The sequence below is a fragment of the Ranitomeya imitator genome, chromosome 2 (assembly GCF_032444005.1).
Source record: "Ranitomeya imitator isolate aRanImi1 chromosome 2, aRanImi1.pri, whole genome shotgun sequence".
NCBI lineage: Eukaryota > Metazoa > Chordata > Amphibia > Anura > Dendrobatidae > Ranitomeya > Ranitomeya imitator.
In genome coordinates this window covers 279,840,075-279,912,163 of record NC_091283.1, presented here as the reverse complement: position 1 = coordinate 279,912,163, position 72,089 = coordinate 279,840,075, and the positions used below count along the sequence as shown (strand labels likewise).

At 46.1% G+C, this 72,089-nt stretch overlaps 1 protein-coding gene across 1 annotated transcript; it reads right to left on the bottom strand.

Moving 5' to 3' along the window:
- Positions 1-17,848: 17,848 nt before the first annotated feature.
- LOC138666412 (uncharacterized) lies at positions 17,849-50,002 on the bottom strand. The gene is made up of 6 exons (XM_069754635.1): positions 49,669-50,002; positions 49,515-49,589; positions 48,994-49,192; positions 48,664-48,826; positions 47,231-47,868; positions 17,849-17,919 (listed from the first exon to the last, which is right to left on the bottom strand). The coding sequence occupies exons 1-6, from the start codon at positions 49,711-49,713 to the stop codon at positions 17,849-17,851; spliced, it is 1,191 nt and encodes a 396-aa protein (XP_069610736.1). The 5' UTR covers positions 49,714-50,002.
- Between the last annotated feature and the right edge of the window lie 22,087 nt (positions 50,003-72,089).

Genomic DNA, 72,089 nt, shown 5'->3' with positions numbered 1-72,089 from the left:
CGTTTCAGCTTTCTAGTAGTACACCCTATATAAGATTTACAACAAGTGGTGCAATCAATTTTGTATACCACATTAGTGGAATTACAGTTAATAAAAACTTTTTATATGAAACTGTTTTGTGTTGACATGATTATTAAACATTTTAACTACAATAGCATGCCCACACGTAGTACATCCTAATGTACCACATTTGTAAAAGCCGGTACAACTAAGCCATGTTTTGTTCTTACTGGCAGACGAAAAAAAGCTAGGAGAAATAATATTACCTATAGTGGGCGCTCTTCTAGCCAATATATTGCAACCGGACTTTAAAATCTTATTCAAAGCAGGATCTTCTCCCAAGTTTGGTAGATATCTATTGATAATTCATTTAATTTCACAAAATTGAGGACTAAATTGAAAACTCAAAAAAGGTTTTTGTTGAAAAACATTTGCATTATTCCTTCTTACCCTACTGCTGGATGAGCCTATTAAGTCAGAACGATTCCGATGTGAGACAATATTAAGCGCCCTGTTCAGACTCCAATCAGGATAATTGTGTTTTTTTAATTTTCGTGCACAACAAGCAAATTCCTCCTCCAATTTATTACCATCACTGCAATTGCGCTTTGTACGAATAAATTCACCCACTGGAATAGACCTAATAGTGTGCTTGGGGTGACTGCTGAATGCATGTAAAATTGTATTTCCAGCAAACGGTTTAACAAAGGTTTTAGTCGAGATAATTTCACCAGGGATCCCACATAACTCCAAATCCAAAAAAGAAATCGAACATGAATTAGTGACATATGTAAACTCCAGATGAAAATCATTCGAATTAATATAACTCACAAAGTCTGGTATGGTAGATACACTGCCACTCCAAATGATGAGCGTATCGTCAATGTATCTACCATACCAGACAATCTGCGACAAGAATGCATTAGACTCCGCATATAAATGACTGTATTCCCAAAACGACATGACAAGATTTGCCAAAGATGGTGAAAATTTGGCACCCATGGCCACACCAGGATGGCCCTCCGTTCACTGGTGTTTCATTAGGTGAGCTGGCTTTTTCTCTCTTTTTGTTCTCGTTGACACCTGGACTCAATTTAACACCTGGATTTATGAGTCACTACATGGATACAATTCACATCTCCACCAGAAGGACTCCAGATAACTAAAGGTACCTTCACACTGATCAACTTTCCAACGATCACGACCAGCGATACGACCTGGCCGTGATCGTTGGAAAGTCCTTGTGTGGTCGCTGGGGAGCTGTCACACAGACAGCTCTCCAGCGACAAACGATGCCGAAGTCCCCGGGTAACCAGGGTAAACAACGGGTTACTAAGCGCAGGGCCGCGCTTAGTAACCCGATGTTTACCCTGGTTACCTTTGTAAAAGTACAAAAAAAAAACACTATAAACTTACATTCCGGTGTCTGTCATGTCCCTCGCCCTCAGCTTCCCGCACTGACTGTGTGAGCGCCGGCCATAAAGCAGAGCACAGCGGTGACGTCACCACTGTGCTTTACGGCCGGCGCTCACAGTCAGAGGGCGAGGGACGTGACAGACACCGGAATGTGAGTATGTAGTGTTTTTTTTTTTTTTTACTTTTACAAAAGTAACCAGGGTAAACATCGGGTTAATAAACGCGGCCCTGCGCTTAGTAACCCGATGTTTACCCTAGTTACCCGGGGACTCGTGGCTGGATCGGCGTCACACACGCCGATCCAACGATGACAGCGGGTGACCTGACGACAAAATAAAGTTCTGGCCTTCTAGCTCTGACCAACGATTTCACAACAGGATCCTGATCGCTGCTGCGTGTCAAACACAACGAGATCGCTATCGTTATCGTTCAAAAGTTGCTCAGTGTGACAGTACCTTAAGAACATCATTCCCACTGCCTCTCCATTTGTAAGAAAATGCCTAATTTGATTACCTTGGTTTATCTAAGGAGTTATCACACTTCCCACCCCCTAACACATGTCCTCCTGTACTATTCTTTAAATGTGCTTGTTTCTAATTAATCTATTTGTAATCTTGCCTGAAGTCACATTTGAAGTCACTTTGAGGTTTTCTATATGACAGAAAATACCCAAATGTGACACCATTCTAAAAACAGCACCCCTTAAAGTGCTCAAAACTACATTCAAGAAGTTAATTAACCCTTTACGTGCTTCACAGGAACTGAAGCAACGTGGAAGGAAAAAAAAATAACATTTAACTTTTTTTTCACAAACATTTTATTTAAGAACCCTTTTTTAATTTTTATAAGTGTAAAAAGAGAAAATGAACCACAAAATTTGTTGTGCAATTTCATCGGAATATGGTGATACCCCATATGTGGGGGTAAACCTCTGTTTGGACGCATGGCAGAGCTCGGAAGGGAAGGAGCATCGTTTGACTTTTTCAATGCAGAATTGGATGGAATTGAGATCGGACGCCATGTTGAGTTTGCAGAGCCCCTGATGTGCCTAAACAGTAGAATCCCCCCACAATTGACCCCATTTTGGAAATTAGACGCCCAAGGAATTTATCTAGAGGTCTTGTGAGAACTTCGAACCCCCAAGTATTTCACTAAAGTTTATAATGCAGAGCCGTGAAAGTAAAAAATCATTTTTTGTTTGCACAAAAATTATTTTTAGCCCCCAATTTTGTATTTTCACAAGGCTAACATGAGAAATTGGACCCAAAAGTTGTTGTTCAATTTGTCCCGAGTACAATACCCCATATGTGGGGGTAAACCACTGTTTGGGCGCATGGCAGAGCTCGGCAGCGAAGGAGCATCAATTGACTTTTTCAATGCAGAATTGGCTGCAATTGAGATCGGACGCCATGTCGCGTTTGGAGAGCCCCTGATGTGCCTGAACAGTGGAAACCCCCACAATTCTAACTCCAACCCTAACCCCAACACACCCCTCTCCCTAATGCCAACCCTAACCCCAAAAGTCCCCTAACCCCAACACAACCGTAACCAGAGCCCTAACCACAAACCTAACCTTGACACACCCCTAACCCTAATCCCAATCGTAAATGTACTCCAAACTCTAACCTTAACTTTAGCCCTAACCCTAACTTTAGCGCAACTCTAACCCTAATGGGAAAATCGAAATATATATATTTTTTATTTCATTATTGTTCCCTAACTAAGGGGGTGATAAAGGAGGGGTTTATTTACTATTTATTTTACTTTGATCACTGTGATAAACCTTATCACACTGTTATGATCTGGTGATTAAGGAGCGACATGTGACTAGCTCTGAGCAGGTGGTAGCTATACTGACCGCAGTCCCTAAGCTCAACACAACACTAGAAATAGCCGTGGAATGCTCCTAACTCGGCCTAGGCATCTCGTCACAGCCTAAGAGCTAACTACCCCTAAAGACAGAAGCAGGAAAACTATCTTGCCTCAGAGAAAATCCCCAAAGGATAGATTAGCCCCCCACATGTAATGACTGTGAGAGGAGAAGGAAATTACATACGTAGTATGAAACAAGATAGAAAAAGTACAGAACAGAGCACTGTGCGGTCAGTAGAAAAAAACTAGAAAAAGTCCACCGCAGAGAAATACAAAAATCTCCACACCTGACTAAAGGTGTGGAGGGCAAACTCTGCTGCCCAGAGCTTCCAGCTTAGCTGAATAGATCCATATTGATAAGCTGGACAAAAGAGCAAAAACAACAAAATGCTGATCAACAAAGTCCACAACAAGTGAACTACAAAAAGACAAGCAAGGACTTAGCTTTGTTGAGCTGGTCAGAGTGTCAGGAAATCCTAAGAGCAATGACTCCAGGCAGGAACAATTGACAACTGACATTGAATGAGAGATAAGGCCAGACTAAGGCTACGTTCACATTAGCGTTGCGCCGCTGTTGCGTCGGCGACGCAGCGGCGACGCAGCGGCGACGCGCCCCTATGTTTAACATAGGGGACGCGTGCGTTTTTTGGGTGGCGTTTTTCGCCACGTGCGTCGTTTCCGACGCTAGCGTCGGACGCAAGAAAATGCAACAAGTTGCATTTTCTGTGCGTCCGATTTTTGTCAAAAACGACGCACGCGTCGCAAAACGCGCGCGTTTTTGCGCGCGTTTGCGCGCGTTTTAACATGCGTCGCGCGTTGCGTCGCCGACGCAGGGCGGCGCAACGCTAATGTGAACGTAGCCTTACATAGCCGAGCCAAGAAGACGATCAGTGAAAACAGCTGCAGAAGCTAAATCTAAGAAGCAGCCATACCACTCAAAACCACAGGAGGGAGCCCAAGAGCAGAACTCACAAAAATGCTACTTACAACCACCGGAGGGAGCCGAAGAGCGGAATTCACAACACACAATGATCAAGATGAATAAATAGGAAAAATTTCCTATTGTTGCCGGGTGCCGGCTGGCAGATCTCAGCAGGTGCACTGTGCATGCACCTGCCATTTTCTTACTGGAAGACGCTGGCGGTGGGGGGAAGCAGGAGGATCCACGGACACCGTGATCACAGTAGAGGAGAAATTAACCCCTTTCTGACCTTTGACGCCACGTAGGCATCATGAAAGTCGGTGCCAATCCGACCTGTAACGCCTATGTGGCGTCATGGAAAGATCGCGTCCCTGCAGATCGGGTCAAAGGGTTAACTCCAATTTCACCCGATCTGCAGGGACAGGGGGAGTGGTAATTTAGCCCGGGGGGGTGGCTTCACCCCCCGTGGCTACGATCGCTCTGATTGGCTGTTGAAAGTGAAAATGCTAATCAGAGAGATTTGTAATATTTCACCTAAAAAACTGGTGAAATATTACAATCCAACCATGGCCGATGCTGCAATATCATCGGTCATGGCTGGAAACACTGATGTGCCCCCCCACCCCACCGATCTCCCCCCAGTCCTCCGATCTGTGGTCCGCTCCCCTCCGTCCTGTGCTCTGCTCACCCGTCCTCCTGTCCACTCCCCTCGTGCTCCTATGCCACCCCCCCGTGCTCCGACGCCCCCCCCGTGCCCCGATCTCCCCCCCCTTATACTTACTGAGGCTCCCGGTGTCCGTCCGTCTTCTCTGTGGGCGCTGCCATCTTCCAAAATGGCGGGCGCATGCGCAGTGTGCCCGCCGAATCTGCCGGCAGATTCGTTCCATGTACATTTTGATCACTGTGATAAAACCTATCACAGTGATCAAAATTAAAAAAAAAGTAAATGAACCCCCCCCCTTTATCACCCCCATAGGTAGGGACAATAATAAAATAAAGAAAAAAAAAATTTTCCACTACAGTTAGAACTATGGTTAGGGTTAGGGAATGTGCACACGTATTCTGGTCCTCTGCGGATTTTTCCACAGGGGTTTTTATAAATCCGCAGTGCAAAACCGCTGCAGATTTATCGCAGATTTACCGCGGACTTCACTGCGGTTTTCTATTGGAGCAGTTGTAAAACCGCTGCGGAATCTGCAGAAAGAAGTGAAATGTGCGGAATGTAAACCGCTGCGTTTCCGCGCAGTTTTTTCCGCAGCATGTGCGCAGCGTTTTTTGTAAACCCATGGGAAACTGCTGCAGACCCGCAGCGGCGGAAACGCTGTGGATCCGCAGCGTTTTCCGCATCGTGTGCACATACCCCTAGAATTAGGCTATGTGCACACGGTGCGGATTTGGTTGCGGATCCGCAGCGGATTTGGCTGCAGATCCGCAGCGGATTGGCCGCTGCGGATTCGTAGCAGTTTTCCATCAGCTTTACAGTTCCATGTAAACCTATGGAAAACCAAATTCGCTGTGCCCATGGTGCGGAAAATACCACGCGGGAACGCTGTGTTGTATTTTCCGCAGCATGTCAATTCTTTGTGCGGATTCCGCAGCGTTTTCCACCTGTTCCTCAATAGGAATCCGCAGGTGAAATCTGCACAAAAAACACTGGAAATCCACGGTAAATCCGCAGGTAAAACGCAGTGCCTTTTACCCGCGGATTTTTCAAAAATGGTATGGAAAAATCTCACACGAATCTGCAAAGTGGGCACATAGCCTTAGGGTTAGGGTTGGAATTAGAGTTAGGGTTGGAATTAGGGCTAGGGTTGGAATTAGGGTTAAGATTAGGCTTGTGGTTAGAGTTATGGTTAGGGGTGTGTTGGGGTTAGGGTTGAGGTTAGGGGTGTGTTGGGGTTAGGGTTTGTATTGGGGTTAGGATTATGGTTAGGGTTGGGATTAGGGTTAGGGGTGTGTTGGGGTTAGGGTTGTGGTTAGGGGTGTGTTGGGGTTAGGGTTGTGATTAGGGTTATGGCTAGAATTGAGATTAGGGTTAGGGGTGTGTTGGGGTTAGTGTTGGAGTTAGAATTGAGGGGTTTCCACTGTTTAGGCACATCAGGGGTCTCCAAACGCAATATGGCACCACCATTGATTCCAGCCAATCTTGCGTTCAAAAAGTCAAAAGGTGCTCCCTCCCTTCCGAGCCTCGACGTGCACCAAAACAGTGGTTTACCCCCACATATGGGGTACCAGCATACTCGGGACAAACTGGGCAACAACTATTGGGGTCCAATTTCTCCTGTTACCCTTGTGAAAATAAAAAACTGCTTGCTAAAACATCATTTTTGAGGAAAGAAAAATTATTTTTTTTATTTTCACGGCTCTGCGTTATAAACTTCTGTGAAGCACTTGGGGGTTCAAAGTGCTCACCACATATCTAGATAAGTTCCTTTGGGGGTCTAGTTTCCAAAATAGGGTTACTTGTGGGGGGTTTTACTGTTTAGGCACATCAGGGGCTCTGCAAATGCAACGTGACACCCGCAGACCATTCCATCAAAGTCTGCATTTCAAAACGCCACTACTTCCCTTCCGAGCCCCGACGTGTGCCCAATCAGTAGTTTAACCCCACAAATGGGGTATCATCGTACTCAGAACAAAATGGGCAACAATTATTGGGGTCTAATTTCTCCTGTTACTCTTGTGAAAATAAAAAATTGCGGGCTAAAAAAAGAACGAAAAATGATTTTTTATTTTCACGGCTCTGCGTTATAAACTTCTGTGAAGCACTTGGGGGTTTAAAGTGGTCACCGCACATCTAGGTTAGTTCCATGGGAGGTCTAGTTTCCAAAATGGGGTCACATGTGGGGGAGCTCAAATGTTTAGGGATACAGGGGCTCTCCAAACGCGACATGGTGTCCGCTAACGATTGGAGCTAATTTTTCATTCAAAAAGTCAAATGGTGCTCCTTCCATTCCGAGCCTTGTCGTGTGCCCAAACAGTGGTTTGTGACCACATATGAGGTATCAGTGTACTCAGGAGAAATTGCCCAACACATTTGAGGATCCATTTTATCCTGTTGCCCATGTGGAAATTAACAAATTGAGGCTAAAAGAGATTTTTTGTGAAAAAAAAGTACTTTTTCATTTTTACGGATCAATTTGTGAAGCACCTGGGGGTTCAAAGTGCTCACTATGCATCTAGATAAGTTCCTTGGGGGTCGAGTTTCCAAAATGGGGTCACTTGTGGGGGAGCTCCAATGTTTAGGCACACAGGGGCTCTCCAAACGCGACATGGTGTCCGCTAAAGATTGGAGCCAATTTTTCATTGAAAAAGTCAAATGGCGCTCCTTCCCTTCCGAGCCATGTCGTGCACCCAAACAGTAGTTCCCCCCACATATGGGGTATCGGTGTACTCAGGACAAACTGTACAATAACTTTTTGTGTCCAGTTTCTTTTTTTACGCTTGGGAAAATAAAAAAATTGTTGCTAAAAGATCATTTTTGTGACTAAAAAGTTAAATGTTAATTTTTTCCTTCCATGTTGCTTCTGCTGCTGTGAAGCACCTGAAGGGTTAATAAACTTCTTGAATGTGGTTTTGAGCACCTTTATGGGTGCAGTTTTTAGAATGGTGTCACTTTTGGGTATTTTCAGCCATATAGACCCTAATGTGAGGTGGTTCCTAAAAAAATGGTTTTGTAAATTTTGCTGTAAAAATCAGAAATCGCTGGTCAAATTTTAACCCTTATAACTTCCTAGCAAAAAAAATTTTGTTTCCAAAATTGCGCTGATGTAAAGTAGACATGTGGGTAATGTTATTTATTAACTATTTTGTGTCACATAATTCTCGTTTAACAGAATAAAAATTCAAAATTTGAAATTGCGAAATTTTCAAAATTTTAGCCAAATTTTCATTTTTTTCACATATAAACACAAAAATTATCGACCTAAATTTACCACTAACATGAAGCCCAATATGTCACGAAAAAACAACATCAGAACCGCTAGGATTCGTTGAAGCGTTCCTGAGTTATTACCTCATAAAGGGACACTGGTCAGAATTGTAAAAAATGGCCAGGTCATTAAGGTCAAAATAGGCTGAGTCATGAAGGGGTTAAATTGCAAATTAGACTTTTTTTGTGGTCGCCATTATATGGTAAAAACCAATCCAAATCATGTTCTATGAGGTCTAGGCTACTCCCGGCAGCCGAGACCCTGGAGAAATTCTGACTCTGGGGGGGCGTTATATACTTTTTCCACAGCACCGCTTTGGTTTAAGTACCCTTAATTGCCGCCGTGAAGAGGTGTATCAGCGGTCGTTAAGAGGTTAAAGAGAAATAAGAGCAGGATGTTGGGGTAATTGACTTTGAGCAGTGGTATATTATATTATCCTCAATTCCCCAGCTGTCCACTAGTGAGGCACAAAGGCTGTCACAGATGTACCTGCTGCATCGGGTATACAGGACTCCCAAATTCCTGCTTAAAATTGGGGTAAGAGAGGATGACTTTTGCATGAGATGCAGTTCGAGCCCTGCTGGTTTGCTACATATGTTTTGGTCATGTGGTTCCATCTGGAATTTCTGGACCCAAGTCATAGACCACAGAATCACAGTGTTTAGGGTTGTGATTCTGAAGCATCCTCTGGTTTGTGTCTTGGGTTTTGTGGAAGGGGTTGCTGAAGATGCAAACATAAGGTTGGCAATTAAAAGCATAGTTACCTACCGAAAACGGCATTTCTCAGAGCCTATGACAGCACCATGGAGAGAGGGGATCCGCCCTTCAGGGACAGGGAACCTACAGATAAAAGGGCGGTACACCTCCCTCGCATCAGGTGGTTTACAGAGCATCGGAGGACCTCCAGGTTAGTGACAACAATAGAAATATATACACATTATAATACTACTTATCAGAAAGAAACATCGTGCCTATACAAAAATACACTACGAACAGTAAAAACGTGCTCACCGCACACGTGATGGGAGAGAATAAACAGGTGCTGTCATGGACTCTGAGAAATACTATTATCGGTAAGTAACTATGCTTTTCTCAGTCTCCCATGACAGCATCACGGAGAGACTTACAGAGATTTGTACTTTAGGGAGGGACCACAGCTAGTGATGAGCGATTATACTCGTTGCTTGGGTTTTCCTGAGCATGCTCGGGTGGTCTCAGAGTATTTGTTAGTGCTCGGAGATTTAGTTTTCCTTGCCGCAGCAACATGATTTATGGCTGCTAGACAGCTTGAACACATGTGGGTATTCCCTAGCAACCAGGCAACCCAGACATGTACTCAGGTTGGGTAGTAGCTGTAAATCATCCAGCTGCAGCGAAGAAAACTAAATCTCCGAACACTAACAAATACTCGGAGACCACCCGAGCAACGAGTATACTCGCTCATCACTACTAGTGTGTTTACCTCGTCGAGGGGAATACAATGACAGCCCCCCCCCCCCATTTCCTTGTCCGAGGATGCGGCAGAGAAATCTGACATATCCGAGTCAATACCCGTAGAGGTAGAGGGGTTAGATTGGGAGAACATTATGGGATCATTCTTTTTGGCTTTATTTTGTTTTAGGGAAGAACTGTAGACCTCTGATCTGATTACAGATCTAGGTTACGAAGCAAAATCCGGGGTTTCCTCACAAATAATTTGTTGTGTATAAGAGTCGCAGAGCTTCTTGATCCAGGATTTCGGCAAGGCTCTGACACAGGTGGGAGAACTCCTGTTTTTTATTTTCCCCAGTCTGTGCCTTCCCTAATAAGGGGAAGAGAAGGGCCCACATTACAATGGTGAACTTTCTCGAAGGTCACTCACCAGTGGACGCGGTCGCAGGTACCAGTTCTGGAGGAGGAATAGGATCCCGTAGAGGATCATCCACGGAGGGAGACTTGTTCATCACAGCAGATCTGCTGCGCTGCGTGGAGTGACTACTGGACCAGATTCGTTGCTCGCCTAAATCCTGCCCATATGACTGCTGCTTGTGGGGGTGGTGCTGCTGCTTAGGCTGCTCCTGGTCACTGTCCTCCATTTTCCGAGGGATTGCATTCAGCAAGGAACATTTCTTTGCAGCAGGTTTAAATCTGCCACGCGTGTGACGTCACCTCCTGTCCTCCCCCTGCGTCGCGTTACTTGGGAGAGCGTTTGTGTGCATGTGCCGGCCCGGGGGCCCGGAATGAGTACTCCATTTCCAGAGCGGCAGCCATCTTGCTCCACCTTCAACCTCAGGCACCGTCCTCATGTGCCCCTGCCGGACCCTGGTAGCCCCTGCCTCCTTTCTGGAGTGGCAGCTCCGCTCACTAAGCGGACACATCGGTCCCGGCTTCGGGCACAACAGCAGCGGTGGCAGGGGCCTCCCGCTGACAATACCCGGACTGGCCAGCCCCGGATCTTCTGCTCCTGCTCTTCTTCCAGGTACCATAATACTTAAGGTTCACCCATCAGGGACAGGAAACCAACTGATGCAAGGGACAGGTACCGCCCTTTTATCTGTAGGTTCCCTGTCCCTGAAGGGCGGATCCCATCTCTCCGTGGTGCTGACATGGGAGACTGAGAGTAAAACGTTATATATCAAGCCAGGAAAATTATAGCAGCACACTAGTTGGGCAGGGCGCCACCTACGTTGAGGGAATTTATGGAAAAAATTAATCAACTGCAATGTCTGGAAGGAGTATATCAAAAGAGGAGAGCCCTGCATAAATTCTGTAAAATATGGGCGGACTGGAAAAGTCACCAAGGCATGGATACTATGTCCTTACATGGGGACATGCTGGGTAATATTATTACTTGTGTCGAGCGAGATATGTCCGATTAAACCTCATTGGAGTGATGCATATAAAATCTGTTCCCATAATGTCCTTCCCGTTTCAGGAGAAATCTAAAGAACTTGGAGACTTGGGACTCATCTTTCATAATGTTTATTTGCACATGAGTATACAGATTGCTGTATTCAGCTTAAATATGTTGATTAATACAATAAGATAGTTGCCAATTGCTATGTGGTCCGGAACAAGGAGGGGGGAGGGGTTTGGATGGGTGTTGTCTTGTTGTATGTTAAAAAATTCAAGAAAAATTTATCTGATTTAGAAAAAAGATTTTACAAATGGGACAAACAATACATCATATGCAGTGCATGAAATAAACAAGATTAAAACAGGAATTTTACTATGGTGATCACAGAGATGATTTGTCTTAGCGAAGGAGAGCACTGCGATTGGGAACGTCCAGTGAACGGGATCGTACATACACTGATATATAATCTTTCTGCATGAACCCAGATCATAATTAGCCTCGACCTTTTATCAGCACCTAAGTTACATCCATGTTGATACAGGAAAGATATATATCTTGGTACCGTGTTAGCCAGTGGAAAAATATTTAGAATTGAGAGTCCTCAGTGGTTGATACCTTTTAATGTCTAACTGACAAGATGGTAACAAATTGCAAGTTTTCGAGACTACACAGGTCTCTTCATAAGGCATAGACTAAAAGAAATTCTGGAGAATCACATGTTTATGCACAACACATCACAGAAAAAAAACCCAGAAAAAAACATGGATAAGACAGGTGACATGCAGCAGAATTGCCATGAGGGATAAACAGTTATGTCCATAAATATTGGACCAGTTCTTAGATAAGGAATGTTTTATTGTCCTCTGATTGGGGTCTGGTTCTGTTGTAATGACCCCACATGGTCGAAGGGGCAAATTCCTTAGTTCCTTAGTTGATGTAAAAAGACATACAGTACAGACCAAACGTTTGGACACACCTTCTCATTTAAAGATTTTTCTGTATTCTCATGACTATGAAAACTGTAAATTCACACTGAAGGCATTAAAACTATGAATAGTTTTCCCAGTTTCAGTTGTTTCACAGTTTTTTGTTAAGTATATAATTCCACATGTGTTAATTCATAGTTTTGATGCCTTCAGTGTGAATCTACAATTTTCATGGTCATGAAAATACAGAAAAATCTTTAAATGAGAAAGTGTGTCCAAACTTTTGGTCTGTACTATAAATCCATGCGACACATTCATTCCTGCACTAAGAGTGTCAAAGGTCATCATCAGTTTATATTCCCACATTCTTCTGTCTCTTTTGAGATTTGAAGCTACCTTTTAATACAAGTAATTTCATGTCCATAATGTTATGATCCGGTAGACAGAAATGTTTTGCCACAGGTAGATCCATTCTTTTTTTCTCTTATATGGCGGTGAGAATTCATCCTTGTTCTCAGTTTTTGCCCTGTCTCCCCCACATACAGACCCCCAAGTTGGACATTTAGTACAAATGATTAGGTACACCACATTAGAAGTGACGCAGCTGAAAGTACCTGGTATCTTGTAGTCCTGATGTGAATTGGGGATCTTTATCTTGTCCGTGGTCATTATAAATAGACAGCTTTTACATTTTTTCTCTGGTTGCAAGGAAAGGTTCCTAGAGCTGTTTGAGAGGACAGGGAGCTTCTGACAATGATGCTTCTCACATTTGGGGGCTGCCTAAAACCCAGTAGTGGGGGGTCTGGAAAAATGGATTGTAAGCTACATCTTTTTGTAGTAAAGGTTGTAATTTCCGTGCAGCTCCCCTTAGCACCTCCAGATTTGGATTGTAGGTAACTACTTGAGGTACCCGGTTATTTTCTTCTTTAGCTTTGTAATGTAGCAGGTGATTCCTTGATATTCTGGAGGCTCTTGTAATCTGGTTTTCAATTGTTCTTGCATGGTAGCCCTGATTCAAAAAGGTCTTTCTAAGGCGACCAAGGTGTTCATCTCTATCCATGGGGTTGGAACATATACGATTGTATGTGATGGCTTGGCTGTAGACAGAGTTTTTTATGTGTTTTGGATGGAAACTGTCGTATTTAAGGTATGTTGGATGGTCGATTGGCTTCTGATGCAGGGATGTTTCTATTTCATTGTTCTGCAGCTTAATGATGTCCAAAAAGTTAATTTCAGGGCAGGAGTAGTTGAGTGTCAAGTTGATGGTAGGATGAAATTGATTAAACTGTTCATGGAACGTCTTTAGCTGTGGCTCAGACTCCGTCCAGATGATTAAAATATCAATGTCAATATCAATGTAGTGGTAGTAGGCCAGGGGCCTGATGGGACATGAGGACAAAAAGTCGCTTTCAAGCTTGGCCATGAAAAGATTTCCATACTGTGGGGCCATTTTACTTCCCATTGCTGTGCCAGTCTCCTGTAGATATATCTTGTTGTCAAATTCAAAGTAATTGCGGGTGAGGAAGAATTTTATAAGTTTCACCACAGAACCTGCATCAGTCCCTGTGTTTTCCAGGAAGAATTTGCAGGCATTTAATCCATCCTGGTGTGGGACATTAGAGCACAAAGATTCCACATCCATGGTGGCCAGGATAGTTCCTTCTGGTAGAGGACCTATTGCTGATAGTTTATTCAATAGGTCAGTTGTGTCCTGAATGAAGCTGGGTGTATCCTTTACCAGTGGTTTAAGAATACCCTCTACCCATCCAGATACCTGCTTAGTAAGGGTGCCCACACATGAAATAATTGGTCTTCCTGGATTTCCAGATTTGTGGATTTTCGGAAGCATGTAGAATGTCCCAATTCTTAGACTTCCTGGTATCAGGTCATCGGCTCTTATGGATAGGTATCTTTTTGTACAATTTGTCAATAACATGTAAAATGATTTTTCAGTAATTCATTTTTCGCACTCTAGGTATGGTAATGGGTTCTCTTTGTGTGCCATTTTCCAGCAGTGTCGGCACTTGCGTTCCCGGGGTTCATGTAAGGTTGTTACATCATGTAAAACCTGCGCCCAATCAGCACTGGCGTCACCATCTCCACCTTTGGAATGTGAGTCCTGACACCGCTGGAATGGCACCGGCACGGAAGAGATGAGTGTTTTTATTTTAACAAGGCCAAACATGAGGAATGGCAGGGGGTTGTTGTTGGTTAACCCCTTCATGACCTTGGGATTTTCCATTTTTCCGTGTTCATTTTCCGCTCACCTCTTTCCAGAGCCATAACTTTTTTAATTTTTTTTTTAATTTTTCCATCAATATGGCGATATGAGGGCTTATTTTTTGCGGGACGAATTGCACTTTTGAACGACATCTTTGGTTTTACCATGTCGTGTACTAAAAAACAGGAAAACAATTCCAAGTGCGGTGAAAATACAAAAAAGTGCAATGCCACACTGTTTTTTTTCTTTGACCTGCCATTATGATTCTCCAGGTCATTATGAGTTCATAGACACCAAACATGTCTAGGTTCTCTTTTATCTAAGTGGTGAAAAAAAATTCCAAACTTTGCTAAAAAAAATTTTCTTTTAAAATTGCGCAATTTTCTAATACCCGTAACTAGGGTTGAGCGAAACGGGTCGGCCAGATTCTGAAGTCGCCGACTTTTGGCAAAGTCGGGTTTCATGAAACCCGACCCGTCCCCTGTGTGGGGTCGGCCATGAGGTCTGCGATCTTCTGATCTGGAATCGGAATTCCGATACCGATTCCCGATATGTTTAAAATATCGGGAATCGGTATCGGAATTCATATGTAAGTGTAAAATAAAGAATAAAAATAAAAAATATTGATATACTCACCCTCGGACACGCCCTGGTTCTCACCGGCAGCCTTCCTTCCTAAGAATGAGCGCCTAAAGGGCCTTCGATGACGTCGCGGCTTGTGATTGGTCGCGTGAGCGGTCACATGGGCGGTCACGTGGCCAATCACAAGCTGCGACGTCATCTAAGGTCCTTCAGGCGCTAATTCTTAGGAAGGAAGCGTCCGAGGGCGCGTCCCAGGGTGAGTATATTCCTAATAGGTATATACTCATCCTCGGACGCGCCCTGGTTCTAACCCGCAGCCTTCCTTCCTAAGAATCAGCGCCTGAAGGACCTTAGTTGACGTCGCGGCTTGTGATTGGTTGCGTGACGCCCATGTGACCGCTCACGCGACCAATCACAAGCCGCGACGTCATCGAAGGTCCTTCAGGCGCTCATTCTTAGGAAGGAAGGCTGCCGGTAAGAACCAGGGCGCGTCCGAGGGTGAGTATAGCAATATTTTTTATTTTGATTCTTTATTTTACACTTAAATATGGATCCCAGGGCCTGAAGGAGAGTTTCCTCTCCTTCAGACCCTGGGAACCATTAGAAACCCAATGCACTGCATTGGGTTTCGTGTTTCGGCCGACCCCGACCCCGACTTTTCTATAGGATCAGCCGATTTCACTCGACCCGACTTTTGAAAAAGTCGGGTTTCGTGAAACCCGACCCGATCCTATAAAAAGAAAAGTATATTCCTGGGATATGTATATTCTTTAAAGGATGATGAGCAAGGCAATTCCTGGGATATGATGAGCAAGGGAATCCCTGGGATATGGAAAACGGAGTAGATAGCGCCAATCCTGTTTGTAGTAGCCATCTTTCGAGCTGCCAGGTGACCATGAACAGCGCCCCCAATATATTTTGTCTCCAAACTATTCCAGCAAGATTTAGATTCAAATAGCTAAATGGCGCTCCTTCTCTTTTTAACCCCGCCATGTGCCCAGACAGTGAAATACAACCGTATATAGGTATTGCTGGATTCAAGAGAAGTGGGAAAATAATTTGCAAGGTCTATTTGTTTCTTATTACACTTTTTGATGAATTACAGTGTTATCACTACATAAAATAACACATGTCAAATTTGAAATATGGGATCGGATGAGGAAGATAAAACTGGCTGCTGTAAGTGGTTAAATTTAGAGTATTTGGGGAAATAACTACTGTAGTCAAAAACTGAATATAGACAATAACATCTACTGAAATTATCAAACTGAAATGTCTTCATCAGTAAAACATGAGTAACTAATGGTGAAACTTCTCTGGAGTAATTACAGTATGTGACTTGGTAATTCCTGCATGTTTTGTGGCTGTCTAACAGTCGAAAAACATGCGGCCGCAGGGACTCAAACAGGTCATTTGAGAATAGAGAAATTATAGTTGACAAGGAAACAAATGTAAAGAAACAATTTACTGTATAATAACTTGTATATAAGGCAAAATGTAAAAAGTATTTATTAAAAAATTAGAATTTAAAGTAAACCGAAATAGATTTTTAAATGTAAAAAACTGGACATTAGAGGGTCACAGAGGAATTATCGAGTATGCTGGTTTTGTCAGCCAAGTATTGCTTGTTCATATTTAAAAACTTTTCCATTCTTGTCAAACATTCCCAGATATCAGGACCTGGATGCTGCATGAAATTAGGCCAGGCCTTTGACAGTGTGCCCCTGCATCTGCTGTACCTGGTGTGTGTCTCCCTAGCCTTTCCTCCTTGGTTGGGCAAGCTGCCCCCTGCTGCTAACGTTGTCTGATGGGAATTTCGTCAACATCTTTTCCTTCTGGACTTCTGGTAAAGCACCATTTTAGTATACCTATCCACCTCAGAAGGGAGAGATGGAAAGTTCTCCTTGTAGCGCGAGTCTAGCAGGGTGTACAACCAGTACTCTTTTTTTGGCCAAAATGAATATAAAATGAGGGAGCTCAACCAAATAGATGGCATTGTGGTGGAACAGGGAACTATCCTAGGCTCAATAGATGTTGAAGCTTTATACAGTAGCATTCCCCACACCATGGGCCTGAAAGCACTTGAGTATTATCTGAGGACAAGAGCCATCTTTTTTGAGAAACACAGCAAATTTGTGGTGGAGTTGATGGAGTTTGTTTTAACCCACAACTATTTCCTTTTTGACGGTAAGTACTTCCACCAGCTCAGGGAGACCGCGATGGGTTGCTCCTGTGCACCCTCGTATGCAAATCTCCTCCTGGGCTGGTGGGAGGAAACCATAGTGTTTTCTGGGGTAGAGGAATGGTGGACCAACAAAATATCGGCTTGGTACCGATATATAGACGATGTCCTGGTCATATGGAGAGGTACAGAAACGGAGTTCGACAGTTTTGTACAAGGGTTGAATAACAATGGCTTTGGTCTTAGGTTCACGTCAGAGAGTGATAGATGTGAACTGGCTTTTTTGGATGTGAAAATTACCATCAACACCAATGGTATGTTGGATACAAGACTGTTTCAAAAGCCAACAGCCACGAATGCCCTTCTTCGGTGGGAGAGTCACCATCCGGCTCCCCTGAAGGGTATTCCTCGGGGCCAATACCTGAGGACAAGGAGAAATTGCTCCATTCCTGCCACCTTCAGGGCACAAGCGTATGATCTGAGGGAGAGGTTTCGGGATCGGGGCTATCCGGATGAGGTACTAGATCCGGCCTTTAGAAATGCTCTAGGTAGAGAGAGAAGGACTCTCCTACAGACCAACAAGAAACCAGAGGCTGATAACATCCCGAGGATTATTGGAACCTTTGATAATCAGTTCAATCGGGTTTTTAGTGTCCTCAAAAAACATTGGGGCATTTTACAGTTGGACGAGACTCTGGTAGATGTCATCCCGGATAGACCCCAGATCACCTTCCGTAGAGGACGATCCTTGAAAGATCGACTTGTACATAGTCATTATAAAAGACCCAAACGTGAAGGAACCTGGTTGGATAGACGCATCAATGGTACGTTTAGGTGCGGAAACTGTTCCTTTTGTGATTATGTAGCACCAGGCAAAAGCTTTATTAGTGCATCTAATGGAAGACACTTTATTTGTAGGGATTTTGCTAATTGTAAGACCATTGGTGTGATCTATATGGCTACATGTACATGTCCGAAAAATTATATAGGGAAGACAAAAAGAGAACTGAGAAGGAGGATCGGGGAACACCTAGGAGACATCAAAAATGCTAGAGACACCCCTGTAGCACATCACATTTGGGAGACACACCAGGGTGACAATAAGGTTCTCTCCTTTTGTGTCCTGGAAGTGGTAAAACAAAATGGAAGGAGGGGTGACTGGGATAGGGTTATCCTTCAAAAGGAAACCCAGTGGATATTTAGGATGGGGTCAGTGGTCCCTGGAGGACTGAATGAGCGGTTAACCTATGGTTGCTTCGTGTGAATTGTTTTCGTCGGTTTCGTTTTTTGCTCCCCTTTTTCCCTGGTATTAATTTGACAGCGCTGCAGGCCTATTAGATGGTTTGCAGCAAATTAATATAGATATAGGGGTATGATGTTTATTTATCATTTATGTATACTCCAGACTATCATTACATTATAGATTTAGGATTAGATTGTTGTGGGTGTGGGTGTACACTGTCTAAACCTTGCGCCACTACGTACTGATTATGTGTGCCCAGCTTTATAGGGTACATTCTCTGATAACAATGCCCTGTAGAACGCCATGTATATTATATAACATTATTTTTGGAGGCACTACTGGGGCATTGTTCTTATGTTTTTATATGAACACATAGGGTTCAATGCTGATATGTAGAGTTGAGCGACCTTGACCTTTTTAGAGTAGAGCCGTGTTTCGCGAAACCCCGACTATCTCAAAAGTCGAGTCGAGTGGAATCGGCCGATTATCGCGAAAAGTCGGGGATCGACCGAAACACGAAACCCAATGCAAGTCAATGGGGGAGCATAGTCGGCAGTGAGTAGAGGCCAGGAAAACATGAACAGAGCCCATTGTATTGGCAAAAACATCCATTCTTGCTACTGAAGCTTGTCAATCGTAATTTAGCTTATAATAATTGGAAGGCATTTGAAATTTGGGGTAATTTGGCTAAAGTTGTGGGGGGTAGGGCTGGTTCAAGTAATTAGTGTGCCCAGTAAATCTGGACCACGTCACAGCAGTGGAGCAGGGAGAGGTAAGTATTTCAACTTTGCAAGTGCTGTGATCCTGAGCAAGCAGGGGGGGCCCACTCGTTGGCATTGGCACTGGCACAGGGCCCCTCAAAGTACAGCGGTGTGTTTGCACGGCGGGGGCGCCTCCCACCGGCAGCAACACTTTTGCGTACTATGAGGGTCCCTGTGCCAGTGACGTCGCCAACGAGTATTCCTCCCCCCACCTGATGAAGGAACCTGCACCTTCATCTGCACCTTCCTCTTTGTCCCCGTGTAAGGTGGTATGGTATGCGGGAAGGGGGACCTGACTTTCAGCAGGGTCACAATCTTGCAGTGTAGCGTGCACGGGGAATGTTGCATTATGGGTCAATGTACCAGCAGACTCATCTATCACTGGCTGGGCAATGGGCAGGATGAGGGGGAAACAGATATGGGCCCAAAGATTAAAGTGGGCTAAATGCAGTTCAAAATTGGTAACAGGACTAACCAGGGGGCATTGTTTTGTTCAGTGGAGGACAACTGGAATGAGAGGCTGACACAGAGAGTAGGCCCAAATCAGTAAGTATTCTAAATGCAGTTCAAAATTGGCAACAGTAGTAAACCGGCGGCACAGCTTTGTTCACTGGAGAACAGCAAGGAGCGGCAGACACAGATAGAAGGCCCCAACCCAACTAGTAGGCCTAATGCAGTGTTGTTTTCAACAACTACTAAACGAGAGTCGGAAGACCGAAGCAATGTAGAGGAAACCTGGGGGACACCTTGGAGTGGAACACACCGTCTCTACACCCCATACCCAATTTGTAGGCCTAATGCAGTGTAGTTTTCAACAACTACTAAACGAGAGTCGGAAGACCGAAGCAATGGAGAGGAAACCTGGGGAACACCTTGGAGTGTAACACACCGTCTCTACACCCCATACCCAATTTGTAGGCCTAATGCAGTGTAGTTTTCAACAACTACTAAACGAGAGTCGGAAGACCGAAGCAATGTAGAGGAAACCTGGGGAACACCTTGGAGTGGAACACACCGTCTCTACACCCCATACCCAATTTGTAGGCCTAATGCAGTGTAGTTTTCAACAACTACTAAACGAGAGTCGGAAGACTGAAGCAATGGAGAGGAAACCTGGGGAACACCTTGGAGTGGAACACACCGTCTCTACACCCCATACCCAATTTGTAGGCCTAATGCAGTGTAGTTTTCAACAACTGCTAAACGAGAGTCGGAAGACCGAAGCAATGTAGAGGAAACCTGGGGAACACCTTGGAGTGGAACACACCGTCTCTACACCCCATACCCAATTTGTAGGCCTAATGCAGTGTAGTTTTCAACAACTACTAAACGAGAGTCGGAAGATGAAAGCAATGTAGAGGAAACCTGGGGAACACCTTGGAGTGGAACACACCGTCTCTACACCCCATACCCAATTTGTAGGCCTAATGCAGTGTAGTTTTCAACAACTACTAAACGAGAGTCGGAAGATCGAAGCAATGTGGACGAAACCTGGGGAACACCTTGGAGTGTAACACACCGTCTCTATAGTCATGGCCAAAAGTTTTGAGAATGACACCAAAATTATATTTTCACATGATTTGCTGCCGTCTGGTTTTTATTAGTGTTTTTCTGATGTTTATATCACATACAGAAATATAATTGCAATCATATTATGAGTACCAATAGGTTATATTGACAGAATGAGTTAATGCAGCAAGTCAATATTTGCAGTGTTGACGCTTCTTCAAGACCATTGCAATTCTCCCTGGCATGCTCTCAATCAACTTCTGGACCAAATCCTGACTGATAGCAGTCCATTCTTGCATAATCAATGCTTGCATTTTGCCAGAATTTGTTGGTTTTTGTTTGTCCACCCGTCTCTTGATGATTGACCACAAGTTCTCAATGGGATTAAGATCTGGGGAGTTTCCAGGCCATGGACCCAAAATCTCTATGTTTTGTTCCATGAGCCATTTAGTTATCACCTTTGCTTTATGGCAAGGTGCTCCATCATGCTGGAAAAGGCATTGTTGGGCGCCAAACTGCTCTTGGACGGTTGGGAGAAGTTACTCTTGGAGGACATTATGGTACCATTCTTTATTCATGGCTGTGTTTTTAGGCAAGACTGTGAGTGAGCCGATTCCCTTGGCTGAGAAGCAACCCCACACATGAATAGTTTCAGGATGCTTTACAGTTGGCATGAGACAAGACTGGTGGTAGCGCTCACCTCTTCTTCTCCGAATAAGCTGTTTTCCAGATGTCCCAAACAATCGAAAAGGGGATTCATCAGAGAAAATGACTTTGCCCCAGTCCTCAGCAGTCCACTCCCTGTACCTTTTGCAGTATATCAGTCGGTCCCTGATGTTTTTTCTGGAGAGAACAGGCTTCTTTGCTGCCCTCCTTGAAACCAGGCCTTGCTCAAAGAGTCTCCGCCTCACAGTGCGTGCAGAAGCACTGACACCATCCTGCTGCCATTCCTGAGCAAGCTCGGCACTGCTGGTAGTCCAATCCCGCAGCTGAAACAGTTTTAAGATACGGTCCTGGAGCTTGCTGGTCTTTCTTGGGCACCCTGGAGCCTTTCTGACAACAATGGAAGCTCTCTCCTTGAAGTTCTTGATGATGCGATAGATTGTTGACTGAGGTGCAATCTTTGTAGCTGCGATACTCTTCCCTGTTAGGCCATTTTTGTGCAGTGCAATGATGGCTGCACGTGTTTCTTTAGCGATAACCATGGTTAACTGAAGAGAAACAATGATACCAAGCACCAGCCTCCTTTTAAAGTGTCCAGTGATGTCATTCTTACTTAATCATGACTGATTGATCGCCAGCCCTGTCCTCATCAACACCCACACCTGTGTTAATGGATCAATCACTAAAACGATGTTAGCTGCTCCTTTTAAGGCAGGACTGCAATGATTTTGAAATGTGTTTTGGGGGTTAAAGTTCATTTTCTGTGCAAATATTGACTTTGAATTGCTGTTAAGCTGATCACTCTGACATTCAGGAGTATATGCAAATTGCCATTAGAAAAAATGAAGCTGTAGACTTTGGAAAAATTGATATTTGTCTCATTCTCAAAACTTTTGGCCATGACGGTACACCCCATACCCAATTTGTAGGCCTAATGCAGTGTAGTTTTCAACAACTACTAAACGAGAGTCGGAAGATCGAAGCAATGTGGACGAAACCTGGGGAACACCTTGGAGTGTAACACACCGTCTCTACACCCCATACCCAATTTGTAGGCCTAATGCAGTGTAGTTTTCAACAACTACTAAACGAGAGTCGGAAGACCCAAGCAAAGGAGAGGAAACCTGGGGCACACCTTGGAGCGGCAGACACCGTTAGTAGGCCCTACCAAAGTAGTAGCCCCAATGCAGTTTTCAAATTCCTAGAGGCTGAAAGCAAGACTATTGACGCTCTGCTTTTTTCAAAGGAGGACAGCTGTATTGAGTGGCGCAGACAGACACAGGTAGTAGGCCATAAACCAAAAATGTGGCTCACTGCAGTTTAAAAAAGGTTACAGGCGTACACAGGCAGCATTGCTCTGGTCAGTGGAGGACAATTTCAATAGTGGACCGCAGACAGACTTTGTACGCCTACTATTAAAAAAAGGATGCTCTATGCAATTAAAAATAGGTTCCAGGGGTCCACGGGCAGCAGTGGTGTGGTCAGTGGAGGAGTATTGGAAGGAGGGACCGCAGACTGGCGTAGTAGGCCTAACATAACAAAATTAGGCTGTAGGCACTTTAAAATTGGTTCCAGGGGTACACGGGCAGCAGTGGTGTGGTCAGCGGAGGACAATTTGAATTAGGGACTGCAGACAGACTTTGTAGGCTGTCCCCTGTGGACCATGCATCCAACACATTAACCCAGTGCGCCGTAATGGACACGTAACTTTTTGTGGACATGCCTACTGGTCCATGCGTCTCTTGTCAGGTACACCTTTCTACTGTTTGATTGCCTGAGTGCTATGACAATGCAGACTTTTTCATACCGGTGGAGGGCTGGGATGGCTTTTCTCGCAAAAGAAATGTCGACTGGGTAGCTTGAACCGTGGTACAGCGTAGTTCATCTGGGCTTTCTAAATATAAAACAAATAAAAAAAGGAGCTCCATGCACTTTCAGCTGGGTTCCAGGGGTACACGGCCAGCATTGGTCTGGTCAGTGGATAACTATTGGAAGGAGGGACCGCAGACAGGCTTCGAAGGCCTAACATAATAAAATTGGGCTGTAGGCACTTTATAATTGGATCCAGGGGTACACGGGCAGCAGTAGACAGGTCAGTGGAGGCCTAGTGGAAGGAGGGACCGCAGACAGGCTTCGAGGGCCTAACATAATAAAATTGGGCTGTAGGCACTTTATAATTGGTTCCAGGGGTACACGGGCAGCAGTAGACAGGTCAGTGGAGGCCTAGTGGAAGGAGGGACCGCAGACAGGCTTCGAAGGCCTAACATAATAAAATTGGGCTGTAGGCACTTTAAAATTGGTTCCAGGGGTACACGGGCAGCAGTAGACAGGTCAGTGGAGGCATAGTGGAAGGAGGGACCGCAGACAGGCTTCGAAGGCCTAACATAATAAATTAGGGCTGTAGGCACTTTAACATTGGTTCCAGGGGTACACGGGCAGCAGTAGACAGGTCAGTGGAGGCCTAGTGGAAGGAGGGACCGCAGACAGGCTTTGAAGGCCTAACATAATAAAATTGGGCTGTAGGCACTTTAAAATTGGTTCCAGGGGAACACGGGCAGCAGTAGACAGGTCAGTGGAGGCCTAGTGGAAGGAGGGACCGCAGACAGGCTTCGAAGGCCTAACATAATAAATTAGGGCTGTAGGCACTTTAACATTGGTTCCAGGGGTACACTGGCAGCAGTAGACAGGTCAGTGGAGGCCTAGTGGAAGGAGGGACCGCAGACAGGCTTCGAAGGCCTAACATAATAAAATTGGGCTGTAGGCACTTTAAAATTGGTTCCAGGGGAACACGGGCAGCAGTAGACAGGTCAGTGGAGGCCTAGTGGAAGGAGGGACCGCAGACAGGCTTCGAAGGCCTAACATAATAAATTAGGGCTGTAGGCACTTTAACATTGGTTCCAGAGGTACAGGGGCAGCAGTAGACAGGTCAGTTGAGGCCTAGTGGAAGGAGGGACCGCAGACAGGCTTCGAAAGCCTAACATAATAAATTAGGGCTGTAGGCACTTTAACATTGGTTCCAGGGGTACACGGGCAGCAGTAGACAGGTCAGTGGAGGCCTAGTGGAAGGAGGGACCGCAGACAGGCTTCGAGGGCCTAACATAATAAAATTGGGCTGTAGGCACTTTAAAATTGGTTCCAGGGGTACACGGGCAGCAGTAGACAGGTCAGTGGAGGCCTAGTGGAAGGAGGGACCGCAGACAGGCTTCGAAGGCCTAACATAATAAATTAGGGCTGTAGGCACTTTAACATTGGTTCCAGGGGTACACGGGCAGCAGTAGACAGGTCAGTGGAGGCCTAGTGGAAGGAGGGACCACAGACAGGCTTCGAAGGCCTAACATAATAAATTAGGGCTGTAGGCACTTTAACATTGGTTCCAGGGGTACACGGGCAGCAGTAGACAGGTCAGTGGAGGCCTAGTGGAAGGAGGGACCGCAGACAGGCTTCGAAGGCCTAACATAATAAATTTGGGCTGTAGGCACTTTGAATTCTCTTGCAGGGGTACACAAGCAGTGGGCACCATTGGTGTTGTCAGCGGCGGCCGATTGTAATGAGTGTCTGCCAGTTAGTAGTCCCAAAAAATAAATACATGTTAATGTCTCGCATTACAACAAAAAGAAAAACCAAAAGGGTGCAATCATTAGGTACAGGGGTGGGCTCCTCTGCGTAGTTTCAGACCTAGTAATTTGGCACAAAGTATTTACTTGGGTAAATATAGGACACTGCCCCTGACTATGTTAAGTACCATCATACATGTCAACACAATGGTATTGTCAGTGGCAGGAATTTATGGATGTCAGCGCATAGACTAAACATAGGTGGAACAGTGAGAGATAATTGTGCAAGTGGTAGAGCAATGTTTGAGCTGGGGGTGGGGGAACTCTCTTGTGGCCGACGGTACATGCCCAGGGCCCCTCATGTTACAACAGTGTGTCTGACGTTGGGTGCGCACCACCACCGCCAGAGACACCTTATTGTACTATGAGGTACCCAGTGGCAGTGCCGTAGACCAAAAGCGGGCACACCCACCTCTTCAGACAAACAGCACTCTCACGGGTGCTTGCGCCAAGTGGCGATACCACGGCCCCGTGTGGGGAGTTTGGCCATTTAGGGAGGTGTAAACATGTCGTATGCTGGACAATCAGCTGCTGCAAATTACGAGATTGGTAAAGTCATTCAGAGTAGTCCACAGGCAATACCTTTTCATAGGAAAGCTAGGTGTCGGCCGGGCAAGGTGGGGCAAAAGAATTCGAAATCCAGTTGTGGTTCATTTTAATGAAGGTTAGATCATCAACATTTTGGGTAGCCAGACGAGTCCTTTTTTCGGTTAATATTGAACCTGCAGCACCGAATACTCTTTCTGATAGGACACTAGCTGCCGGGCAAGCAAGCTCCTGCAATGCATATTCTGCCAATTCTGGCCAGGTGTCTAATTTGGATGCCCAGTAATCAAATGGGAATGACGGTGTTAGGTCTCGAGTTCCCGCTTCTGCACAGGGGGAATCTCGAGTCATCTCCGCTGCGGTCTCCCATTCTCATCCAGCCGCAGTGGAGTCTGCTCAGCAAGGACGTCGGTCCCAGCGTCTTGCTCAGTCTCACTCTGTACTGAGAGTTACTGCTGCTTCTTCAGCTTCTGCCATTAAAGTCAGTGCTGGTCAGCAGCGAGCGGGCTTCTCTGGGACTAAGTCCTTGTCTGCACACACTGAGCATGCCCAGGGCAAGATCTCCCGTTGGAGATCGAGGGTCATGTGCTCAGGCTCTGCAGCACATTCCATTGGTCCTCTTGGCAGGTCTTGGAAGGGCAAAGTTTCTGTGGCCACTTCCTGTGCTGCAACTATATAAACTGCGCATGACCGCACGGCCATGCGCTAGTGTACAATTGTTAATGTGTGTATGTTGTGAGTGCAAGTCGTCCTTGGATACCCCTACCCTATTGAATGTCTGTTCGCGGAAGGTGTATGGTTGCTATCTAGCGCCCGACTTAGCCTACAGCACTAATCACACATTACAGCGTCCAGTTGCTGTTACCGCCAGTACGGCGCCGTGCACTTCCTCTGTGCTTTCCTTACCCAAGCCTGGGTGGTTAGTGGCGTTCGTCAGTGCGGCACCGCATGCACTCTTGTGCCTTAAAATTGTTGAGTTTCCTTACACACCCAGTTGCGGTGTTGTGCCAGCAAGGGTCTAATCGGACTTCAATCCTAGTTGGGGTTGAGTTCGCTGACTACTTGCTCGCGCTCTATGTGCGGTACCGCGGTCCTGTGACGCAACAGGATCGCTTCTTTCACGCTGGGTGAAGTTTAACCCACGTGAGTATACTTATTAGTACCGCCATATAGTCCGTCATTACTTGGCAGCAGGTTCCATCTCTGCACGGTGGACCCCGGGCTGCGAACGCACCATACTCTATCTGTCTTATTATTTGGTGCGTTCCGCTAGCCCTAACAGACGGTTGAGGTAGAACATCGATAAGGGATGAAAAATAGTTAGTAACCATACTGGACAAATGTTGTCTCCTGTCACTTTGAATTGATGCAGCAGTACCTGTCCTGTCTGCGGTCATAGCAAAATCACTCCACAACCTGGTCAGAAAACCCCTCTGTCCAACGGTACTTCGGATTTCTGCACCTCTAACACTTCTGGTCTGCTGCCCCCTGCTGCTCGTGTGAGAACGATCACGGGCGCTGTGTGCTGGGAATGCCTGAAGCAAACGGTCAACAAGAGTTGATTGTTTGTTGCTAATATTAGTTCCAAGTTGTCATGTGGCATAATATTTTGCAATTTGCCTTTATAGCGAGGATCAAGGAGGCAGGCAAACCAGTAATCGTCATCGTTCATCATTTTCGTAATGCGTGTGTCCCTTTTGAGGATATGTAAGGCATAATCCGCCATGTGTGCCAAAGTTCCAGTTGTCAAATCTGCGGTTGTGCTTGGTTGAGGGGCAGTTTCAGGCAAATCTACATCACTTGTGTCCCTCAGAAACCCAGAACCCGGCCTTGCCACGCCACCAATTTCCAGTGGCCCCAGAGAAGCTTCCTCATTAAAAAAATACTCATCCCCATCATCCTCCTCGTCCTCCTCCTCCTGTTCGCCCGCTACCTCTGACCAGACAATGGCTGACTGTCGTCAAGGCTTTCCTCTTCCTCGGCTGCAGATGCCTGGTCCTTTATGTGCGTCAAACTTTGCATCAGCAGACGCATTAGGGGGATGCTCATGCTTATTATGGCGTTGTCTGCACTAACCAGCCGTGTGCATTCCTCAAAACACTGAAGGACTTGACACATGTCTTGTATCTTCGACCACTGCACACCTGACAACTCCATGTCTGCCATCCTACTGCCTGCCCGTGTATGTGCATCCTCCCACAAAAACATAACAGCCCGCCTCTGTTCGCACAGTCTCTGAAGCATGTGCAGTGTTGAGTTCCACCTTGTTGCAACGTCTATGATTAGGCGATGCTGGGGAAGGTTCAAAAACCGCTGATAGGTCTGCATACGGCTGGAGTGTACGGGCGAACGGCGGATATGTGAGCAAAGTCCGCGCACTTTGAGGAGCAGGTCGGATAACCCCGGATAACTTTTCAGGAAGCACTGCACCACCAGGTTTAAGGTGTGAGCCAGGCAAGGAATGTGTTTCAGTTGGGAAAGGGAGATGGCAGCCATGAAATTCCTTCCGTTATCACTCACTACCTTGCCTGCCTCAAGATCTACTGTGCCCAGCCACGACTGCGTTTCTCTCTGCAAGAACTCGGACAGAACTTCAGCGGTGTGTCTGTTGTCGCCCAAACACTTCATAGCCAATACAGCCTGCTGATGCTTGCCAGTAGCTGCCCCATAATGGGACAACTGGTGTGCAACAGTGCCAGCTGCGGATGGAGTGGTTTGGCGACTGCGGTCTGTGGATGAGCTCTCGCTTCTGCAGAAGGACGAAGAGGAGGAGGAGGAGGAGGGGGTGCGAACACCTACAGCCAACTGTTTCCTAGACCGTGGGCTAGGCAGAACTGTCCCGAAATTGATGTCCCCTGTGGACCCTGCATCCACCACATTCACCCAGTGTGCCGTGATGGACACGTAACGTCCCTGGCCATGCCTACTGGTCCATGCATCTGTTGTCAGGTGCACCTTTGTACTCACAGATTGCCTGAGTGCATGGACGATGCGCTCTTTAACATGCTGGTGGAGGGCTGGGATGGCTTTTCTCGAAAAGAAGTGTCGACTGGGTAGCTCGTAGCGTGGTACAGCGTAGTCCATCAGGGCTTTGAAAGCTTCACTTTCAACTAACCGGTAGGGCATCATCTCTAACGAGATTAGTCTAGCTATGTGGGTGTTCAAACCCTGTGTACGCGGATGCGAGGATAAGTACTTCCTTTTTCTAACCAGAGTCTTATGTAGGGTGAGCTGGACTGGAGAGCTGGAGATCGTGGAACTAGCGGGTGTGCCGGTGGACATGGCACACTGAGAGACGGTTGGAGACGGTATTGTTTCCGCCTGTGGCCTAGATGCAGTGTTTCCTACTACGAAACTGGTGATTCCCTGACCCTGACTGCTTTGGCCTGGCAAAGAAAACTGCACAGATACTGCAGGTGGTGCGGAAAATGGTGGCCTTACAGTGACGGCAGGGATGTAGCGTTGCTGACTAGCTTCATTGGCCGAGGGTGCTACAACCTTAAGGGACGTTTGGTAGTTAGTCCAGGCTTGCAAATGCATGGTGGTTAAATGTCTATGCATGCAACTTGTATTGAGACTTTTCAGATTCTGACCTCTGCTTAAGGTAGTTGAACATTTTTGACAGATGACTTTGCGCTGATCAATTGGATGTTGTTTAAAAAAAATGCCAGACTGCACTCTTTCGAGCCTCAGATCCCTTTTCAGGCATTGCAGACTGAGCTTTAACCGGATGGCCACGCTGTCCTCCAACAGGTTTTGGCTTTGCCACACGTTTTGTCCCATCTACGGGCCCGGCAGATGGAACCTGTTGCGATGTTGATGCCTGCTGCGGCCCCTCCTCCTCCGCTTCAGAACTACTGCCGCCTGCACCCTGTTCCCCCAATGGCTGCCAATCGGGGTCAACAACTGGGTCATCTATAATCTCCTCTTCTAGCTCGTGCGCAACTTCGTCTGTGTCACCATGTAAGTCGGTGGTAGAGCATTCGTGACGAAGCAACATAGTCTCATCAGGGTCTGATTCTGGATCAGTACCCTGCGAGGGCAATGTTGTGGTCTGAGTCAAAGGACCAGCATAGTAGTCTGGCTGTGGCTGTGCATCAGTGCACTCCATGTCAGATTCAACTTGTAATGGGCATGGCCTGTTAACTGCTTTACTTTCTAAGCCAGGGACGGTATGTGTAAAGAGCTCCATGGAGTAACCCGTTGTGTCGCCTGCTGCCTTACTTCTCTGTTGTTGTTTTTGCTGAAGAGGACAAGGAAGCGACTTGTCCCTGACCGTGAACATCCACTAACAACGCGCTGCTTTTACATTTACCAGTTTCAAAAGAGGAGGCAAAAGAGCTAGAGGCTGAGTCTGCAAGGTAAGCCAAAACTTGCTCTTGCTGCTCCGGCTTTAAAAGCGGTTTTCCTACTCCCAGAAAAGGGAGCGTTCGAGGCCTTCTGTAGCCAGACGACGAACCTGGCTCCACAGCTCCAGACTTAGGTGCAATATTATTTTTCCCACGACCACCTGATGCTCCACTACCACTACCATCATTACCAGCTGACAATGAACGCCCACGGCCACGACCTCTTCCACCAGACTTCATTGTTTTAAAAACTTAACCAAAGTAACGGTATTTGTTGCTGTAAAACAACTTACACGGTGAGCTATAACTTCAGTATGGTTTAGATATCCCTTTACAGGTGGGTGAGACCACAAGGAAAATCAGGCACAATGTTACACACTCTGTTTTCGGTGGCACCAAATGAGAGAGATGCCACACACGCAGGACTGTCACTCAAGCACAAATGTCAATATTGATCTCCCACTTTTTTTTTTTTTTTTTCAGGGAGAATTTAGAAACCAAATAAAAAAAAAAATGATTTTTTTCAGGGAGAATTTAGAAACCAAATAAAAAAATGATTTTTTCAGGGAGAATTTAGAAACCAAATAAAAAAAAATAGGCTTTCTATGGCCCACTATTTGAGAGAGAGAGATGGCACACCCAGAAGTCAGGAGTGGCACACAAGCAGAAAGGGCAATACTAATCTCCCACTGATTTTTTTTTATTTTTTCAGGCAGAATTTAGAAACCAAATAAAAAAAAATAGGCTTTCTATGGCCCACTATTTGAGAGAGAGAGATGGCACACCCAGGAGTCAGGAGTGGCACACAAGCAGAAAGGGCAATATTAATCTCCCACTGATTTTTTTTTATTTTTTCAGGGAGAATTTAGAAACCAAACAAAAAAAAATAGGCTTTCTATGGCCCACTATTTGAGAGAGAGAGATGGCACACCCAGGAGTCAAGACTGGCACACAAGCAGAAAGGGCAATATTAATCTCCCACTGATTTTTTTTTTATTTTTTCAGGGAGAATTTAGAAACCAAACAAAAAAAAATAGGCTTTCTATGGCCCACTATTTGAGAGAGAGAGATGGCACACCCAGGAGTCAAAACTGGCACACAAGCAGAAAGGGCAATATTAATCTCCCACTGATTTTTTTTTATTTTTTCAGGGAGAATTTAGAAACCAAATTAAAAAAAATGATTTTTTCAGGGAGAATTTAGAAACCAAATTAAAAAAAATGATTTTTTCAGGGAGAATTTAGAAACCAAATTAAAAAAAATGATTTTTTCAGGGAGAATTTAGAAACAACAAAAAAAAAAAAAAAATAGGCTTTCTATGGCCCACTATTTGAGAGAGAGAGATGGCACATCCAGGAGTCAAGACTGGCACACAAGCAGAAAGGGCAATATTAATCTCCCACTGATTTTTTTTTTATTTTTTCAGGGAGACTTTAGAAACCAAATTAAAAAAAATGATTTTTTCAGGGAGAATTTAGAAACCAAATTAAAAAAAATAGGCTTTCTATGGCCCACTATTTGAGAGAGAGAGATGGCACACCCAGGAGTCAGGAGTGGCACACAAGCAGAAAGGGCAATATTAATCTCCCACTGATTTTTTTTAATTTTTTCAGGGAGAATTTAGAAACCAAATTAAAAAAAAATAGGCTTTCTATGGCCCACTATTTGAGAGAGAGAGATGGCACACCCAGGAGTCAAGACTGGCACACAAGCAGAAAGGTGTTGTAATAGGCAATTCAGTATCACAATGGACATAGCGGTCAGAGCACATACAGTGGTCTGACAATAACCCAAAATAATAGAACGAGCTCTGAGACGTGGGAACTCTGCAGACCGCAATCCCTAATCCTCTCCAAACAACACTAGAGGCAGCCGTGGATTGCGTCTAACTCTGCCTATGCAACTCGGCACAGCCTGAGAAACTAACTAGCCTGAAGATAGAAAATAAGCCTACCTTGCCTCAGAGAAATACCCCAAAGGAAAAGGCAGCCCCCCACATATAATGACTGTGAGTAAGATGAAAAGACAAACGTAGGGATGAAATAGATTCAGCAAAGTGAGGCCCGACTTCCTTAACAGAGCGAGGATAGGAAAGATAACTTTGCGGTCTACACAAAACCCTAAAGAAAACCACGCAAAGGGGGCAAAAAGACCCTCCGTACCGAACTAACGGCACGGAGGTACACCCTTTGCGTCCCAGAGCTTCCAGCAAAACAATTAGACAAGCTGGACAGAAAAAATAGCAAACAAATAGCAAAGAAGCACTTAGCTATGCAGAGCAGCAGGCCACAGGAATGATCCAGGGAAAAACAAGTCCAACACTGGAACATTGACAGGAAGCCAGGATCAAAGCATTAGGTGGAGTTAAGTAGAGAAGCACCTAACAACCTCACCAGATCACCTGAGGGAGGAAACTCAGAAGCCGCAGTACCACTTTCCTCCACAAACGGAAGCTCCCAGAGAGAATCAGCCGAAGTACCACTTGTGACCACAGGAGGGAGCTCTGCCACAGAATTTACAACAGTACCCCCCCTTGAGGAGGGGTCACCGAACCCTCACCAGAGCCCCCAGGCCGACCAGGATGAGCCAAATGAAAGGCACGAACAAGATCGGGAGCATGGACATCAGAGGCAAAAACCCAGGAATTATCTTCCTGAGCATAACCCTTCCATTTAACCAGATACTGGAGTTTCCGTCTTGAAACACGAGAATGCAAAATCTTCTCCACAATATACTCCAACTCCCCCTCCACCAAAACCGGAGCAGGAGGGTCAACAGATGGAACCATAGGTGCCACGTATCTCCGCAACAATGACCTATGGAATACGTTATGTATGGAAAAAGAATCTGGAAGGGTCAGACGAAAAGACACAGGATTAAGAACCTCAGAAATCCTATACGGACCAATGAAACGAGGTTTAAACTTAGGAGAGGACACCTTCATAGGAATATGACGAGAAGATAACCAAACCAGATCCCCAACACGAAGTCGGGGACCCACACGGCGTCTGCGATTAGCGAAACGTTGAGCCTTCTCCTGGGACAAGGTCAAATTGTCCACTACATGAGTCCAAATCTGCTGCAACCTGTCCACCACAGTATCCACACCAGGACAGTCCGAAGACTCAACCTGTCCTGAAGAGAAACGAGGATGGAACCCAGAATTGCAGAAAAATAGCGAAACCAAGGTAGCCGAGCTGGCCCGATTATTAAGGGCGAACTCAGCCAAAGGCAAAAAGGACACCCAGTCATCCTGATCGGCAGAAACAAAGCATCTCAGATATGTTTCCAAGGTCTGATTGGTTCGTTCGGTCTGGCCATTAGTCTGAGGATGGAAAGCCGAGGAAAAAGACAAGTCAATGCCCATCCTACCACAAAAGGCTCGCCAAAACCTCGAAACAAACTGGGAACCTCTGTCAGAAACGATATTCTCTGGAATGCCATGTAAACGAACCACATGCTGGAAGAACAATGGCACCAAATCAGAGGAGGAAGGCAATTTAGACAAGGGTACCAGATGGACCATCTTAGAAAAGCGATCACAGACCACCTAAATGACTGACATCTTTTGAGAAAGGGAAGATCTGAAATAAAATCCATAGAGATATGTGTCCAAGGCCTCTTCGGGACCGGCAAGGGCAAAAGCAACCCACTGGCACGAGAACAGCAGGTTTTAGCCCGAGCTCAAATCCCACAGGACTGCACAAAAGTACGCACATCCCGCGACAGAGATGGCCACCAAAAGGATCTAGCCACTAACTCTCTAGTACCAAAGATTCCAGGATGACCAGCCAACACCGAACAATAAACCTCAGAGATAACTTTATTCGTCCACCTATCAGGGACAAACAGTTTCTCCGCAGGACAACGATCAGGTTTATTAGCCTGAAATTTTTGCAGCACCCGCCGCAAATCAGGGGAGATGGCAGACACAATTACTCCTTCCTTGAGGATACCCGCCGGCTCAGACAAACCCGGAGAGTCGGGCACAAAACTCCTAGACAGAGCATCCGCCTTCACATTTTTAGAGCCCGGAAGGTACGAAATCATAAAGTCAAAACGGGCAAAAAACAGCGACCAACGAGCCTGTCTAGGATTCAACCGCTTAGCAGACTCGAGATAAGTCAAGTTCTTATGATCAGTCAATACCACCACGCGATGCTTAGCTCCTTCAAGCCAATGACGCCACTCCTCGAATGCCCACTTCATGGCCAGCAACTCTCGGTTGCCCACATCATAATTTCGCTCAGCAGGCGAAAACTTCCTGGAAAAAAAAGCGCATGGTTTCATCACTGAGCAATCAGAACCTCTGTGCGACAAAACAGCCCCTGCTCCAATCTCAGAAGCATCAACCTCGACCTGGAACGGAAGAGAAACATCTGGTTGACACAACACAGGGGCAGAAGAAAAACGACGCTTCAACTCCTGAAAAGCCTCCACAGCAGCAGAAGACCAATTGACCACATCAGCACCCTTCTTGGTCAAATCGGTCAATGGTTTGGCAATACTAGAAAAATTGCAGATGAAGCGACGATAAAAATTAGCAAAGCCCAGGAACTTTTGCAGACTTTTCAGAGATGTCGGCTGAGTCCAATCATGGATGGCTTGGACCTTAACAGGATCCATCTCGATAGTAGAAGGGGAAAAGATGAACCCCAAAAATGAAACCTTCTGCACACCAAAGAGACACTTTGATCCCTTCACAAACAAAGAATTAGCACGCAGGACCTGAAAAACCGTTCTGACCTGCTTCACATGAGACTCCCAATCATCCGAGAAGATCAAAATGTCATCCAAGTACACAATCAGGAATTTATCCAGGTACTCTCGGAAGATGTCATGCATAAAGGACTGAAACACTGATGGAGCATTGGCAAGTCCGAATGGCATCACTAGATACTCAAAATGACCCTCGGGCGTATTAAATGCAGTTTTCCATTCATCGCCTCGCCTGATTCGCACCAGATTATAAGCACCACGAAGATCTATCTTGGTGAACCAACTAGCCCCCTTAATCCGAGCAAACAAATCAGATAACAATGGCAAGGGGTACTGAAATTTAACCGTGATCTTATTAAGAAGGCGGTAATCTATACAAGGTCTCAGCGAACCATCCTTCTTGGCTACAAAAAAGAACCCTGCTCCTAATGGCGACGATGACGGGCGAATATGCCCCTTCTCCAGGGATTCCTTCACATAACTGCGCATAGCGGTGTGCTCAGGCACGGATAAATTAAACAGTCGACCTTTTGGGAATTTACTACCAGGAATCAAATTGATAGCACAATCACAATCCCTATGCGGAGGTAGGGTATCGGACTTGGGCTCATCAAATACATCCCGGTAATCAGACAAGAACTCTGGAACCTCAGAAGGGGTGGATGACGAAATTGACAGAAATGGAACATCACCATGTACCCCCTGACAACCCCAGCTGGACACCGACATGGATTTCCAATCCAATACTGGATTATGGGCTTGTAGCCATGGCAACCCCAACACGACCACATCATGCAGATTATGCAACACCAGAAAGCGAATAACCTCCTGATGTGCAGGAGCCATGTACATGGTCAGCTGAGTCCAGTATTGAGGCTTATTCTTGGCCAAAGGCGTAGCATCAATTCCTCTCAATGGAATAGGACACTGCAAGGACTCCAAGAAAAACCCACAACGCTTAGCATATTCCAAGTCCATCAAATTCAGGGCAGCGCCTGAATCCACAAACACCATGACAGAATACGATGACAAAGAGCAGATCAAGGTAACGGACAGAAGAAATTTTGACTGTACTGTACCAATGGTGGCAGACCTAGCGAACCGCTTAGTGCGCTTAGGACAATCAGAGATAGCATGAGTGGAATCACCACAGTAGAAACACAGCCCATTCAGACGTCTGTGTTCTTGCCGTTCAACTCTGGTCAAAGTCCTATTGCACTGCATAGGCTCAGGTTTAAGCTCAGGTAATACCGCCAAATGGTGCACAGATTTACGCTCACGCAAGCGTCGACCGATCTGAATGGCCAAAGACATAGACTCATTCAAACCAGCAGGCATAGGAAATCCCACCATGACATCCTTAAGGGCTTCAGAGAGACCCTTTCTGAATATAGCTGCCAGCGCAGATTCATTCCATTGAGTGAGCACGGACCACTTTCTAGATTTCTGACAATATACCTCTATCTCATCCTGAGCCTAACAAAGAGCCAGCAAATTTTTTTTCTGCCTGATCCACTGAATTAGGCTCATCGTACAGCAATCCAAGCGCCAGGAAAAACGCATCGATATTACTTAATGCAGGATCTCCTGACGCAAGAGAAAATGCCCAGTCCTGAGGGTCGCCACGCAAAAAAGAAATGACGATCCTAACCTGTTGAACTGGGTCACCAGAGGATCGAGGTTTCAAAGCCAGAAATAGTTTACAATTATTTTTGAAACTCAGAAATTTAGTTCTATCTCCAAAAAACAAATCTGGAATAGGAATTCTCGGTTCTAACAAAGAATTCTGAACCACAAGATCTTGAATATTTTGAACTCTTGCCATGAGCTGATCCACACATGAAGACAGACCTTTAATGTCCATTGCTACACCTGTGTCCTGAACCACCCAAATGTCTAGGGGAAAAAAAAGGCAAAACACAGTGCAAAGAAAAAAAAATGGTCTCAGAACTTCTTTTTTCCCTCTATTGAGAATCATTAGCACTTTTGGCTTCCTGTACTGTTGTGATAGGCAATTCAGTATCACAATGGACATAGCGGTCAGAGCACATACAGTGATCTGACAATAACCCAAAATAATAGAACGAGCTCTGAGACGTGGGAACTCTGCAGACCGCAATCCCTAATCCTCTCCAAACAACACTAGAGGCAGCTGTGGATTGCGCCTAACTCTGCCTATGCAACTCGGCACAGCCTGAGAAACTAACTAGCCTGAAGATAGAAAATAAGCCTACCTTGCCTCAGAGAAATACCCCAAAGGAAAAGGCAGCCCCCCACATATAATGACTGTGAGTAAGATGAAAAGACAAACGTAGGGATGAAATAGATTCAGCAAAGTGAGGCCCGACTTCCTTAACAGAGCGAGGATAGGAAAGATAACTTTGCGGTCTACACAAAACCCTAAAGAAAACCACGCAAAGGGGGCAAAAAGACCCTCCGTACCGAACTAACGGCACGGAGGTACACCCTTTGCGTCCCAGAGCTTCCAGCAAAACAATTAGACAAGCTGGACAGAAAAAATAGCAAAAGAAGCACTTAGCTATGCAGAGCAGCAGGCCACAGGAATGATCCAGGGAAAAACAAGTCCAACACTGGAACATTGACAGGAAGCCAGGATCAAAGCATTAGATGGAGTTAAGTAGAGAAGTACCTAACGATCTCACCAGATCACCTGAGGGAGGAAACTCAGAAGCCGCAGTACCACTTTCCTCCACAAACGGAAGCTCCCAGAGAGAATCAGCCGAAGTACCACTTGTGACCACAGGAGGGAGCTCTGCCACAGAATTTACAACAGAAAGGGCAATATTAATCTCCCACTGATTTTTTTGATTTTTTCAGGGAGAATTTAGAAACCAAACAAAAAAAAATAGGCTTTCTATGGCCCACTATTTGAGAGAGAGAGAGATGGCACACCCAGGAGTCAAGACTGGCACACAAGCAGAAAGGGCAATATTAATCTCCCACTGATTTTTTTTATTTTTTCAGGGAGACTTTAGAAACCAAATTTTTAAAAATGATTTTTTTCAGGGAGAATTTAGAAACAAAAAAAAAAAAAATAGGCTTTCTATGGCCCACTATTTGAGAGAGAGAGAGATGGCACACCCAGGAGTCAAGACTGGCACACAAGCAGAAAGGGCAATATTAACCCCTTTACCCCCAAGGGTGGTTTGCACGTTAATGACCGGGCCAATTTTTACAATTCTGACCACTGTCCCTTTATGAGGTTATAACTCTGGAACGCTTCAATGGATCCTGGTGATTCTGACATTGTTTTCTCGTGACATATTGTACTTCATGACAATGGTAAAAATTATTTGATAGTACCTGCGTTTATTTGTGAAAAAAACGGAAATTTGGCGAAAATTATGAAAATTTCGCAATTTTCCAACTTTGAATTTTTATGCAATTAAATCACAGAGATATGTCACACAAAATACTTAATAAGTAACATTTCCCACATGTCTACTTTACATCAGCACAATTTTGGAACCAAAATTTTTTTTTGTTAGGGAGTTATAAGGGTTAAAAGTTGACCAGCAATTTCTCATTTCTACAACACCATTTTATTTTAGGGACCACATCTCATTTGAAGTCATTTTGAGGGGTCTATATGATAGAAAATACCCAAGTGTGACACCATTCTAAAAACTACACCCCTCAAGGTGCTCAAAACCATATTCAAGAAGTTTATTAACCCTTCTGGTGCTTCACAGGAATTTTTTGAATGTTTAAATAAAAATGAACATTTAACTTTTTTTCACAAAAAATTTAATTCAGCTCCAATTTGTTTTATTTTACCAAGGGTAACAGGAGAAAATGGACCCCAAACATTGTTGTACAATTTGTCCTGAGTATGCCAATACCCCACATGTGGGGGTAAACCACTGTTTGGGCGCATGGCAGAGCTCGGAAGCGAAGGAGTGCCATTTGACTTTTCAATGCAAAATTGACTGGAATTGAGATGGGACGCCATGTTTCGTTTGGAGAGCCCCTGATGTGGCTAAACATTGAAACCCCCCACAGGTGACACCATTTTGGAAAGTAGACCCCCTAAGGAACTTATCTAGAGGTGTGGTGAGCACTTTGACCCAACAAGTGCTTCACAGAAGTTTATAATGTAGAACCGTAAAAATAAAAAATCATATTTTTTCACAAAAATTATCTTTTCGCCCCCAATTTTTTATTTTCCCAAGGGTAAGAGAAGAAATTGGACCCCAAAAGTTGTTGTACAATTTGTCCTGAGTACGCTGATAGCCCATATGTGGGGGTAAACCACTGTTTGGGCGGATGGGAGAGCTCGGAAGGGAAGGAGCGCCGTTTGACTTTTCAATGCAAAATTGACAGGAATTGAGATGGGACGTCATGTTGCGTTTGAAGAGCCACTGATGTGCCTAAACATTGAAACCCCCCACAAGTGACACCATTTTGGAAAGTAGACCCCCTAAGGAACTTATCTAGAGGTGTGGTGAGCACTTTGACCCACCAAGTGCTTCACAGAAGTTTATAATGTAGAACCGTAAAAATAAAAAATCATATTTTTTCACAAAAATTATCTTTTTGCCCCCAATTTTTTATTTTCCCAAGGGTAAGAGAAGAAATTGGACCCCAAAAGTTGTTGTACAATTTGTCCTGAGTACGCTGATACCCCATATGTGGGGGTAAACCACTGTTTGGGTGGATGGGAGAGCTCGGAAGGGAAGGAGCGCCGTTTGACTTTTCAAAGCAAAATTGACAGGAATTGAGATGGGACGCCATGTTGCGTTTGAAGAGCCACTGATGTGCCTAAACATTGAAACCCCCCACAAATGACACCATTTTGGAAAGTAGACCCCCTAAGGAACTTATCTAGAGGTGTGGTGAGCACTTTGACCCACCAAGTGCTTCACAGAAGTTTATAATGCAGAGCCGTAAAAATAAAACAAAATTTTTTTCCCACAAAAATTATTTTTTTAGCCCCCAGTTTTGTATTTTCCTGAGGGTAACAGGAGAAATTGGACCCCAAAATTTGTTGCCCAATTTGTCCTGAGTGCGATGATACACCATATGTGGGGGGAACCACTGTTTGGGCACATGGGAGGGCTCAGAAGGGAAGGAGTGCCATTTGAATGCAGACTTAGATGGAATGGTCTGCAGGTGTCACATTGCGTTTGCAGAGCCCCTAATGTACCTAAACAGTAGAAACCCCCCACAAGTGACACCATTTTGGAAAGTAGACCCCCTTAGGAACTTATCTAGATGTGTGCTGAGCGCTTTGACCCACCAAGGGCTTCACAGAAGTTTATAATGGAGAGCCGTAAAAATAAAACAAACATTTTTTCCCACAAAAATTATTTTTTAGCCCCCAGTTTTGTATTTTCCCGAGGGTAAAAGGAGAAATTCGACCCCACAATTTGTTGTCCAATTTGTCCTGAGTGCGCTGATACCCCATATGTGGGGGGGAACCACTGTTTGGGCGCATGGGAGGGCTCGGAAGGGAAGGAGCTCCATTTGGAATGAGGACTTAGATGGAATGGTCTGCAGGTGTCACATTGCATTTGCAGAGCCCCTAATGTACCTAAACAGTAGAAACCTCCCACAAGTGACACCATTTTGGAAACTAGACCCCCTAAGGAACTCATCTAGATGTGTTGTGATAGCTTTGAACCTCCAAGTGTTTCACTACAGTTTGTAACGCAGAGCCGTGAAAATTAAAAAAAAAAATCTTTCCCCCCAAAATTATTTTTTAGCCCCCAGTTTTGTATTTTCCCGAGGGTAAGAGGAGAAATTCGACCCCAAAAGTTGTTGTCCAATTTGTCCTGAGTACGCTGATACCCCGTATGTTGGGGGAAACCAACGTTTGAGCGCATGGCAGAGCTCGGAAGGGAAGGAGCGCCATTTGGAATGCAGACTTAGATGGAATGGTCTGCAGACGTCACATTGCGTTTGCAGAACCCCTAATGTACCTAAACAGTAGAAACCCCCCACAAGTGACCCCATATTGGAAACTAGACCCCCCAGGGAACTAATCTAGATGTGTTGTGAGAACTTTGAACCCCCAAGTGTTTCACTACAGTTTATAACGCAGAGCCGTGAAAATAAAAAATCTTTTTTTTTCCCACAAAAAATATGTTTTAGCCCCGAGTTTTGTATTTTCCCAAGGGTAGCAGGAGAAATTGGACCCCAAAAGTTGTTGTCCTATTTGTCCTGAGTACGCTGATACCCCATATGTTGGGGTAAACCCCTGTTTGGGCACACGGGAGAGCTCGGAAGGGAAGAAACACTGTTTTACTTTTTCAACGCAGAATTGGCTGGAATTGAGATCGGACGCCATGTCGCGTTTGGAGAGCCCCTGATGTGCCTAAACAGTGGAAACCCCCCAATTATAACTGAAACCCTAATCCAAATACATCCCTAACCCTAATCCCAACAGTAACCCTAACCACACCTCTAACCCTGACACACCCCTAACCCTAATCCCAACCCTATTCCCAACCGTAAATGTAATCTAAACCCTAACTGTAACTTTAGCCCCAACCCAAACTGTAGCCCTAGCCCTAACCCTAGCCCTAACCCTAATCCTAACCCTAGCCCTAACTCTAGCCCTAACCCTAGCCCTAACCCTAGCCCTAACCCTAGCCCTAACCCTAACCCTAGCCCTAACCCTAGCCCTAACCCTAACCCTAGCCCTAACCCTAGCCCTAACCCTAGCCCTAACCCTAGCCCTAACCCTAGCCCTAACCCTAGCCCTAACCCTAGCCCTAACCCTAGCCCTAACTCTAACCCTAGCCCTAATGGGAAAATGGAAATAAATACATTTTTTTAATTTTTCCCTAACTAAGGGGGTGATGAAGGGGGGTTTAATTTACTTTTATAGCGGGTTTTTTAGCGGATTTTTATGATTGGCAGCCGTCACACACTGAAAGACGCTTTTTATTGCAAAAAATATTTTTTGCGTTATCACATTTTGAGAGCTATAATTTTTCTATATTCTGGTCCACAGAGTCATGTGAGGTCTTGGTTTTTGCGGGACAAGTTGATGTTTTTATTGGTAACATTTTCGGGCACGTGACATTTTTTGATCGCTTTTTATTCCGATTTTTGTGAGGCAGAATGACCAAAAACCAGCTATTCATGAATTTCTTTTGGGGGAGGCGTTTATACCGTTCCGCGTTTGGTAAAATTGATGAAGCAGTATTATTCTTCGGGTCAGTACGATTACAGCGACACCTCATTTATATAATTTTTTTATGTTTTGGCGCTTTTATACGATAAAAACTATTTTATAGAAAAAATAATTATTTTTGCATCGCTTTATTCTCAGGACTATAACTTTTTTATTTTTTTGCTGATGATGCTGTATGGCGGCTCGTTTTTTGCGGGACAAGATGCCGTTTTCAGCGGTACCATGGTTAGTTATATCTGTCTTTTTGATCGCGTGTTATTCCACTTTTTGTTCGGCGGTATGATAATAAAGCGTTGTTTTTTGCCTCGTTTTTTTTTTTTTTTTCTTACGGTGTTTACTGAAGGGGTTAACTAGTGGGCCAGTTTTATAGGTCGGGCCGTTACGGACGCGGCGATACTAAATATGTGTACTTTTATTGTTTTTTTTTTTTATTTAGATAAAGAAATGTATTTATGGGAATAATATTTTTATTTTTTTTTTCATTATTTTGGAATATTTTTTTTTACACATTTGAAATTTTTTTTTTTTACTTTTTTACTTTGTCCCAGGGGGGGACATCACAGATCAGTGATCTGACAGTTTGCACAGCACTCTGTCAGATCACTGATCTGATAGGAGTGCAGGCTGCTTCACAGTGCCTGCTCTGAGCAGGCTCTGTGAAGCCACCTCCCTCCCTGCAGGACCCGGATCCGCGGCCATCTTGGATCCGGGGCTGGAGGGAGCAGGGAGGGAGGTGAGACCCTCGCAGCAACGCGATCACATCGCGTTGCTGCGGGGGGCTCAGGGAAGCCCGCAGGGAGCCCCCTCCCTGCGCGGTGCTTCCCTGCACCGCCGGCACATCGCGATCATCTTTGATCGCGGTGTGCCGGGGGTTAATGTGCCGGGGGCGGTCCGTGACCGCTCCTGGCACATAGTGCCGGATGTCAGCTGCGATAAACAGCTGACACCCGGCCGCGATCGGCGGCGCTCCCCCCGTGAGCGCTGCCGATCGCATATGACGTACTATTGCGTCCTTGGGAAGTAAAGCCCACCCCACATGGACGCAATAGTACGTCTAATGGCAGAAAGGGGTTAATCTCCCACTGATTTTTTTTTATTTTTTCAGGGAGAATTTAGAAACCCAATAAAAAAATAAATAAAAATAGGCTTTCTATGGCCCACTATTTGAGAGAGAGAGATGGCACACCCATTTTTTCTAGATTTTCTAGAAGATAATCATAACGATTGTATCTGCTTGGATCCTAAATGGAAGGAAAATTGTTTTTTTTTAATTATTTTACAACATTGTTTTTTTCCCTGACATCTAATAAAACCTATATATTTAGGCCACAGACAACAAGCAGTTTCTTCCTCGGAGTCGGCAGCTGAATACGTTTCTCATAGACTCATCTTCCATAATGCTAATACTTGTCTCATTTACCGACACTGGAATCGGCATTAGCAATACTGCAGGAGATATTCATTACACGTGACAGGAGAAATAACTACTTCATGATGAGGACGACATCTTCATCTTCTACTACGGCTCTAGAAACATATTTGTCCAAAGTCCGTCACTGACTCCATCACCACTGGCCGTCTAGGTGAATGTTTCCCTGCACTGTAATCTGCTATCACGTTAGATCTCATGTCTGATTCACACATAGAAGTTTGAGGTTTTTATAAAATATTGTTTGTGTCACGGTTCCGAGGAATCGGCTGTCTCCATGTGTTCAGTATTCCAGTTAATTAATGCTTAATGCTTCTTAAGTCCTCTTTCCCACATCCTCATATTTCCAGTACTGGAAAAAACAGTACCGGAGGTATCAGTGTCAGTGTGTGTACTATGTGCGGCACATGTGTGCTGCATCAATACCTCATGGATGGCTGCTGGGGAAGCAGCACTACAGTAAGCGTTGTTCCCCTGCGTGTGGTTCTGAACGCGGCTATCATTCTCCCCTGCTTGGCCGGCAAGCAGGGGAGAATGAATGAAAGAAAAAAAAAAAAAACGATGTGGGGGTCCACCCTATATTTATAAACCAACCCGGCAAAACTCACAGGTGCCCAGAAAAGACGCATCTATTAGATGCGCCATTTCTGGAGCTTTGCCGGGTTCTTCCCACTTGCCCTGTAGAGGCGACAAGTGGGGTAATGAGGGGTTAATGTCACCATCCTACTGAAATGTGAAATTAAGATGGTTTAGTAATGGAGAGGTGTCAATAAAACACTTCTCCATTACCAATCCTATAAATGTGGATCTAAAAAGTGTCACTGCTGCAACATCATCAGCCATAAACAAAACTGTATTAGTCTACGTTCACATTTGCGGTGTGCGCCGCAGCGTCATCGCCGCAACGCACAACGCAAACAAAAACGCAGCAAAACGCATGCACAACGCTGCGTTTTGCGCTGCATGCGTTCAACGCATGCGGCGCAAAACGCAGCGTTTTTTGGAAACGCAGTTGCGTTTTGACCAAAAAAACGCAGCGTTTTTCGACGCATGCGTTTTTTGTGCAGTGAGTCATTCTTCATCCCCCCCCCCCCCAAAAAAAAGTGTCTACACAATAGATAAGGACCACCAATGGCCAGAAGAGGGTTGGTGTTATGTAATTGTGTATATACCCTGCCAGAGATGAATTCCTCCCATTTTGCTGGTATTCATGATGGAGTGTCCCATGGACAGTATCTACATGGATATGGAGATGGAATTTGCCTTGGCTCATGCCTATGTTGTCGCCTGTTTTCATCAAAGGGAAAGGGAAAAACGGAGATAGAGTCGTCGCCGCTTTTGGATACACCCTATCGTGGAAGTCCGGGAGAGCCGTGGAGCATACCATTGCTTGTTTGGCGAACTGAATGACAACCTGGAGAAATATTTCTAATATACCAGGATGTCTCAGGACAGCTTCCGCTATCTTCTGCGTTGGGTGGAAGGATCCATTAGCAGGCAGGACACGCAGCTCCGGAGAGCTATTTCCGCAGAGGAACGGCTGCTGGTGACTCTACGGTACGTAGCTGTTTGAATGACAGTGATATGTTCTTCCCTTTTTTTTTTTTTTAATTTTTTTTGGGTTTGGTATGGTCAATGTACTTTTATAAATTACAATGTACTTTAATGTAAATTTCTTTATCTTCTTGGCAGTTTCCTGGCTACCGGAGAGACCTTGAGATCACTTCATTTTCAATTCCGGATTGGAGTCTCCACTCTTTCCGGAATTATTGCTGAGACATGCCGCGCATTGTGGGATAATCTCCGGGAGGAATTTTTACCCGTCCCTACAAGCGAAATCTGGGAGGCCAACGCACAGAAATTTGAGCAAGTGTGTTCTTTTCCAAACTGTATTGGCGCAGTGGATGGAAAGCACATTCGGATTACCAAGCCTGCGAAAAGTGGATCCCTTTTCTACAATTACAAAAAATACTTTTCAACTGTGCTCATGGCAATTGCCGGTGCGGACTGCCGTTTTCTCGCAGTGGACATTGGTGCGTTTGGGCGTGCAAATGACTCACGCACATTTAAAGAGTCGGATATGGGCCAAAAATTATATGGCAACAATTTTAATTTCCCACAGCCACAACCTCTTCCCCACACCGAAGGCCCTGCGATGCCATTTGTTGTGGTTGGGGATGAGGCATTCCAAATGTCTGCCAACCTATTGAAACCCTACTCCAGTCAGGGCTTGGACCATACAAAAAGGGTTTTCAATTACAGACTGTCCAGGGCCAGAAGGACTGTGGAGTGCGCCTTTGGCATCCTTGTCTCCAAATGGCGGATATTAGGATCCGCCATTAATCTTAAAATTGAAACAATGGATGAGGTGGTGAAGGCTTGTGTGGTTCTCCACAATTACATTATGGCCAAAGAGAGACTGAATGTGGAACTCGATGAACCCATAGCCAACCCATTGCCCGATTACCATGATCATCCTCTGAGGACAAGTGTGGAAATTGCGCAGATGAGGGATCGTTTTGCGGCCTACTTTGTGTCAGATGTTGGCCGTGTGTCATGGCAAGATCAAATGGTGTAGTAATAATGTTACTGTTGGACTGTATTCTGGTTTTCACTACACCAATAAATACCTCTACTGTGACTGTGCTAAAAATATAATATGATAATAAACTAATTCTCCAGTAAATGTGCAATAAATGTTATCCGTTTAGGTTGGTTTGGTTATGTCAAATTTGGCATCTACCTATAGTTCACAAATGTAATGTGCCTTATATAAAAAATTGGAACCCTTTGTTTTTAAAATGTTGTTGTTTAATAAAAAATTTTTCTAATTTTTCTACCCTGCTTCAAATAACATTTTTATACCATACCATATAACATATTTATTTGTTTGTCAGATCGCCGTGTATCATTGTGTTTGACAGCAAAAGCAACGATACCAGCGATGTTTTACAATGGTAACCAGGGTAAATATCGGGTTACTAAGCATAGGGCGGCGCTTAGTAACCTGATATTTACCCTGGTTACCAGTGTTAAATGTAAAAAAAAAATACAGTACATATACTCATCTTCGCGTCCCCCGGCGTCTCCTTCCTGCACTGACTGAGCGCCGGCCGTAAAGTGAATGCACAGCACAGCGGTGATGTGACCGCTCTGCTGTTAGGGCCGTTACTCAGTCAGTGCAGGGAAGCGGACGCCGGGGGACGCGATTGTGAGTATATGTACTGGTTTTTTTTTACATTTAACACTGGTAACCAGGGTAAACATCGGAAGCGTGGCCCTGCGCTTAGCAACCTGATGTTTACCCTGGTTACCCGGGTACCTCGGCATCGTTGGTCGCTGGAGAGCTGTCACACAGACAGCTCTCCAGCGACCAAATAGCGATGCTGCAGTGATCTGCATCATTGTCTGTTTCGCTGCAGCATTGTTAAGTGTGAAGGTACCTTTACGGTATGTGTCCACGTTCAGGATTGCATCAGGATTTTGTCAGTATTTTTCATCAGTATTTGTAAGCCAAAACCAGGAGTGGAACAATTAGTGGAAAAGTAGAATAGAAACATCTGCTCCACTTCTGTATTTATCACCCACTCCTGGTTTTGGGTTACAAATACTTATGTAAAATCCTGACCAAATCCTGATGCAATCCTGAGCGTGGACACATACCCTTAGTGTTTGAAAACACCTCATACACTTTAGTGTTTGTACCTCATACACTTTAGTGTTTGTAAACACCTCATACAGCAATGAGAGACACCCAAAAAAAGGCAAAATAACAATTGTAAAAATAGTGTCTGACATTGCATATATGAGGTGTTTGAAGCACAAAATATGTGTAGACAGCGCACGGCGTGACTTGCCGAGAAGTATACTGGAAAATAAGAACAAATATTGTTGTTTTAAAACAAACTTTTTTTTATTGGGGGGAAACAGAAAAAAAAAAAGGGGGAAATAAACTTAGGGGGTATCAACCTCTGCCACCATGGGGGAATGGTATGTCGCTTGTTTGGAATGGGGAGAGGAAGAGGAGGATGATGACGAAGAAGAGGAGGATGATGACGAAGAGGAGGATGATGACCTATAGTCCAGGAGGCTCGATGGCAGGTCCAAACCCTCCGCAGGGTATACTGGGGAAGAAACCGCCACCTCTGTAGGGGAGGGAGGAGGCAACACAAGCCTTTGCGAGGTTCTTGGTTGGCCCTGGCTGCTCCTGCTGCGGCTAGAGCCCCGACGCGCACTTTGTGTCTGTACTGGAGCAGCCAGAGCCTCAGTGTGTGCCTCAGTGTGTGTCCTCTTCCTTTTTTTTCTTTTTTTCTCTCCCGCGGCAGCTCCCCCAGAATGACGCCTACGGGAGGATGAAGGCCTGGCAGGAGCAGGATTCAGCGGCACAATGCTATGGTGCCAGTGGTGGCATCGCTCGGCACGTGGACCACGGTGGGGTGGCTGGAGTGGCTCTCCAGCAGGAGTCGGAGTCATGCTAGCCAGCGACGGCACTACAGGCATTGTCGCTGACTGCATGACCCGAGCCTGCTGCAGAGCCCTCACGTAGGCAGTGTTGCAGGCCTGCATCACCGAAATCTGGAGTTCCGGCGTAAGGTGTTCCACCATGCCCTTAGCAATGGTACTAAAAAAATGTTTGGCCAGACTCGAGAGCTCGGATTCCATAGTTTCAAGGCGCCGGTCGATATTGGACAGACGAGTGTCCATTTTATCGCTCAACGCCTTGAAACAGTTCTGGAAAACCGTGCTCAAATGCAAAAATTCGGGCATGGCTGGCCTGTCCGAGGCCCGCTGGCGCTGTCGGGAATTCCCGAACGAAGGTGCGCCAGAGGCCTCGGGCAGGGGAACACCTGATGTACCGGCTGCCGGTTCTCCAGATGGCGATGCAAGCCTGCTGTCGCTGTGGGAGGGCTGTGATGGGTCAGATGGCAATTCATGAAGGTCCGCTCCTGCAGGGCGAGCTCCCTCGAGGGTGCTGCTGTGTGTCCTGTGAAAAGATAAGGGAAAAATTAGTCTTCAATTAATAACCTATCCCATACGCCAACTCCTGTAATAAAATTAACATTACATTACACAACAATACAAATCCTCTGTCTCTCAGTCTGTGTGGCCTATAATAAATTGCTGATTGTTATCGCCAGCTGACCGTTATGGCTGACGATAACAATCATGGACATACCAACGGCAGAAAATAAATGTTCATTCCCGCTGCCAAAGCCTTTTGACCGCATACCACTGTCATGGGTAAAAAAAAATTTTGTCTAAAACTCTTTCTTGATGCTGCCTATGCCGCAAAAATAGTATAAAATTTAACGTCAAGATAAAAATTAAAAAAAAAAAAAAAAATACACAGTGACTTTGCTGATCTGATCGCAGGAACGGCCATGACGTTAGGATCATGTGATCGAGACGTCATCATTATTCCTGCGATCAGAACTACCCTGACTCAGAACGTAACCTGTCATGGACTACAAGGACTCACGCTTAACCCAAAAAATTACTAATGGGCTATATACCATTCCACTAGGGAAAAAGTTACGTGGATGGCCAATATGCTACGCTGACTACATGGATGGCCAATACACTATGTGCCTGGGAAATATACTATGTGGATACGTGGCTAGAACGTGTACTATGTGGCTGCGATATAGTGGCCTGGCAATATACTATGTGGATGCACAATGTACGTGGCTGGGCAATGTACTATGTGGCTGTGCAATATGCTATGTGGCTGGGCAATGTAATGTGGCTGTGCAATATGGTATGTGCACAAAATACTTACTGTCGGCGGCCAAGGACCGGTCTTAAGAACTGTAATGCCCTGTTGTACTTGTATGGCACAGACTTGGCCGCAGCAGCACCACTCTGCGATTGCTCCTCCTCAGCACGGATCCCCTTATTGAAACGGTCCTTCATGGATCGCCATCTGGTCCTCAACTTTTTAACTGTGAATGCAAAGAAAAAAAAAAGGTTACATATTTAGCATTTTAAAAGGATAAAACAACCGTGTGCGATGCAAAGTTTAGGCGTTGATCGCATCACACACGGTTGTGTTTATCCTGGCAAGATGGGTCATAGCAGCGTATCAGCACGGCGTATCAGCAATACTCACCAAAGTTGGCTTTGTCCTTGGCTGAAGCGCTTTCAAAGCCATCCCACAGCGACTTTGCCACCTCTACCCACAAACGCCTCAACACCACCTGGTCCATGTGCCGGGGGTCACGGCTGTCCCACAACGGGCCACGCTCCTGGATGCTGGAGATCAGGAGCTCCACATCAATTCCGGCATCTCCTTGGTCCCGTTGTGAAACCTAGAAAAATTAGAAAACAAAAAGGTTACAAATATGCAAATATTAACAACCACCAGCACCTGTCATGATATGTACCTTGGCCCTATCCTTTGCCATTTGATGTATGTATATTGATGGTTTCTACACCTGTATTTTGGAATGTTTTTGTGCAGGGAGTTCAACTTTGTTACCTTCCCCCAATACTTGCTGCCCTGAAAAGCTATAATGTAAGCTTAGTAAACATCCTTAGTGAAAGCAGGATGCTACTCAAATGTAATGTTCCTCACAGCAGGATGCTACTCAAAAAAAAAAAATAAATAAAAAAAAAAATAAAAATACTCACTCGCCGGCCTGACGCCACACCTTGGCCCCGACCTCGCTGCTCCCGCTGACTGCCTTCCCCCTCACTTGAAGAAGCCTGTAAAAATTGTATACAAAAATTATTGTCAATGCTACAAATGGCAGCGAATAGTAAGCAAATGGACATAATTACTCACCGCACTCCCCTGTGCCGATTGGCTATGTTCAGAGTCACTCGCCATTCTTGCAAGTTTGTTCTGCAATGAAAAAATGAGCAAAAAAAAAAAAATCACATCCAAAGCTAACAATGCCACATACAATAAAATAGGCCCAAAAAATTAAAACAACCACAATTGACTGTTGACTGATAGGACAATGCAAACTCAAAAAGCGACACCACAACGCCATACATTGCAAGAGAAGACAATAGAAGAAACAATACAAGAATAGACCCAAACAAAATTAAGCAAAAATAGACACCTATGTCCAAATTTTTAAATATAAAACCTTACAAAAAAAACCTTACAGGAAAAAAAAGGCACAATGAAATAGCAAACTAATGAACGCCATACTTTACAACAAGACATGATCCAAAACAACACCATCTGGTGACATCTAACCACAGAAATACATCAGAAAAAGGCGATAAATACCATTCTAGATAATAAGCAATAAACATTACGGGACAACCGCTGTAAAAATATACAGCAACCCAAAGATAGACCATAGTCAAATAGAAAAGAAAACACATGAAATTTAAAAAAAGGGCCCCACCAAAAAAAAAAAAAAATCCATTATACTACACACTTGGCAATGCAAACAGTCAAGGAAGGAAGATATATGCCATACGGAAAACAACGTAAAACCATCAGAGATAAAAAAAAAAAAAAAGGGAAACTACAATTGAAAATAGAATGGAATAGCAGCACGGAACTATACAATACAAATGAAACATCATAAATGTAGCCCCTCCACCAGCAAGAAAAGACACTCAAGGAAAGAAAAAAAAAAGCCAACAGCATAATAAAACACAGCAAGACATGAGCCAAGAAAACGCCATACAGTTACCCCCAACAATAGAAACCAGAAAAACATGCACCAGAAATTTAACAAGAAAAAATGAGCCAAAAAAAAAAGACATTGAACAACCGCATGACACCAGAACAACACAAAACCAATCCAAAACCAAGCCAAAAACAAGCAAGGCTGAAGACAATAAACGCCATCATATAACGCCAGAAGAACATCAGAACCAGAAAAACAATTTTTCAATAACAACCCACAGTGCCATAACCGTAAAATAGCACAGACCAAACATTGCACAAATTAAATAAAAATCAAGAAATAAAACACAGAATAAAAAAATATGCAAAGAGAAATATATACTTACAGGTTTGGAAAGCAGATTCTCCTCTCAGTCTTGTCTGGTGTGATGCCTTTGTGAAAGACAATGCCAAACCCATTTTTTATATATATATAGTTTTTTTTAGTGTCTAGACAAAGTCTAGACAATGTTTTGCGTCGTCTGCGTTGTCAATACAAGTAAATGGGGAAAAAGGCGCATCGACGACGCAAACACGACGCATGCGTTTTTTAAAAGGTCGGCGCCGCAACATGTTGCGTTTGCCGCGCCCTGACAGGTGCGCCCTAACGCCGCATGCGGCGTACAACGCACCAAAACGTATTACAACGCATGTACATGCGGCCCCAATGTTAAAGATAGGGCCGCACGACGCATGCCTTATATCAAGCAGTACAGGAGAAACCATAAATATAAATCAACACCTCACTTGTGATAGTAACCATGTTATTTATGTGATCACTTGTGCTTGTGGCCTTCCATACGTGGGTCGCACCACACAGACAGTGCGATTGCATATGAAGGGCCACAGGCACAACACCAAAAAAGGTTTTTTAAAACATAGTCTGTCCAGACACCTTCTGGTCAAACATCACAAAAAATTTGACATAAAGGTAACCCCTGTGGAGCAAATACCACAGAATGACATCAACAGAATCCAGAAATTAAATAGAAAGGAGTCCTATTGGATTTTCCAATTAAAAACCTTATATCCCGATGGCCTCAATGAAACAGTGGAAAATGTATAGAGATTCGCAATGGAGAGGGGAGGAGGAGGGAGAGGGATAAGAGGTAAATGAACGATGAAGGGAATAAGGGAGAGAAGAAAAGAGAAAAAAGGAGTAAAGAATTAAAAATAAATAAATAAAAAAAAGGTGTGTGTGTATATATATATATGTGTATGTGCGTATAAGTATATGTATATTTTCTCCCTTCTGAATTCTGCTATAATGTCATGTAATTTAATTGTTTTATAAATATTTGTGGAAAGGATTACAGGATCCACTGTGTAATTTTGCATTTTATAATGTGCTTCACATATTTATTTAAATTTATTCATTTTAATTTTTTTTTCCATTTTTTTATTATTTTCTCCTTTTCTAACTTTTAAATTTTAAATTTTGCTAAGACGATATGTAATTTAATTGTTTTTTAACCCCTTTACCCCCAAGGGTGGTTTGCACGTTATGGACCGGGCCAATTTTTACAATTCTGACCACTGTCCCTTTATGAGGTTATAACTCTGGAACGCTTCAACGGATCCCGGTGATTCTGACATTGTTTTCTCGTGACATATTGTACTTCATGATAGTGGTAAAATTTCTTTGATATTACCTGCGTTTATTTGTGAAAAAAACGGAAATATGGCGAAAATTTTGAAAATTTCGCAATTTTCTAACTTTGAATTTTTATGCAATTAAATCACAGAGATATGTCACACAAAATACTTAATAAGTAACATTTCCCACATGTCTACTTTACATCAGCACAATTTTGGAACCAAAATTTTTTTCTGTTAGGGAGTTATAAGGGTTAAAAGTTGACCAGCAATTTCTCATTTTTACAACAAAATTTAGAAAACCATTTTTTTAGAGACCACCTCACATTTGAAGTCATTTTGAGGGGTCTATATGGCAGAAAATACCCAAAAGTGACACCATTCTAAAAACTGCACCCCTCAAGGTGCGCAAAACCATATTCAAGAAGTTGATTAACCCTTCAGGTGTTTCACAGCAGCAGAAGCAACATGGAAGGAAAAAATTAACATTTTACTTTTTAGTCACAAAAATGATCTTTCAGCAATAATTCTTTTAATTTCCCAAGGGTAAAAAGATTAAATGGACCTCAAAAGTTGTTGTCCAATTTGTCCTGAGTACGCTGATACCCCACATGTGAGGGGGAACCACTTTTTGGGCGCACGGCAGGGCTCAGAAGGAAAGGAGCGCCGTTTGACATTTTCAATCTAAAATCGGCTGGAATTGAGATCGGACGCCATGTCGCGTTTGGCGAGCCCCTGATGTGCCTAAACAGTGGAAAACCACCACAAGTGACCCCATTTTGGAAACTAGACCCCCTAAGGAACTTATCTAGATGTGTCGTGAGAACTTTTATCCCCCAAGTGCTTCACGAAAGTTTATAATGCCCGGGCGTGAAAATAAAAAATCCTATTTTTTCCACAAACATGATCGTTTAGTCCCCAATTTTTTATTTTCTCAAGGGTAAAAGGAGAAATTGGACCCCAAAAGTTGTTGTCCAATTTGTCCTGAGTACGCTGATACCCCATATGTAGGGGGGAACCACTGTGTGGGCGCATGGCAGGGCTCAGAAGGAAAGGAGAGCCGTTTGACATTTTCAAGGTAAAATTGGCTGGAATTGAGATCGGACGCCATGTCGCATTTGGCAAGCCCCTGATGTGCCTAAACAGTGGAAAACCCCCACAAGTGACCCCATTTTGGAAACTAGACCCTTTAAGGAACTTATCTAGATGTGTCGTGAGCACTTTTATCCCCCAAGTGCTTCACGAAAGTCTATAATGCCCGGGCGTGAAAATAAAAAATCCTATTTTTTCCACAAACATGATCGTTTAGTCCCCAATTTTTTATTTTCTCAAGGGTAAAAGGAGAAATTGGACCCCAAAAGTTGTTGTCCACTTTGTCCTGAGTACGCTGATACCCCATATGTAAGGGGGAACCACTGTTTGGGCGCATGGCAGGGCTCAGAAGGAAAGGAGTGCTGTTTGGCATTTTCAAGCTAAAATTGGCTGGAATTGAGATCAGACGCCATGTTGCGTTTGGCAAGCCCCTGATGTGCCTAAACAGTGGAAAACCCCCACAAGTGACCCCATTTTGGAAACTAGACCCCCTAAGGAACTTATCTAGATGTGTTGTGAGCACTTTTATCCCCCAAGTGCTTCACGAAAGTTTATAATGCCCGGGCGTGAAAATAAAAAATCCTATTTTTTCCACAAACATGATCGTTTAGTCCCCAATTTTTTATTTTCTCAAGGGTAAAAGGAGAAATTGGACCCCAAAAGTTGTTGTCCACTTTGTCCTGAGTATGCTGATACCCCATATGTAGGGGGGAACCACTGTTTGGGCGCATAGCAGGGCTCAGAAGGAAAGGAGCGCCGTTTGGCATTTTCAAGCTAAAATTGGCTGGAATTGAGATCAGACGCCATGTTGCGTTTGGCAAGCCCCTGATGTGCCTAAACAGTGGAAAACCCCCACAAGTGACCCCATTTTGGAAACTAGACCCCCTAAGGAACTTATCTAGATGTGTCGTGAGCACTTTTATCCCCCAAGTGCTTCACGAAAGTTTATAATGCCCGGGCGTGAAAATAAAAAATCCTATTTTTTCCACAAACATGAACGTTTAGTCCCCAATTTTTTATTTTCTCAAGGGTAAAAGGAGAAATTGGACCCCAAAAGTTGTTGTCCAATTTGTCCTGAGTACGCTGATACCCCATATGTAGGGGGGAACCACTGTTTGGGCGCATGGCAGGGCTCAGAAGGAAAGGAGAGCCGTTTGACATTTTCAAGCTAAAATTGGCTGGAATTGAGATCGGACGCCATGTCGCATTTGGCAAGCCCCTGATGTGCCTAAACAGTGGAAAACCCCCACAAGTGACCCCATTTTGGAAACTAGACCCTTTAAGCAACTTATCTAGATGTGTCGTGAGCACTTTTATCCCCCAAGTGCTTCACGAAAGTCTATAATGCCCGGGCGTGAAAATAAAAAATCCTATTTTTTCCACAAACATGATCGTTCAGTCCCCAATTTTTTATTTTCTCAAGGGTAAAAGGAGAAATTGGACCCCAAAAGTTGTTGTCCACTTTGTCCTGAGTACGCTTATACCCCATATGTAGGGGGGAACCACTGTTTGGGCGCATGGCAGGGCTCAGAAGGAAAGGAGCGCCGTTTGGCATTTTCAAGCTAAAATTGGCTGGAATTGAGATCAGACGCCATGTTGCGTTTGGCAAGCCCCTGATGTGCCTAAACAGTGGAAAACCCCCACAAGTGACCCCATTTTGGAAACTAGACCCCCTAAGGAACTTATCTAGATGTGTCGTGAGCACTTTTATCCCCCAAGTGCTTCACGAAAGTTTATAATGCCCGGGCGTGAAAATAAAAAATCCTATTTTTTCCACAAACATGATCGTTTAGTCCCCAATTTTTTATTTTCTCAAGGGTAAAAGGAGAAATTGGACCCCAAAAGTTGTTGTCCACTTTGTCCTGAGTACGCTTATACCCCATATGTAGGGGGGAACCACTGTTTGGGCGCATGGCAGGGCTCAGAAGGAAAGGAGCGCCGTTTGGCATTTTCAAGCTAAAATTGGCTGGAATTGAGATCAGACGCCATGTTGCGTTTGGCAAGGCCCTGATGTGCCTAAACAGTGGAAAACCCCCACAAGTGACCCCATTTTGGAAACAAGACCCTTTAAGGAACTTATCTAGATGTGTCGTGAGCACTTTTGTCCCCCAAGTGCTTCACAAAAGTTTATAATGCCCGGGCGTGAAAAAAAACAACCCTATTTTTTCCCACAAAAATGATCATTTAGTCCCCAATTTTTAATTTTCCCAAGTGTAACAGGAGAAATTGGACCCCAAAAGTTGTTGTCCAATTTGTCCTGAGTACGCTGATACCCCACATGTGGGAGAAAACTACTGTTTGGGTACACTTCGGGGCTCGGAAGGGAAGTAGTGACGTTTTGAAAAGCAGACTTTGATGGAATGGTACGCGGACATCATGTTCTGTTTGCAGAGCCCCTGATGTGCCTGAACAGTAGAAATCCCCTACAAGTGACCCCATTTTGGAAACTAGACCTAATTTGGAACTTATCTAGGTATGTGGTGACAATTTTGAACCCCCAAGTGTTTCACTTAAATTTATAACGCCCGGGCGTGAAAATAAAATATCCTATTTTTTCCTACAAAAATGATCATTTAGTCCCCAATTTTTAATTTTCCCAAGTGTAACAGGAGAAATTGGACGCCAAAAGTTGTTGTCCAATTTGTCCTGAATACGGTGATACCCCACATGTGGGAAAAAATACTGTTTGGGCACACGTCGGGGCTCGGAAGGGATGTGGTGACGTTTTGGAAAGCAGACTTTGATGGAATGGTCTGCAGGCGTCATGTTCCGTTTGCAGAGCCCCTGATGTGCCCAAACAGTAAAAAAAAAACCACAAGTGACATTTTGTAAACTAGATCCCCAATGAACTTACATAGATGTGCCCCCTTTTTGGAACTAATCTACTGTAAAGTAAATTAGTAGTGCATGGAGGTGTGGTACACTCTGAAGCAATCCTTCATACACAGGCCAGGTTTTTCGGGGCAGGTGTCGCATTGATAAATGGTGTCCTTGCGTATTCCCCTTTTGTAACACACTCGGCACCTTTTTTGCGACTTACCTCTTTTTGCAGTTTGCGGGACCTCCCCCGGGAAATGCTGACCTGGTACGATACGAGCACCTTCAGTTCCGGAAGTACTGGGGCCAGCTCCTTCCCTCGTGCCAAATAACAGGGCCTTAACCACTACCTCCTGGAACTGAAGGTACGACGTATCGCTGTGGCGTGCACATCGTGACAGCAGGAAAGCGTTGAGCATTGCCATTTGTACGATGTGCACGGACAGCTTTTTGTACCACACCTTGGCCTTCCTCAAAGCACTGTATGGTTGGAGGAGTTGATCGGAGAGATCAACGCCCCCCATGTTTTTGTTGTACCCCAGTACACAGTCCGGTTTGCAGACCTGTGTAGAGGTACCCCGTACAGTGCTGAGGGCACTGCCATCACCGTGTATGGTGGTCAAGAGAAGGACATCCCTCTTGTCCTTGTACTTGACCACCAGCAGGTGGTCGCTACATTGGGCTCTGCTCTCACCTTTTCTGAGCATCTGCCCAAGTAGCGTCTTTGGGAGGCCTCTCTGATTTTTGCGGACAGTACCGCAGGCTGCGGTACCTCGCGCAGAGAGGGATTTGTAGAGTGGGATGCTGGAATAAAAGTTATCAGTGTAGAGGTGATAACCTTTATCCAGCAGTGGGTGCACCAAATCCCACACTATTTTCCCACTCACTCCCAGGACAGGGGGACACTCAGGCGGTTCAATCCTGCTGTCCTTCCCCTCGTAGACTCTAAAGCTGTGGGTGTACCCTGAGGTACTCTCACACAGCTTGTAGAGTTTGATTCCATACCTGGCCCTCTTGCTGGGCAGGTATTGACGGAATCCGAGCCGCCCCTTAAAATGAACCAAGGACTCATCCACGCAGATGTCCCTTTTGGGCACGTACACTTCACCGAACTTTTTGTTGAAGTGTTCGATGACAGGCCGAACTTTGAACAGACGGTCAAAGTTGGGGTCATCTCGTGCGGGACACTGTGCATTATCGGAATAATGCAGGAACTTGTGGATGGCCTCAAAACGCGTTCGGACCATGACCATTCGGAACACTGGAGTGTTGAATAAAATATCAACACTCCAATATTGCCGAACTTCTGGCTTCTTCAGGAGCCCCATATGAAGCATCAGGCCCCAAAACTGCATCATCTCAACTGCGTCTACAGGAGACCAGTTGGAATATGATGAACCGGTGTTTTGCTCCAAAAATTGACGAGCGTACAAATTAGTTTGCTCCACCATGAGGTTAACAAAATCCTCAGAGAAAAAGACTTTGAAAAAGTCTATTTCTGTGAGACCGGTGGTGTCAAACCTTATTCCTGATTCTGCCACAAAATCAGGAATCAGTGGCTCGTAATTTTCGGGGGGCGAGGTCCATACGGGGTCCGAAGAGGGGCGCGCTGGTTCATCTTCAGGAGTGGGCCCTGCCTCATCTTCATCTTCATGAATGATGGGCACTTCTTCTGTCCTGCGGCGTCTGCGTGGCGGTTCCGCAGGGCCGGAGGAGGAAGATGAGGAGGGGGAAGAGGATGAGGAAGAGGATGAGGAAGAATCAGAAAAATAAAGAAAAGTGGGATCCTCTCCCTCGCTATCAGTGTCGGAGGCAAGGAAAGCATATGCCTCCTCCGCTGAATAGCGCTGTTGGGACGAACGGGACGAACGGGACATTTTTTTGTCAGTATGGTGCTTTTGTGTACTTTATTGGTAACTGTGTACGTGTGGGGGGATAGTGTTTGGTGCAAACTATTCTAAAAAGAAAAAGCTAAAGGAAAAAAAAAGCAAAGGGGAGAAAAAAATACCTGTGAAAGGAAAAGTCTAAAACAGCAGGCCCTAGCTCTGATAAGTGAACCGCGTCACTTATCAAATTTCGGCGCCTGCTGGGTGTACGAACGGGGATGTGGAAAAAACGCCAGGCACGAGAGCTCTGATAAGTGACACGGTTCACTTATCAGAGTTCGGCGGCTGCTGGGTGTGCGAACGGGGATGTGAAAAGGGAAGGCACAGATTAGACGCGGCGGCAGGGGGAGCGCAAGGGGATGGGGGAAAAAAAAAAAGAAAAGGCACAGATTAGACGCAGCGGCTGGGGGAGCGCACGGAGATGGGAAAAAGAAAAGAAAAGGGAAGGCACAAATTAAACGCGGCGGCTGGGGGAGCGCAAGGGGATGGGGGAAAAAAAAAAAAGGAAAGGCACGGATTAGACGCAGCGGCTGGGGGAGCGCACGGAGATGGGAAAAAAAAAAGAAAAGAAAAGGGAAGGCACAAGTTAAACGCGGCGGCTGGGGGAGCGCAAGGGGATGGGGGTAAAAAAAAAAAGGAAAGGCACGGATTAGACGCAGCGGCTGGGGGAGCGCACAGAGATGGGAAAAAAAAAAAAAAAAGAAAAGGGAAGGCACAGATTACACGCGGCGGCTGGGGTAGCGCAAGGGGATGGGGGAAAAAAAAAAAGAAAAGGCACGGATTAGACGCAGCGGCTGGGGGAGCGCACGGAGATGGGAAAAAAGAAAAGAAAAGGGAAGGCACAAATTAAACGCGGCGGCTGGGGGAGCGCAAGGGGATGGGGGAAAAAAAAAAAAAGGAAAGACACGGATTAGACGCAGCGGCTGGGGGAGCGCACGGGGATGGGGAAAAAAAAAAAGAAAAGGCACGGATTAGACGCAGCGGCTGGGGGAGCGCACGGGGATGGTGAAAAAAAAAAAAGAAAAGGCACGGATTAGACGCGGCGGCTGGGGGAGCGCACGGGGATGGGGAAAAAAAAGTGAGCACGAGTGTTGATAGGGGAACTGCGTCACCAATCAACGCTCGGCGGCGCTAAGGGGGTGAAAAAAAAGCGAGCACGAGTGTTGATAGGTGAACTGCGTCACCAATCAACGCTCGGCGGCTGCTAAATTTGGGCACGGATACGGCGCAAGGAGGGGGATGGGAGAAGGGGGGATGGGAGAAGGGGGGATGGGAGAAGGGGGGATGGGAGAATGAATAGAGATCGGGCCGGGACCGGGGTATCAACACTTACGGTTTGTAGTCTCTCTTCTTTCTTCTCTCTTCTCTCTTCTTTCTTTAGCAAGAATTGTGGTGTCACAGGCTACTGTGGCACCACAAGTCTCAGCACAGGAGGGGATCTCGCAGCGTGACCGCTCTGAAGGAATCCTCACCAAGTGTGAGGATTCCTTCAGAGCAGTTACACAGGTCAGGGGCAGGTGAGACAGGTCACAGAGCGGTCACACCGCTGCTGTGACCTGTGATTGGTGGGATCGATGATCACATCGATCCCACCAATCAAAGAAGGCCCTGGTGACGCTGGTGTTGCTATGCACCAGCCTATGATCGGAGCTCACAGCTCCGATCATAGGCAGGTCACCAGCAGGTCACCAGCAGGTGACAGGCAGGTGACAGGCAGGTCACCGGCAGGTCACCATCAGGGCACAGCGCGGTCACACCGCTGCTGTGCCCTGTGATTGGCGCGATCGACGATCACATCGATCGCGCCAATCAGACTAGAAGGATGCCGGTCCAGAGGCAGGGAACAGGGGGCTGCAGAGCGCGCAGGTAGGCAGGACACAGCGGCGGTAACAGCGGCGGTAACACCGCCGCTGTGTCCTGCGATTGGCGCGATCGATGTGATCGTCGATTGCGCCAATCAGCGTTGAATGCTCCGGAGCCATGGCAGGGGATCCGGAGCCATGGTCCGGGGCTGCAGAGCGCGCAGGGACAGGCAGGGCACAGAGCGGTAACACCGCCACTGTGCCCTGCGATTGGCGCGATCGATCGATCTCGATCGCGCCAATCCTGGGGGGATGTGGGCCCATGCCTGGCACTGCCAGGCACTGGCCTAGGATCGAGTACATCGGTACTCGATCCTAGGCTGGGACCTCACTGTTTCAGCCAAATTGATTGGCTGAAACAATGAGAAAGGCTGCGATTGGCTGCTCAGAATTGAGCAGCCAATCACAGCGATCGGGAGGCCGGGGGGGGCGGCGACAGGCCCTAGGATGCCGACACCATCTTCCTGCAGGTAAGATGGCGTCGGAATTTTAATGCGATCACTGCGACTTAAGTCGCAGTGTCGCATTAAAGGGCATGACGTACTATTCCGTCCTTGGGAAGTAAAGCCCACCCCACATGGACGGAATAGTACGTCTGATGGCAGAAAGGGGTTAAATACTTTTTGAAAGGATTTACTGTGTAACTTTACAATTTATAATATGTCTTGTATATTTATTTACATATATATAATTTTTTTTTTTTATTATACTAGGATTCGTTTAAGATCACACTGACTCACTTGGGGTGGAGTGTTAATCCTAATCAATTCAGACACACCCCTTCTATGTGTTAGAAGTCAGCAGTCTATAAAGATAACTTTCTTGTAAAACATTTTTAAAAGCACATATAATACCTGATGAAGGTTGTTGTGGGCTGAAACGCGTTGTTTTGTTCTTATTAAAGTGTCCTAATAAATTTGGTACTGAGCTAATTATCTCAACCTTCAAACTATCCTTGTCTTCCGGAAGCGCCTAGAAAGGAAATTTTTTTTTTCTCTAACCATTGTATTCACATGCAATCCTTGGATCAAGGCTGGCATAGTTCCTGCAATAGTGCTGCATACCGGAATATTATAAGGCGTGGATCCATCATACGGATCAATTGAATGTACATACAAGACATCCAAAGGGTGAGTGCAACAATATAGATTTCTTGCTGTGAAGCTGTGAATATACATCTACACAGACTCTGCGCCCCTTGTCTCCCTTTTTATATCTCCTTCCGATATCCTTGTGAAAAGAAAGATGATGTAATCCATAAGGTACCTAGATGTAATGTTTATTGTATGGTCCGCAGTGTGATGATGGTTGTTAATAACAACTCCCAGTATCTTCTTACCATTTGTAAGGACATACTGGGATTTGTAGGGTTGCAGGTTTACGCGATACAATTGTTAATGGGACTGACTTGATATTACAATGGATTGTTGTACTAAGCTTGGTTCTTGGATTCAAGCACTTGTGGTTCTGGTCATGTATTCATATACCTATGGTGGTTTTGGTGAGGAATTCATGTACTGATGGAGGTTCTGGTGATGTATTAAGTTAAGGATTGTGGTTCTGGTGACGTAGTCAAGTACTGACGATGGGTCTGTTGATGTATTCGTGTACTGATGATTCTGGTAACATTTATTTACTGATGAGGTTTCTGACATTTCTAGTGCCATATTCATGTACTGATGATGGCTCTGGTGCTTTAATTATGTACTGATGAGGATTTTGACATCATATTCATGTACTGATGATAGTTCTGGTGATGAATATATAAGAACCACCATCAGTTTTCTGCAAGCATGATGGACGCAAAACCCATCAACCGTATCCTTTTATTTATAATGGGGGTCTGTTTAGTTTCCATTAGGGTATCTGCCAAATGCTGAACACCTTAATTGAAACCAAACTGCCCGATTATAGTTGCCATAACTATCCTTGGGATGTACATTTAAAATACAAGGCTTCAGAGATGAATATTGCTATTTTTCCCCTGTATTGTGTAAATGGTCTACGAATAATATTTTGTTTCTGCATCTAACTTTGAAATTGCACTCCCTCTCACATCCCTAAAGTACACTTTTTCATGACTTTTTTGTGAAAGGGGGAAGTACATTAGGGTTCCTGATACCTTAGTCCCAGCGCCACTGGATTCATCTACCTAGAACATCAAAATATTATGTCCCTGCCGTGCATGAGCTTCATCCATGTCTCCCCTGTTCAGATAATTACCTGGGTATTTAGCCAGCTCTCTGGCTCAGACTTGTACAAATTGTAGCGTCTTGCTAACTGGTGTATGTTTGCCTTGTTTCACTGTGCTCTGTTCTACTGCTGCCTGATCTAGGACTGTGCTCTGACCATCCGTTAGCTTTCACCCTTTGCTTGATCCATTATTTTCCTGGTATTTTGACTCCTGGACAATGACTTGACTATTCTTTTGTATCACCCTTCTATCTATGATGTACCTTCCTGGTTTTTTGACCCATGGACCGTGACCTGACGACTCTTTTGTATCACCCATCTATCTATGAGGTACACTCATGGCTTCTGACCTCGGGCCATTTGATAACCCAGCCTCACGGCTTGTCCATGAATAGTGACTAGTGTCACAAATATACATTATATGGGGGATGGTGATAGTGTGGAGGAATGGCTGCACTGTAAGAACATTATTTTGTATGTGGGTGTGATGGCGGTACTGTGGGAAAACTATACCGTGTAGGGGCAATGGCTGTACTGCAAGAACATTAAATTGTATAGGGGATGGCAGTGCTGTAGGAAAACTATACTGTGTGTGAGGGGATGGCGGTGCTGTAAGAACATTATACAGTGAGTGGGAACCAAGAAAGAAGCAACTTACTGCACCGGGAATGAGGGTACGTGAGGATTTATTATCTAGAGTTTTGGGTGGTACCATGTTGTATGGGTTATGTTGTAGAATCATAATGTGTGTGGAGGATGATGGGACTAGGGGAACATTATACTATGTGTGTGGGGGGGGCCAAGAAAGCGGCACAGCACTATGAAAGCAATACACAATTCTTTGGTTCCCTGTCTTTCATAGTTTGGTCGAATGTATCAGCAGAAAAAGAACAAAACAAGTGTGATTCTTATGAGGTGGCAACACAGAAATACCTTAAACATAACATTATTAAAACAAGTCCACATTTTTTGTATCTTCAGGGTAAATCGATCTCACCATTTGATTAGAGCTGATACGCTAAAAGGTTTAAACAGACTTGGTCACATCCATAAAGGGGCACTTTTCTGTGTTTATCAGAACTGTCTGAGGATTATTAGAGGTAATAGTTTCCCCCCAATTGGAAGGGACACCTGTGGATATTGGGGGTCTTTACCTGCTACAGTTTTGGTGGGGTTTACTCGCTAAAGTGCTTTGTGGTAAATTGGCCTTGGACAAACATCACAATAAACTAACATCAGACTGAAGGAACATCACTCCTCTATTCGACTCTATTGATCTAGGATAAAATCCACTGGGGTGCCTCCACATAGAAGCGGTCACCAACAAGAACACAGGGTGGGAGTCACATGCCAGCTGCAGCCTTCCACATGATACAAAGGCTATCTCCACCTTTATACACATGTATTCCTAGGAATTTAGTAAACAGACCATTACTGACAGTATTTATAGGATAATCCGAAAATTCAGGATCAACAAACGGTATAACTACTAATTGTCCTCCTGATGAAGGCTCCTGCCTGAGCCGAAACGTTGTTTGGAAACTACTTATTTGTACAAGATAAACTACGGTAGTTTAAATTTTGAAAGCAACAAGTTCGCTCTTCACTGTTTTGGAGTGTGACGGGGTTTGATCTTTTGTGTTGCTCCACATAAAGACACAGAGTCTGTTTCAAGCTTTAAATGCAAAACTTTACTTTCATGTTTTCGCAGCACATCCATTTTCGTTGCAGCATCAACATCAGTTTTCACACTACGCATTTCTTCCTCTTTCCCTGTACTCTTCTCTCTGTCACACAGCACGTGCCCGGGACGGACCGTATCATACGGTTCCTATGCATCCTCCCTGTTCAGACTCTAGCGCTTAGGCGTTCCCTCAGCCGTTTCGCAATGGATCTGAGGGCATCAGCCCATGCGACGATCTGCCACATGGTGAGCGACCTCCCCTTCGTTACTGCTGTGACTTCTCCTGCAGCTTCAATTCTTACTAACACGGTCACTGCTGCTGTCCTGGCCTGCAGGTTCTGGATGGGTGAGCTTTCCCCTTAACGTTACGTGGTCACAGTGTTATCCTGGGCATTAAGCCCATCTGGACTGTCTGGGCACTCAGGCTCTCCCGAGCTGTTCAGCTCTCAGGCTACACTATAAAAACAGGAAGCTCTCTGCCTAATCCCATAGTGGCCCCTCCTATATTTACTATATAGAATTCCCATCCCATAGTATGTGTACCCTATAATGCCCCCATCTAGTGGCACAACTGAAGTACTACACTTTCCCTAGTAATACTGTATAAATAACAGAGCAAACACATAAAAATCAATTATACATTCAAGACATACAGTGGGGCAAAAAAGTATTTAGTCAGTCAGCAATAGTGCAAGTTCCACCACTTAAAAAGATGAGAGGCGTCTGTAATTTACATCATAGGTAGACCTCAACTATGGGAGACAAACTGAGAAAAAAAAATCCAGAAAATCACATTGTCTGTTTTTTTATCATTTTTTTTGCATATTATGGTGGAAAATAAGTATTTGGTCAGAAACAAACAATCAAGATTTCTGGCTCTCACAGACCTGTAACTTCTTCTTTAAGAGTCTCCTCTTTCCTCCACTCATTACCTGTAGTAATGGCACCTGTTTAAACTTGTTATCAGTATAAAAAGACACCTGTGCACACCCTCAAACAGTCTGACTCCAAACTCCACTATGGTGAAGACCAAAGAGCTGTCAAAGGACACCAGAAACAAAATTGTAGCCCTGCACCAGGCTGGGAAGACTGAATCTGCAATAGCCAACCAGCTTGGAGTGAAGAAATCAACAGTGGGAGCAATAATTAGAAAATGGAAGACATACAAGACCACTGATAATCTCCCTCGATCTGGGGCTCCACGCAAAATCCCACCCCGTGGGGTCAGAATGATCACAAGAACGGTGAGCAAAAATCCCAGAACCACGCGGGGGGACCTAGTGAATGAACTGCAGAGAGCTGGGACCAATGTAACAAGGCCTACCATAAGTAACACACTACGCCACCATGGACTCAGATCCTGCAGTGCCAGATGTGTCCCACTGCTTAAGCCAGTACATGTCCGGGCCCGTCTGAAGTTTGCTAGAGAGCATTTGGATGATCCAGAGGAGTTTTGGGAGAATGTCCTATGGTCTGATGAAACCAAACTGGAACTGTTTGGTAGAAACACAACTTGTCGTGTTTGGAGGAAAAAGAATACTGAGTTGCATCCATCAAACACCATAACTACTGTAAAGCATGGTGGTGGAAACATCATGCTTTGGGGCTGTTTCTCTGCAAAGGGGCCAGGACGACTGATCCGGATACATGAAAGAATGAATGGAGCCATGTATCGTGAGATTTTGAGTGCAAACCTCCTTCCATCAGCAAGGGCATTGAAGATGAAACGTGGCTGGGTCTTTCAACATGACAATGATCCAAAGCACACCGCCAGGGCAACGAAGGAGTGGCTTCGTAAGAAGCATTTCAAGGTCCTGGAGTGGCCTAGCCAGTCTCCAGATCTCAACCCTATAGAAAACCTTTGGAGGGAGTTGAAAGTCCGTGTTGCCAAGCGAAAAGCCAAAAACATCACTGCTCTAGAGGAGATCTGCATGGAGGAATGGGCCAACATACCAACAACAGTGTGTGGCAACCTTGTGAAGACTTACAGAATATGTTTTACCTCTGTCATTGCCAACAAAGGATATATTACAAAGTATTGCGATGAAATTTTGTTTCTGACCAAATACTTATTTTCCACCATAATATGCAAATAAATTGTTAAAAAAACAGACAATGTGATTTTCTGGATTTTTTTTTCTCAGTTTGTCTCCCATAGTTGAGGTCTACCTATGATGTAAATTACAGACGCCTCTCATCTTTTTAAGTGGTGGAACTTGCACTATTGCTGACTGACTAAATACTTTTTTGCCCCACTGTATATAAATACATGAAAGGGGCGGATCATCACACGGTCCCGGTACATCCCTTACATAGAGACCTCAAAGAGTCAGTGCTGAAGAGGTTAATTTCCTCCACGTCCAGTAATGGAGAATCACAAGCGCCTACCTCCACTCGCAGAGTCAAACTCCACTGAGAAAATAATGGAGCCTCCAGCACCGACCTCCACCCGCAGAGCCGCACTCCACATAGAGAATAACGGAGCCTCCAGCACCTACCTCCACCCACAGAGCCGCACTCCACTGAGAAAATAATGGAGCCTCCAGCACCGATCTCCACCCGCAGAGCCGCACTCCACATAGAGAATAACGGAGCCTCCAGCACCGACCTCCACCCGCAGAGCCGCACTCCACATAGAGAATAATGGCGCCTCCAGCACCGACCTCCACCCGCAGAGCCGCACTCCACATAGAGAATAATGGAGCCTCCAGCACCGACCTCCACCCGCACTCCACATAGAGAATAATGGAGCCTCCAGCACCTACCTCCACCCGCAGAGCCGCACTCCACATAGAGAATAATGGAGCCTCCAGCACCGACCTCCACCCGCAGAGCCGCACTCCACATAGAGAATAATGGAGCCTCCAGCACCGACCTCCACCCGCAGAGCCATACTCCACACAGAGAATAATGGAGCCTCCAGCACCTACTTCCACCCGCAGAGCCGCACTCCACATAGAGAATAATGGAGCCTCCAGCACCTACCTCCACCCGCAGAGCCGCACTCCACATAGAGAATAATGGAGCCTCCAGCACCGACCTCCACCCGCAGAGCCATACTCCACATAGAGAATAATGGAGCCTCCAGCACCTACCTCCACCTGCAGAGCCGCACTCCACATAGAGAATAATGAAGCCTCCAGCACCGACCTCCACCCACAGAGCCGCATTCCACATGGAGAATAATGGAGCCTCCAGCACCGACCTCCACCCGCAGAGCCACACTCCACATAGAGAATAATGGAGCCTCCAGCACCGACCTCCACCCGCAGAGCCGCACTCCATATAGAGAATGACGGAGCCTCCAGCACCTACCTCCACCCACAGAGCCGCACTCCACTGAGAAAATAATGGAGCCTCCAGCACCGACCTCCACCCGCAGAGCCGCACTCCACATAGAGAATAATGGAGCCTCCAGCACAGACCTCCACCCGCAGAGCCGCACTCCACATAGAGAATAATGCAGCCTCCAGCACCGACCTCCACCCGCACGCCACATAGAGAATAATGGAGCCTCCAGCACCGACCTCCATCCACAGAGCCGCACTCCACATAGAGAATAATAGGGCCACAGGTACCTACCTCCACCCGCAGAGCCGCACTCCACAGAGAGAATAACGGAGCCTCCAGCACCGACCTCCACCCGCAGAGCCATACTCCACATAGAGAATAATGGAGCCTCCAGCACCTACCTCCACCCGCAGAGCCGCACTCCACATAGAGAATAATGGAGCCTCCAGCACCGACCTCCATCCGCAGAGCCGCACTCCACATAGAGAATAATGGAGCCTCCAGCACCGACCTCCACCCGCAGAACCGCACTCCACATAGAGAATAATGGAGCCTCCAGCACCGACCTCCACCCGCAGAGCCATACTCCACACAGAGAATAACGGAGCCTCCAGCACCTACCTCCACCCGCAGAGCCGCACTCCATATAGAGAATAACGGAGCCTCCAGCACCTACCTCCACCCGCAGAGCCGCACTCCACATAGAGAATAATGGAGCCTCCAGCACCTACCTCCACCCGCAGAGCCGCACTCCACATAGAGAATAATGGAGCCTCCAGCACCGACCTCCACCCGCAGAGCCGCACTCCATATAGAGAATAATGGAGCCTCCAGCACCGACCTCCACCCACAGAGCCGCACTCCACATAGAGAATAATGGAGTCTCCAGCACCGACCTCCACCGGCACTCCACATAGAGAATAATGGAGCCTCCAGCACCGACCTTCACCCACAGAGCCGCACTCCACATAGAGAATAATGGTGCCTCCGGCACCGACCTCCACCCGCAGAGCCGCACTCCACATAGAGAATAATGGGGCCTCCAGCACCGACCTCCACCGCAGAGCCGCACTCCACATAGAGAATAATGGGGCCTCCAGCACCGACCTCCACCCGCAGAGCCGCACTCCACATACAGAATAATGGAGCCTCCAGCACCGACCTCCACCCGCAGAGCCGCACTCCACATAGAGAATAATGGGGCCTCCAGCACCGACCTCCACCCACAGAGCCGCACTCCACATAGAGAATAATGGAGCCTCCAGCACCGACCTCCACCCGCAGAGCCACACTACACATAGAGAATAATGGGGCCTCCAGCACCTACCTCCACCCACAGAGCCGCACTCCACATAGAGAATAATGGAGCCTCCAGCACCGACCTCCACCCACAGAGCCGCACTCCACATAGAGAATAATGGAGCCTCCAGCACCGACCTCCACCCACAGAGCCGCACTCCACATAGAGAATAATGGAGCCTCCAGCACCGACCTCCACCCGCAGAGCCGCACTCCACATAGAGAATAATGGAGTCTCCAGCACCGACCTCCACCCGCAGAGCCACACTCCACATAGAGAATAATGGGGCCTCCAGCACCGACCTCCGCCTACAGAGCCGCACTCCACATAGAGAATAATGGGGCCTCCAGCACCGACCTCCACCGCAGAGCCGCACTCCACATAGAGAATAATGGGGCCTCCAGCACCGACCTCCGCCTACAGAGCCGCACTCCACATAGAGAATAATGGAGCCTCCAGCACCGACCTCCACCCACAGAGCCGCACTCCACATAGAGAATAATGGAGCCTCCAGCACCGACCTCCACCCGCAGAGCCGCACTCCACATAGAGAATAATGGAGCCTCCAGCACCGACCTCCACCCGCAGAGCCGCACTCCACATAGAGAATAATGGAGCCTCCAGCACCGACCTCCACCCGCAGAGCCGCACTCCACATAGAGAATAATGGGGCCTCCAGCACCGACCTCCACATACAGAATAATGGAGCCTCCAGCACCGACCTCCACCCGCAGAGCCGCACTCCACATAGAGAATAATGGAGCCTCCAGCACCGACCTCCACCCGCAGAGCCGCACTCCACATAGAGAATAATGGAGCCTCCAGCACCTACCTCCACCCGCAGAGCCGCACTCCACATAGAGAATAATGGAGCCTCCAGCACCGACCTCCACCCGCAGAGCCACACTCCACATAGAGAATAATGGAGCCTCCAGCACCGACCTCCGCCCACAGAGCCACACTCCACATAGAGAATAATGGGGCCTCCAGCACCGACCTCCGCCCACAGAGCCGCACTCCACATACAGAATAATGGGGCCTCCAGCACCGACCTCCGCCCACAGAGCCACACTCCACATAGAGAATAATGGGGCCTCCAGCACCGACCTCCGCCCACAGAGCCTCACTCCACATAGAGAATAATGGGGCCTCCAGCACCGACCTCCGCCCACAGAGCCACACTCCACATAGAGAATAATGGGGCCTCCAGCACCGACCTCCGCCCACAGAGCCGCACTCCACATAGAGAATAATGGGGCCTCCAGCACCGACCTCCGCCCACAGAGCCACACTCCACATAGAGAATAATGGGGCCTCCAGCACCGACCTCCACCCACAGAGCCGCACTCCACATAGAGAATAATGGAGCCTCCAGCACCGACCTCCACCCGCAGAGCCACACTCCACATAGAGAATAATGGAGCCTCCAGCACCGACCTCCGCCCACAGAGCCACACTCCACATAGAGAATAATGGGGCCTCCAGCACCGACCTCCGCCCACAGAGCCGCACTCCACATAGAGAATAATGGGGCCTCCAGCACCGACCTCCGCCCACAGAGCCACACTCCACATAGAGAATAATGGGGCCTCCAGCACCGACCTCCACCCGCACTCCACATAGAGAATAATGGGGCCTCCAGCACCGACCTCCGCCCACAGAGCCGCACTCCACATAGAGAATAATGGGGCCTCCAGCACCGACCTCCGCCCACAGAGCCACACTCCACATAGAGAATAATGGGGCCTCCAGCACCGACCTCCGCCCACAGAGCCGCACTCCACATAGAGAATAATGGGGCCTCCAGCACCGACCTCCGCCCACAGAGCCACACTCCACATAGAGAATAATGGAGCCTCCAGCACCGACCTCCACCCACAGAGCCGCACTCCACATAGAGAATAATGGGGCCTCCAGCACCGACCTCCGCCCACAGAGCCGCACTCCACATAGAGAATAATGGAGTCTCCAGCACCGACCTCCACCCGCAGAGCCGCACTCCACATAGAGAATAATGGAGCCTTCAGCACCGACCTCCGCCCAAAGAGCCGCACTCCACATAAAGAATAATGGAGCCTCCAGCACCGACCTCCGCCCACAGAGCCGCACTCCACATAGAGAATAATGGAGCCTCCAGCACCGACCTCCACCCGCAGAGCCGCACTCCATATAGAGAATAATGGAGCCTCCAGCACCGACCTCCGCCCACAGAGCCGCACTCCACATAGAGAATAATGGAGCCTCCAGCACCGACCTCCACCCGCAGAGCCGCACTCCATATAGAGAATAATGGAGCCTCCAGCACCGACCTCCACCCACAGAGCCGCACTCCACATAGAGAATAATGGGGCCTCCAGCACCGACCTCCGCCCACAGAGCCGCACTCCACATAGAGAATAATTGAGTCTCCAGCACCGACCTCCACCCGCAGAGCCGCACTCCATATAGAGAATAATGGAGCCTCCAGCACCGACCTCCACCCACAGAGCCGCACTCCACATAGAGAATAATGGGGCCTCCAGCACCGACCTCCGCCCACAGAGCCGCACTCCACATAGAGAATAATGGAGTCTCCAGCACCGACCTCCACCTGCAGAGCCCCACTCCACATAGAGAATAATGGGGCCTCCAGCACCGACCTCCGCCCAAAGAGCCGCACTCCACATAAAGAATAATGGAGCCTCCAGCACCGACCTCCACCCGCAGAGCCGCACTCCACATAGAGAATAATGGAGCCTCCAGCACCGACCTCCACTCCACATAGAGAATAATGGGGCCTCCAGCACCGACCTCCACCCGCAGAGCCGCACTCCACATAGAGAATAATGGAGTCTCCAGCACCGACCTCCACCCGCAGAGCCCCACTCCACATAGAGAATAATGGGGCCTCCAGCACCGACCTCCACCCGCAGAGCCGCACTCCACATAGAGAATAATGGAGCCTCCAGCACCGACCTCCACCCGCAGAGCCCCACTCCACATAGAGAATAATGGAGCCTCCAGCACCGACCTCCACCCGCAGAGCCGCACTCCACATAGAGAATAATGGAGTCTCCAGCACCGACCTCCACCCGCAGAGCCCCACTCCACATAGAGAATAATGGGGCCTCCAGCACCGACCTCCGCCCACAGAGCCGCACTCCACATAAAGAATAATGGAGCCTCCAGCACCGACCTCCACCCACAGAGCAGCACTCCACATAGAGAATAATGGAGCCTCCAGCACCGACCTCCACCCACAGAGCCACACTCCACATAGAGAATAATGGGGCCTCCAGCACCGACCTCCACCCGCAGAGCCGCACTCCACATAGAGAATAATGGAGCCTCCAGCACCGACCTCCACCCGCAGAGCCCCACTCCACATAGAGAATAATGGAGCCTCCAGCACCGACCTCCACCCGCAGAGCCGCACTCCACATAGAGAATAATGGAGTCTCCAGCACCGACCTCCACCCGCAGAGCCCCACTCCACATAGAGAATAATGGGGCCTCCAGCACCGACCTCCGCCCACAGAGCCGCACTCCACATAAAGAATAATGGAGCCTCCAGCACCGACCTCCACCCACAGAGCAGCACTCCACATAGAGAATAATGGAGCCTCCAGCACCGACCTCCACCCACAGAGCCACACTCCACATAGAGAATAATGGAGCCTCCAGCACCGACCTCCACCCGCAGAGCCCCACTCCACATAGAGAATAATGGAGCCTCCAGCACCGACCTCCACCCGCAGAGCCGCACTCCACATAGAGAATAATGGAGTCTCCAGCACCGACCTCCACCCGCAGAGCCCCACTCCACATAGAGAATAATGGGGCCTCCAGCACCGACCTCCGCCCACAGAGCCGCA

Bases quoted from the DNA above. Each gene is read 5' to 3' on its own strand.
- LOC138666412 (XM_069754635.1), bottom strand. From the start codon at position 49,713: ATGGCGAGTGACTCTGAACATAGCCAATCGGCACAGGGGAGTGCG. The intron at 49,193-49,514 runs GTGAGTATTTTT...TAATTTTTCTAG, and splicing joins GTGTGGCGTCAGGCCGGCGA to GTTTCACAACGGGACCAAGG. The intron at 47,869-48,663 runs GTAAGTATTTTG...ATCTTTTCACAG, and splicing joins CCGGTCCTTGGCCGCCGACA to GACACACAGCAGCACCCTCG.